Genomic DNA, 58,246 nt, shown 5'->3' with positions numbered 1-58,246 from the left:
TAGTGATTTAAAATCACATTTCTTTGACAGATTTTGGATTGATGATCCCATTTGTTTATGTGGCAATAACAGAGAAGATGCATTCCACGTCTGTCTATCTTGTCCCCGCTATGCCAAGTTTAGACTTGATAAATACTTTGTTGTTAATCACCTCAGCATGCATACTATACTGAATGGCAATGACGATTCATCTCCTTCAGACAATGAAAACAGCATAAAATCAGTTCAAATTTACATAATTGAAACTAACCGATTTACGGAATTTAAGTAACACTTTTAGAATATAAAATGTATTTGGTGTCTTGCGTTGTATTTATATTTTTGTTTTGATTTTGAGTTATTCATTAATGTCTGCTTCATTGAAATGATTATGATGTACTATATGCGGAGAAGCATTGATATAGGCCTTTTATCCCGTTTGCTTATCCTATTTTCTTATTGTTATGTCATGTAACATGTAATATGTGAACATGAATGGAAATAAAATATTGTTTAAATCAAGTAGTGACTGTGTTTACAAACGTATCTGAAGTTGTGCTCGGACGTCCTTAAGTCGCCTGTTATTGTCATTTGACAGTGAATGTCTTGTACATTATCCCCAAATATCTTTATTGTATTGATTAATTAATATACACCATAACATAGTATAAACGTTCTGTGCTGGTCAAAATCGGTACACTGTCCAAATGTAGCACAGAATTAAGTTACTGTCAAGTTAATACATTCATGATGGATTCCTCACTAGTTAATTTTTCCCTTCCTTCTTATAACTATGAAAAACAATCCAAATCAGGTATTTCTTGAACGGCAATGCTCTTTTAACTGTGCCATTCGTGAAATTATTTATTATCAGCAATATTACAGTTTCAAGTGTCTACTGCATTTTGTTGATGGCACCTGGGCTGTGACGGGTTACGCAAGTATCTGGGTCAGTTGAATAACTTTCACCTCCCGAGTCCTGAATAAACCACCCTGATCTGTTTCGTCGCATTCATAGTAACTGAAAAGATGGGCCAAACCTACAGCGTATATTCATTCTTCAGTTATGAAAATGAGCACAACAAAATCGTTCATACGTTCATACATTTTTAATGGCAATCAGTGTCCGTGTCCAAGCTAAAGAAAATGTGTGCCACAAGATACTATATACTCACCCAAAAAAACGCATAGGTGATATTGATGTATGAAATTTCACATATTTTTTAAAATAAGTGTTTGATTGCTATAATTTCGCCATTATATTGTTGGCTTATGCATATGGAACGAAAGCACGGTGCACAAAACGCACGTTCACGTTCTCGTGTCAACTTGCATGAAAATGTCATGCAGTAAAGTGGTTTGCAATATGCACGTGCAGTTCTGAGGAATTGTATTGTCGACAAATAATGTTCCAAAGGGAGACAACTGGTATGATTGTGAATGCAAGAGTGCACGTGATACCGCTCGGCGCCTTCTGCGTGCATTTCAAGCAAGTAACTGTAAATCTGATAGACAACGTTATTTCGAGTCTGTGTCACACTATAAACAGTTGTGTGCTGCGAAACTGTCTTCATCATTTTCAGATTACACACATAAACTTAGTAGCGCACTCTCTACTACAGGTTACACACAACCAAATGTTTCCCAATAGACTTCTATAGTAACCTTATAATTTTTTTAAAAATAGACAGGCTATCAACAGCCATTCCATGTACACATGGGTACACTCTGGCCTTTAAACTACCCTTAAACACAAATATCTGGCCAACTTGTCCGGCTCGTTTTGCGAGCACAGGAAGCGGAACACATCAACCCCAGTTCCGCACCCAATGTCACCTACTGGAAAATATCTGTACACACAATAAGCATAACTGATGGTGATAAAAATGACAGCACTAAATACTTAAAATTAAATTGTGGTCAGTTTTAAGTACTGGTTGGATGTGCTTTTAAAAAACAAACATTATTTCATCCAGTCACAGCTGTCCCATGTCTCTGTCTCTCTTGACTTGTTTACATACGGGTCTCGCGTAGGGAGCACGTGATACTGACTTAGTGTAGTAGAACCTATAGACAGTTAATTATTCTGGAGAAGTATGAAATCGAAATCATCATTTGTAAACAATAATATTACACTATTTGACTGGATGAATCATTTCAAGAATGTTTTTCAGTCTTCCTATTGTTCAGCCGATGAAGAACACTTCTATATTTTTGTCAAACATTTTGTTGATTCAGTCAGTGATAGACTTATTGATTCATCTGTGGACAATGACTATTTGGATAAAGAAATATCCTACCAAGAAATAGTTAATGCTATTCAAGAAATGCATAATGGAAAAGCACCAGGACATTTTTAAAAATGCACCTCATCATTGTATTCATTTATTGAAATCTCTTTTTAATAGCATTTTGTCTACAGGTATTTATCCATCTCAGTGGACGTATGGAGTTATAATTCCTTTGTATAAGAAAGGTAAAACTGACTGCCCTGGGAATTATAGACCTATTACACTGCTTGAAGTAACTGGTAAAATATTTTGTAAAATTATCAACAACAGGTTAAACTCTTGGGCTGAAAGGGAAGAATTCTTCGTTGACGAGCAAGCTGGGTTCAGGTATGGTTTCCAAACACATGATAATATATTCATTCTTAATGCTATAATTGATAAATATCTTTCACTTTACAAAGGTCGCCTCTATTGTGCATTTATTGACTTGAAGGCCGCTTTTGACTCCGTTGATAGGTGTGGTGTCCTTTACAACTGTGGCTTGGCAACGTGAAAGGTAATACCTACAGGCTATTGAAAAATATGTACCTAAATGTTAAAGCTTGTGTGTCGATGAGAGATGGTTACACGCCGTTTTTTGATTGTTGATCAGGAGTTCGTCAGGGATGTCAGTTGTCTCTCTTTCTCTTTTCCTTCTTTGTCAACGACATTGTTGATTGTCTATCTGCTGATGGTCAGAGGGGTATCAATCAAGACTTAGTTGAGCTGTTCATTCTATTGTTTGCTGATGATATTGCGCTTTTTGACTTTACAGTTATAGGTCTGCAAAAGACTGACTGACTGAGTTTGGTTTTACGCCACTTTTAGCAATATTCCACGTGACTTAGTGCGAATAGTGTTCCCCCTACTGGTGACTTCATGAGAAGCCACCGCTGTTATACCTTTAGAAAAGTAGACTATTCCACTGAGGAAGTATACTTCCACAAGTGAAAATAAACTCTGGCACTGATGAATTATATTTTAATGAGGTCATATATTCAACAAGTTAAAATACCAATATCATCACCATGATGAGTCACATAAGTCAATCACATACATCATTAGCAGCAGTGATTCAGTCACAGAACAATTAATGTAATTTCACTAAGTGTCCAACTGCATCTAGAAACTGCATCACAGTTTTTCGTCCAGTTGCAAGGTGTAGCTTTATAGTCTCTCAATTCGGGCATCTCTGTCCCTGTCAATACCTACAAGGCGTTTCACAGCACCACCAAGACCTGTCTGTCGTCTATACCGTTTATCTGCTGTCTGAATCTTCTTGATTTCTTTTATGAACTGGTAAATGTTTGGATGTGACCGGGGCATTCCCTTCTTTAGTCCTTTGTGAAACCCCTCCAGGTGGTTCTTGGGGCGAAGTCCAGTGTTCTCGTGCTGGTTCCAGTTATTACAGGGAAATCTGGTGTCGTCTGTATCGGTATTCAGCATGAAGCACTTGTTGACCGGCTCTCTGTGAAACAAACTCAGCTCTCTGAAGATTTGCCATTTTGACGCTGAGTGTGAAACTTGCAGAGGTTTATATACGACAGTGCAAAAAAGAATACGACGAGTTGAGCAGGTCTTGCTAACACAGAAAAAACAGCTTAGGTGATCAAATTGAAGACGAGTAAGTCATGTTTATACTACAAAAACATTAGAATGGTTGATCAAAGTAGCCTAATTAATACGGTGAGTAAGTCATGTTGATACGATCAAAACATGTATGGTTGATCAAATGATACTAATGTAAGTAGATGAGTAAGTCATGTCACACAGACAATGTACAAGATCTACTTGTGTAATGGTCACAGCCAGTTGGGTAATACCCGTTATTATGATAGGGGTGGTAGAACTGGCCCTTATTATTATTGTAGGCGATATGAGGGCAAGCCGAACTGACAGTGGGTTGAAGCAGGTAACTAAGCTGGTGATCTAAGGGAAACCTGTCAACTTGCATAACAATGTTTTGCTTAGCCAGCCCCTCATCGGTATGAGCCTTGATTTCAAAGGCTTCAGCGTATGTGAATAACACAATGTCAACCCAGTTTTTCTGTGACCATTTTGTACTGGTAACATGAACATATAAAAGTGTTCAAATACACACCCTTGATATAATGATATAGATTTAGTTACTAGTTTTAAATTTCTATCTGTTATAATCTAGTTGTTTTACTGTCCTTCGTTGACAGGTTTTTATAATTTTCCTTTAATTTTTATTAATCTATAACTTGATTTTGTCACGATATGGATGAAATATTGTCAACGTGGCTATGACGTGAACTCACTCACTAATAAAATGATAATGAGGTGTACTTCTATAGCGTTAAATTATATACACCAAATGCATGCTCAGAGCGCTTGCAAATTAAAGATCTGAAGATCCCTGAAAACATGGGTCTTGAGTCCTGAATGAACTAATGATGGGACATGTCTTAAGTTAGAGGGCAGTTCATTCCACAATTTTGCTGACAGAACAGGGAAATATTTTCAACCAAAACTTGAAATGTGGAACTGTAAGACGATCCAGCTGGTTTGTAGTGTTGGAACAGCCTGATCAGGTATGATGGAGCTTGACCATGATGTGACTTGTAACTCGAGAGTTAAACTGAATCCTTGCTTCTACTGGGAGCCAGTGCAAGGACACCAACACAGGGGTGATGTGATCAAATCTGGTTGTATTCGATATGAACCTGGCTGAGACATTTTGAATTTTCTGGAGCTTTTGAATTGACGATTTCGTATATGCCCAAGAGCAAGCTGTTTCCGTTGTCCAGTACCAGAGACTGTACCAGAGTCAGTCTTCGCAGCACTATGGGAGATCAGATGCCATATCCGACCAATGCACCTTAAGTGATAGTAGCAAACCGTACACAGGTTTTCTACTTGTGCCGACATGACAAGTTTTGGGTCAAGGTACACACCGAGATCCCTTCTCCTATACCAACCGTTACGCAAGATAACAACACATTTGACAGTGGGACACGCTGTACGCTGCACGGCCGAGAGCTACAAAGAAAGTCAAAGTAACCATCCTTAGCATTCTCACTTTTCCATCCTCCATGTCTGTTAAACATGCGGTCTGGTATGCCGTTGTTTGCTGCAGCTGTAGCACCACCACTACGTAGACTGTGCTGACCAATAATTGTTAATATTAGTAACAAATTGAGACAATGCATCCAAGAACAGTTCCCTTAATCGTGTGTAAGACAGAGGATTGTTGCCTTTTCTTAACACATAACCCCAGATGCACATTTGCTGAGACTTCTGAAAACAAACTGATCAGAATCTGCTGGAATACATGCAAGTTTTAGGTATCTCTCCAAACAATCAACCGGACACAGTTTCGATTGAGTTCTGCTTATATTAAGCCAAGCTCCGTCTCTATACACATCTGTTTTAGACTTTTCAATAAAAACAGAGTTTTATAAAAGATTAAATCAGAACGAGAAATGTTAATCAGCTCAGAAGATCTTAAAAATCCAGCATAAGCCAACAAACACATAGCTAGAATTCTCAAATCAGACAAGGAATGCATTTACAATCCTTGAATCATACAACTTCTCAAGAATAGCAACAGTAACTGGCTCCTTCTCAACCACGGTCTTTGCTTGTTTCCGTTTAGCTGCTTCCAACACATTTTTACAAGACTATTTCCAGTCGGACTCTCAACCCCTACACTGCAATGTGCATGCCTTATGCTATAGAAGGCTGAAATGACTGGTGACACTGTATCACTCTGCTGGACAACAGATAAAAGATAAATGGCACAATGCAGGGGCGAAATTGGTAAACATCAGGCATATTGTTCATTTTTGCCCACCCTTGCCATGCACCAAACCCGTACGTATACTTCCTTACAGTGGACTCGGCTCTCGATTCTGACAATAAATCTGGCAGACTGCTAGCTAACTGTCGTACAGCAACAGGGAGTTGATCAAGTTCATTCTTATATGTACACAGGGACACATCTGTAACAGGGGCGGTGGGGTAGCCTAGTGGTTCAAGCGTTGGCTCGTTACGCCGAAGGCCCGTGTTCGAATCCTCACATGGGTACAATGTGTGAAGCCCATTTCTGTGATGTTGCTGGAATATTGCTAAAAGCGGCGTAAAACTAAACTCAGTCAGTCAGTCAGACATCTGTAACAATGAAAACTTCAATCAGCGGAAATCAACAAGAAGAGCAAGCATGTTAAAGTGCAGATCAGTTTCTCCAAACATTCCTTCTGGAATCCTACTCGCTGTATAAGACTCTCTGGAAGTAGGCAAATATATACAACCTTTAACTTGTGGAATAAATATTGAATTTGAACTTAATAAAGGCCAGAAGCAAGCAGAATGCCACTCGGGGAAGACATGCGTTCCCATCGCACCACACTGTGCCAAATGCTTGATCGTCTGGGGAATACGACATATAGGGGGACCAATCCAGGCCCCGATTTCTCGAAACAAACTTAAGTTTTTATTCAAATTTCAAACTGAGTTTGACAATTTGAAACAGTTGAATTCTTAACTCAACTGCATTTTATAAATAAAAAAGCCCAAACAACTTAAGTAATCTATCCACCAAACTCAAATTGTCTGCTATGTTTGAGCATAATATCAGATCATTCAGCGAAATGCATTTTCTCAAATTTGAGTAAAAACTTTAACTTAAGTCAAAACTCAGACTTAAGTTTGTTTCGAGAAATCGGGGCCAGTTCATTGTTCCTTTCCAGTTCACAGTGAAGCAGTCAACAGCAGCACAACCGGGGCTGCTATAACGAGAAATAAATACCTCTAGTTTGGTATTGTAATAGGTTGCAAACCTAACAACTTCATGAGGGACCCATTTGGCGTTTACATTATCAAATATGCTTTTGGCAATGCCCCAGTTGTCATAGTCGACCATCCGACTTAGGTAATCTGCTTTTTGGTTCTCATAACGTGGAATCCACTGTAACTGTAGATTAATCCCATTCTTCACATACAAGTCAAGTATTTCCAAAGCTAGAGACTGTAAGTGAACCTTCATGCTACCTGTCTCAATAATTGCAGCAACATTTTTGTTGTCTGTAAACCACTTGACAATTTGGTGTGATAAACTAGTCACAAAACTCTGCAAAACCATAAGCACTGCTTTCAGCTCCCGCCACGACGAGCTACGAAATGCCTCATCCCTTGACCACAGCCCATGAGAAGGGACATTATCTACTTCCACACAGTAACCACCGAATCCAGTATCACTGGCATCTGAATATACAAGTCTCTTGGATACTGTTGTCTGAACTAGATATCGGGAACAATACATACTTATGCAATCTGACCAAAACTTCAACTGTTTGATACTCGAATCTGATAACTCAATAAAGCTCTGCCATGACGGAGCTGCAACCACGTCAAAACTCAAAGATCTTGTAATCAGCTGTGAAATTGGACCCATCACAATTTTCATAGATATTATCTGACCAACAACAGAAGCTATGTATTTAACTGGAAAACGCCTGTGCTGAGACTGCAATAACACAGTAATGTCCTTCAATACCTTATTTCTTTTCCTGTCTGGAACGCTCATGGTCATAGATATTGTGTCAATCCTGAAACCTAACCACTCTATTGACTGCGACGGCAACCAGGGAGACTTTTCAACCTTGGGAACGAAACCTGACCTAAGTAAGTCCTGTTTAACAGCTGCGCCTGACATGTGAGCTTCGTCCTGGGTAGAACCTGAGAGAATACCATCATCTAAGAAAGTTACTGTCCTGTATCCCTCATACCTCCATTTCTTAACCAACTGTCTTGTGACTTTGGTGAACACATATGGAGCCGATGTTAACCCAAACGGGAGTACAAGGAATTTATAGTAGTGAACGACTCCTATTTGATCACACCATGCCAATCCGAAATAATCTGTATGAGGGTGGAAAATATCGATGTGGTGATAAGCGGAATGGATATCAAATTTTATGAGCCAATCATTATTTCTGATGTAATTCAAAGCTGTATGCCAATCCTCATATTTTACACTCTGTTTGTACACATGGCTGTTAATTCTATGAAGGTCAAGGATCAATCTCTTCTTCCCAGAAGACTCGACTGAAACAGACAGTGGACAGACGAAAGTGGGAGGAGTATCGCACTCGCATATAAGGCTTTTCTTTTTTAGCTCATCAATGGCTTGTGTCACAAATCTTTGTGTTGAAAGCTGATTGATTGTTTTTATAAACATTGGATGTGGCTGAAAGCAAAATGGGATTTTATAACCTTTAGCAATCAAATCTACAACAAACTGTGAGGAACCAATGTTTATCCAAAATTGCAAACTGTTTTTGAGACGCCCTTTAACCACAATTTCAGATTTACCCTGTTCATACTCATAATAATCATCTGTTAGAGTCTTGGGAAAACACAAATCATCGATAACATCATGACTATACTCAACTGACAAGCCTTGTGAACCATTGATTCCCTTGTGCTGATTCTCCAGCTGTGAACGTCGACAATCTCGGGGTTGACATGTTTTGGGGACAGTCTCTACTGAAGTGACTGAAGTCACCGCATGTGAAGCACGCTCCTGTCTTTTGCCCTTTGACTCGAAAAAGCTGATTGTTTATTGGTTGAATATGTTTAACAGAAGAAGCAGGCAAAAAAGCAGTTTGCACGGGACGAGTATAGGTTGCCGATCGCCTAGCTGGCCTACTTCCATAGGGCGTTTGACGTGCACGTTTCTGGCGTAACTTACGCACAGCCGTGTTGTCGGCCCTCGCAATTTTCCGTTCGTCGTCGGAATCATCCGCCAGTTCGTTAGAAACATAGTTCCGAACAGTCTCCCAACCGCCCTCAGACGAATCTGCTAATTTTATCAGTTTATTGCGTTTTTGAAGCCTTGTGATTTCTGACGTGATTAACGTTTCTCAGTCCTCGATACGTTGATTTTGAATAGCGGCCAGAATTTGATTTAGTGAATCTATAGTCTCTTCATTGAAATTATGTTGAATTTTGTTACCCTCCCGACTCCAAACATAGTCTTTTTTAGCACGCAGTTTCTTGACCTCTTTGGAAATCTGCTGAAATTCTTCTCTCAATGCTCCGATGCGGTCATTGAGCGACAGTTCAAATTGAGCTTTTTTAGACTCTAATTGCTGAAGTATAGCTTCCAGTTTGGCGTCCGTGTCCATTTTAAATATGACGTAATGGCCGTACTTGCACTAGAGCGAGAATGAACAATTCAAATCTTATTCCCCTTAAATACCCCTGTTTAGCGCCACCTTCTGGCGCAGACTTCAACGTACATATGATCTTCAAATGATATAGCTAAATCAGAAAAACATAATTTTGGTAAAATATTTTTTGCGATAAGCATATATGTAATATTATTGTCCACAATTGTAAATCATGATCTTAACATTTCAAAACTTCCATTTTTAAGAAAATCGGTCAATCCAAACCAGTGTTATTAAATTAAACCGTCCAGTTATCGGTTAAAATATTGCCACAACTCGCATGACATGTTGCACCTTAAAAGGGCCCCTGCACGGTAGTCACGCGCGGTACTTGATGACACCCGGATTTAAATCAAAGCTAAATCATTCCTGATTGGGAAAAATCACATCCCGTTTGGTCGCCAGAATTGCACCACATTTTCATCACTTTGGGGTCTGGCTTCTAGACCATATAGGTTCAATTACAATTCTTTTCTTTTTACAGCTTCTTTTCTCTTAACATGCTCACGTCAAAACTGATTTAAATTCTAATCGCAGATTAAAAAATCAGATAATAAATAGTATGCCAAATTACCATGACAATCATGTGATATTTCATCTTTAGTAAGAGAGAAATAAATACAATGCTAAAGTACTGGCGGAAATGCTAGAAAAATGCTTTTTAACTTATATTTAAAATTCAGAGGTATTACAGTTACTTAAATAACAAATATCACTTTAAGAAACATCTACCTAATGTAGACCGAGGGAATAAATTTTGAGACATGCCCTAAAATGCGTTTTTATTGATTAAAATACCAAAAACTTGTGGGACGTTAGTGGGACGTTATTTGATACAAACATTAACTGCCTGTGTTACGTCATCAGCATGCACGGTATCGACAGGTGAAATTGACACCTGAGCACACGCTCGGGCGAGGGGTCATCTCAATAGATGTTTTCTTCAAAATGTTGAATATGTGTACATATAGTATACGTATTGGTTATGTAAGGAATCATTTGAGTATGTGTGTTTGTTGTGAAATAAACATACGAATTACTGTACAATGGAAAGAATCCTATTACATGTGTTATCTTATCGACTGATTGTAGAAATGTGCAACGTTTTAATAAATGTTTTGCATGTCAACAGTATATTTCATTGCAAAAATTTGGATGTAATTCGGTCAGTTTAATCTAGTTGTGAACATTGGCCAAAGATTTAACGAAGTCACTGGTGTAGCTTCTTTAGAATATATATATTCTTCTTCTCCTAAAGTTTGTAGACCGCCCGTCTAAGTACTCCCTTGTCAAAGTTGTCAAGGATGGTTTTACGTCCCGGTTTTGCTTTTGAGACGGTCCCTGTCTTGTCTGATTTGTTTACAATATTGTAAACTAGTTAGTAAGACATACCAACAGCTCTACAAATTCTGTATTAAACCATTTCTATACTAATGAAAGGTTTACCTCTGTCTTTTTCAAGCACAAAAAACTTATAAACCTTTGCAACAATCGTCTGCAAATAGTTGGTCATAGTGGACGCTGTGATAAAGATGTGCATGCATGACGGGAAACATATTTATCAAGACTTAACATTTATATTAATATTTCTTCAATAAAGAAACGATAATTAAGTAAAGTAACACAAACATTCAACATTTACTTGTTTAAGAAAAACGTTAATTTATATTTTTACACCACCTATATTATTAGCATAAATGTAAAGACTATTTCAGCTTTCTTTTTTTAAGTTGTTTTGGTACCGAATTCTCTCCTGTAAACTGCCCTTTAAATGCATGGGAATGTTAAATCAATTGAAATAAAAATTAGGTACACTATAGGTGAGTTGACATACTGACAACATAATACATTTATCACCTTTCTAAAGATATTAAGGCTAAAAAGCATTTTTCTAGCATTTCCGACAGTACTTTAGGTGTGGCAGTACTCTTGCAGATGATAGTGTATGTCGTTAATTGTAATAAGTTGCTGCAACGCTATCACTAAACCCTGGGTATCTATACAATTATATGTGTGATGTGTGATTTCCTCAGAAAGCATGTATGTAGCGTGAAACCGGCAGATAGAAGAAAGTGTTTGCCCTCCCTGTAACAACGATGTCCCGTTTCTATAAAAGAGATGTAAAGTGGGGATGAATGACATGTACTTTTATTTTGGCCCGTTTATGATGATACATACTGCGCTCTTTCACAATAATCTATCTGGCTATCAGATTGGGGGTACTTTTTAAACATAACAGGTACATGTATTTCTATTATTGTATTTATACAGTAACATTCTTCGAACTTTCTCCATATACCTCCGTCAGATACATCGTGCACTACCCCTTTCTCTCTTGACCTTCTCAAACGACTGTTACAAGTTTGAAGAATCCTGGTCAAAGCAGAAAAGTCGATTTCCTATAATTCTGTAACAAACACATTGTACACTAAATGGGTAGAGCTTCTTCGAACATTCCGTTCGGGGGAATATCAGATGAACAACGATACAGTTATCTCCAATGTTGTAGAAAGCACTCCCCTTACTTAGGAAAACAATAACCCACTGAGAAAATGCATTCACGTCGGAATCAATATTTTCGGCACCTATCAGATCTGAACTTGAACATGCGAGGTCTGCGTCAATGTCAGGCTAAAAGGTGAGGTGAGGTGAGGTGAAATTGGGTTTAACGTCGTGCTTGAGAATATTTCGCCCATATGACGACGTGCATGCGTGTGTATGTGTATGTGCGGCTGCTTGTACTAGCCCAGACTGGAGCTGGTTTTATAGTGCTAGCCCACTGAGATACTATGCCGCAGTGAAGCATGAGTACCCCACTCAGACACATTATACTGACTCCGAGCCGACCAGTCCTTGTTGTACCCATTAATTCTGAGCGCCAGGCAGGGACCAACAAGTACCATATTTTAACGTCTTTTGGTATGACGCGGTCGAGGAACGAACCCGCGACCTTCCGCTCTCCGGGCGGACGCTCTAACCACTACACCACGGAGGCGGTCCAGGTTACAATTACCCCTACAATTAATTAAAACAACACTCGACATTTACCTGTCTGACATAATGAACTGACCCAAAGGAGGGATTACAGGATACAGTATACAGTGTGATGTTTGCTTGTGATGAAATAATATCATGTGTTAAAAATCTTAAAAATAAAAAAGCCGCTGGAACTGATAATGTTGTAAATGAATATATTTCTTGTACGATTGAAGTATTTCTAGATATTTATGTTAAACGTTTTATTATTGTACTTGACACTGGTATCTGTTAAAATGTGCAATAAGAAGATACACAACCCATTTCTCGATTTCCAAAAGAGCATTTGATACCGTCTGGAGACGAGGGCTCTGGCAAAAACGTTTACGAAATAACACATCTGGGAAATGTTTTTAACATGTATCAAAATATAAAATCATGTGTTTGCACCGGCGGTAATTATTCTAATTTCTTTTTATGTAAACAAGGTGTCTGCCAAGGAGAGAACTTGTCTCTAGTTTTGTTTTAACTATGTCTCAACGATCTTGAAAATGCTAAAGCTTCAGATGCATGTTGTGGTTTACAAGTTAAACCCGGTGGTTTTCACAACTGCTTAGATACGCTTTTTACACTTTTTGTATTGCTATATGTCCTCAGATCCGCAGGGATTTGCACAAAATATGTTAGATTCTTTTCATAATTATTGCAAAAAATGGAAGCTTAAAACAGAGAGAGATTGAGCATCGCATGTGTCGCCTCAAGGAAGCTTCTCTCTTGATCTTTGAATTGGAAACGCCCAGCTCCAGCTATTTGTTCAAATATTTTGGTATCATTCATTAAAACCATTCTGCCTCAAACTCTTAGTTTTGTTATTGCTCATTAAATCACATTCTCTTAATTTCTAAAGTGTTTGGGCGGCTCCATTGGTAACATAAGTAACAGGCAAAGAGATTACAGCGCACCTGGACTATGAACTTTGTTGCTATAAGCTGTAGGGGTTATGGGCTGTTGGTTTGGGAGTTACCTCTCGAAAATACTAAAGACCCACCGCACGTTTTTCGTTATCTATTTTTCGCCAACTTACACACTTATCAACATGTAAGTTTTATATTTTACAGGTGTTTTATGATATAGTGCTATATCATAAAACACCCGGTTCTTTATTCTGTAACCCGGTTCTTTATTCAGGAGCTTCTCTTCCAGGTAGCAGCTGAGCAGGAACAACCAATTTCGAGAAACGTTAAATTCAAACAACTATACTGACAACACAGGCACTTAACCAACGTTCTGTACGTAACCCTGTGTGTCTGGATTACCTCTGCCCTATAGAGTTGTGTCCCGCAAATCATTCTCTCAACATATCCCCCAAACTTTCCCATGTCAGAGTTAGTTATACATCCATCAAATGTCCAGATCGTGACCGTTTGGCCGGACCGTCCTGAGATGTCCTAAATCCTACCTGATTATTAATCCATGATTAACTATATGCCCATCTGATAGTGACAGTGCACAAGGTCCGTACCTTGTTGCCCATGCCGCTTAGCCCTACTAATGCCATACTATATTCATCCTACAATGTATCTGTCCATTGTTACATGGTCAGAGTTGTACCTCAACTTTCCCTTCAAGTCAAGTCAGTTACATGTACCTTGCCCCAAGACTCACTTACAGTCCCCCTACACTGCCGCATGCCATTCAGTTCCAGACAACAAATTAATAACAGTACCCCGTGACTATCTGCGCTCCCTGTTCCCACGTACAGTTTTACTTTCTGGTTATGTAAACAGTTAATATACAAATTATAAATATATACAAAGTAGCGCACCCACGGGTTTAAACAATATTAGTTATTCATTGCTAAAACAGATCTTCACCATTATTAAATCGGGAGGGTAACTCCTGGTTACAAATAATTTTATTACTGTTTTTTTTAAACACACCTACCACGTCGATTAAATAGGCACTGTATGAAGTCGACAGTTGGGATATGAAATAGGCACTGTCTAAAGTCGATAGTTGGGAAATGAAACAGACACTGTCTAAGTCGATAGTTGGGAAATGAAATAGGCACTGTCTAAAGTCGATAGTTGGGATATGAAATAGGTACTGTCTAAAGTCGATACTTGGGATATGAAATAGGCAAACCTACCACGTCGATGAAATAGGCACTGTATGAAGTCGATAGTTGGGAAATGAAATAGGCACTGTCTAAAGTCGACAGTTGGGATATGAAACAGACACTGTCTAAAGTCGACAGTTGGGAAAGGAAATAGGCACTGTCTAAAGTCGATAGTTGGGATATGAAATAGCTACTGTCTAAAGTCGATACTCTGGATATGAAATAGGCACTGTCTCAAGTCGATAGTATCAATGATTTCCGGTGTAAAATTAATCAAGAAACATGTTTTTGAAGGATAATCTCAGCTGACTCAGATACTTTGCACGTTTTTCCCCCCATTCTTTCCACACCCATAATTCAGTTTTTATGTTCGTGACATGATCTGCACATTGATAATTTAAAATTAATAATTGTTTGCAATCTTTACCCAAATTAGGTTTCCATTTATTTAGCAATTTACAGTTTCTATTTCCTGGAAATTCTGTACGAAGGTACATTTAATAGTTTCACCCAATAGCAGTAAAGCATACAGATGATACGTATTGGTACTTTGACAGATTAATAAGTACACATTATATTCCATAATATTGGGATGCCAAAATGATTAACAGAATTATATAATGTATAACAAATCAGACAGCAAAATGCAAAAGCAAAAATGAAAACGCATGAGCAACATCAATTCTGTCAGGTAGTAAGCTTTCAATAATTATCGAAACTGCTTACTTATCTAAGTTTATGAACTAATTGCAATCATTAGATTTTAGGGGATATTCCATTTTTCGAGCATGGCATAAGCAAATGCCAGTGCATAAGAGAAAAAGTAATATATATCCATACAGATGAAACATTTCCAAGGGAATGGAATAAATTGTCACATTGGCCCTTAATTTCTCTTCATCACCTGTTTCCTCCTTGGCTTCATCACTTGCATTTTACCAATCTTGTAAATCCAATATCCCTTCCGTTTTTGAATGGTGTATATTGAATAAGAAAAAAGGTTACAATGAATGACAGTTTTCCAATGAGTTTCCAACACAAAACATATGAGTCACAAATCTAAAATCTTAACGCAAAGACTTGATATTGCCAGTAAAGACAGATGTACTGATTGACGATTGTTGACAGCAGTTAAAAGTTCAATGTAGACGAGAGGTAGGTCTCTTGAGTGGTGAAACGTCGATGTTAGCCGACAGATGAGCTAAAATGCAAAGCAGTAATAGTCCCTCATCTCAACAACCATTTTCTATATACATGTACGTATTATACAGTTCTGGAGAATTCTAGCAGTAGCCACGCCTCACTACGACCATTTAGATCACTGTACGGCCTTACGGAAATCACTGGAATGAACCCCACAGTCTAACACCGGAAGCATAACATAGAGGAGGTACCTCTGAGCGTAGCTCCTCAGCTTACTCTTAACAGGTAAAATTACACAGCCTAAGATCAAGATGTGAGTTCAAATCCACACTCAGCGCTTTAAACTCTTGTGACCCACAACAACCTATCGCTTTCTCGTTCTGTAGCTTTCTCGCTCTGACGCTTTTTTGCTCTATTGTTTCCTTATACAAAGATGAGGTAACTCTGACCGTAGCTTCTCAGCTTACTCTTAACAGGTAAAATTACACAGCCTAAAATCAGCGCTTTAAACTCTTGTGACCCACAACAACCTAACGTTAATTAATGTGACATTTTAATTAACAAAAACACATCCTTATAACAATGCAAAATATTCAAGATAATGCCGGTAGACTGCTCTACATTACTACACAATACATTGAGGCATTAGCCATACCGTGACAAAGATGCGTTTTGGAGAAATGATATACGAGTATGAGAAAAAATTACATCCTTCGGTAGGAGATTGGAGTATGACCTTTATATTGGTGGTGCCTTCGTAAACACATACTTTTCTAAATAGCTGATTATGCCTGGAAAATGTATACTCTGGATGAATTAGAACTGACATGAAGGTTGTCCCCCCTCAAAAAAATCAAGGCAGTCATATGAATGTTGTCTACTTCAAACAAATAACACCGTTCACATATTGTTGATATAACGGGTGATATAGCTAAAACATCTGACAAACAACGAAGTAAAGCATATTTCATTTCATACAAGTGGTTAGTGTGACATCAGACAGCTGGTGCGATACGGTGACAGACGGTGAATAAAAGATACAGTCACGCCCGTCTATTTAACCCAAGTTTCTGGTTTGCTGACACGTCACAGTGAGCTCAAGGCACACGGCACAAGAAGCATCACTCAAAGACTGTCCAACAGCTTCTGAAATAGGTATGAACAAATTTTGTATCTTGATTTATTTTAGTAAGTGATATTAGCAAGGCGTTTGATCGTTTTTGGCCTGAAGGTTGTTTACCAGTGAAATTGACGTCAACAGGGATAAGCGGTAATCTTTTGGACTGGTTTCGGAGTTACCTTAGTAATAGGAAACAAGCTGTGGTAATTCATGTCAAATGTGTATGTCAAATTATAAACCTGTTTTAGCCGGAGTTCCTCAGGGCTCAGTTTTAGGACCTCTATTATTCCTTGTTTATAATAATGATCTCACTCATGAGCTAACGAGTACTATTAAACTTTTTGCTGATGATACATCCTCACCTCTATTTATTGAAGACTCTGAATCCACAACCGCCATACTGAATAGTGGCTGAGAACGTTAATCAGACTGGGCAGGTAACTGGCAAGGGAAATTTTGTCCTACCAAATTGTCTAGAATATAAGCTAAATCGAAGAACGCTTGAAATCGTGTACAAATCTTTTATCTTACCCATATTTGACTACTGTGATAACTTTTGAGTTAATTGTTATAATGAGCAAGTAAATATATTAGAAAAACTACAATTAGATGCTCTTCAAACAACATATGGAGCAGTATGAGGAACCAGTCATGAAAAACTTTACAGGGAAACTGGGTTTTGCTCACTGTCTGACAGACGACATTACCATAAATTATGTATATTTTATAACATGGTCAATGGGCTGACTCCTAAATACCTATCTTTATGGGTCCCTCCTAATATCTCCAGCATAACAGGATACAACCTTCGTAACTCTAACGACTTCCTGACCATTGCAGGGTGCCTATCCCTGTTTTAATTATCTTTTCTGCCATCTGTTGTTCAAGGTTGGAATACACTTGATATTAATATTAGACATGTAATTTCCTTATCTAGGTTTAAGAAATTGATTTCCAGAGACGGGCTACGCAAGTATCTGGGTCAGTTGAATAACCTTCACTACCCGAGTCCTGAATAAACTACCCGGATGCGTTTCGTCGCATTCTGATTCGTCATGTAATATCATAGTAACTGAAAAGATGGGCCAAACTTACAGCGTATATTCATTCTTTAGTTATGAAAATGAGCACAACAAAATCGTTCATACGTTCATACATGTAATGGCAATCAGTGTCCATGTCCAAGCTAAAGAAAATGTGTGCCACAACACACTATATACTCACCCCAAAAAACGCATAGGTGATATTGATGTATGACATTTCACATATTTTTTAAAATTAGTGTTTGATTGCTATAATTTCGCCATTATAATGTTGGTTTATGCATATGGAACGAAAGCACGGTGCACAAAACGCACGTTCACGTTCTCGTGTCAACTTGCATGAAAATGTCATGCAGTAAAGCGGTTTGCAATATGCACGTGCAGTTCTGAGGTATTGTGAGAAGGGACATTGCCTGTATAAGGCCGTTTTGAATTTAGACGTTCATTGGCATTTTTAGCTAAATGAAAGATCTTCATGCCGCGACTGACTGATGTAAATCGGAAATTTGGCATTGGACGTCTGGAGGCTTGGGAGTCTCAATCGGCAGTTACACGTCACCAGAGTACCATCAGTCGTTTATGGGGATCGAATCGAACTATCACAGAAACTGCAAGTGCAGTGCCTGGTTTAAAGAGAGTGTCGGCGCAAACCATTCGTCATCGTTTACGAGAAGCTGGACTTCGAGCCAGAAGACATCCACTGGTGCAATAACGCTCGATACTGGAATCTACAAAACTAACGACATGTATGATTCGATGACGAAACACGCTTTCGGCTTTCGCTTTCTGACGATAGAGTACGTGTAATCTATCTATCTGTTTGTCCGTCCGTCTGTCTATCTATTTGCCACTATTCAGTATCTTCAGAATAAGAACATTACAGTGCTTCCATTTCTTTCAAAATCGCCCAACCTCAACCGCATTAAACATTAATGGGATGACCTCGGTCGACGCATACGTGTGAACGTTAACATGCGCCCCCACACGTTAAATCAACTGTCCCAGGAATTGCAAAATGAATGGGCCACAATTCCACAAGGTCGAATTCAAAGACGCATCCAGTCCATGCCAAGACGGTGCAAAGCAGTTTTAGGGGCCCATGGTGGCCACAACAGATATTGAAGACAACGCCTAACTGGGAACGGATCCCTTCACTTACTGAACTTTTTATAAGCTATGCATATTTGTGAAAATACACCTGTGCGTTTCTTTTTGGGGAAAGACTTTCTAAAAATATGAATTGCTACATTGATATAAATAAGGACAAACTTTGTGAATGAACAATTTCCTTATTAAGGTGATGGGACGTTTCGATACAGATTCTTGTATCGTGGTCCAGCAGTGTGAGTCATGTAAGACACGTAATCCTTGTCATCACATTGTTACTGTACTTCTTAATTACTGTTGCTTTTGTTATTTATATAACTGTATATACATATAACCCTTTTCTACCTGATTCATACCTGGTTTATCCATAAAGTGTGTCCTTATCTGACTCTCCAACGTCTAAAATGTCACACCAGGAAATACATTCATATAAAATAAGCCTGATTCAGAGGTCCAGATAAACTGAATATATTGAATAAAGAAACCCACCCAATCAATCACCAAGATAACTGACAACTTGTAAGTATGGTTCAAATGTTTACTGAATACCAGCGTGATTATGTAGCAGGTACAATGAACCAGATCATGGTGCTCAATGTGCTTCATTTGCCAGAAGACCAAATTTGTGTTTGAAAGCATTATATATACTTCTGCTGGTCTCTGACACCAACTGATAAAAACTCGGAAATGAGGGGGAAAATTTACAATGTCTTTTGACTAAGTTAAATTTAGCCCAAAGTGTTTTTCAATAAGTTAAATGAAAGTGCTTTCATTAGAAATGAAGAATAATGCATACACAAATCTATTGTTCCCAAAAGAATCAGTTACTTCTTTGTATTGTTCTTTATCCTCTTTTCGTCACGCTGAAGACACGGGTTCGATTCCCCACATGGGTACAATGTGTGAAGCCCATATCTGGTGATCTCCGCCGTGATATTGCTGGAATATTGCTAAAAGCGGCGTAAAACCATACTCACCCACTCACTCTTTATCCTCTCAGTGATGGTGTCCAACCCATTCGACAGAAGAGTAGCTACTGACCCGCTCAGCCACCGCGACTTCCTAAAGTCCACAAGTGGAAGTCACGGTGGCTGAGCGGGCTAGGTGGCTGACTCTGAGGGTGTGTTTTCGAATCCCGGAATGGACTCAACCCAAAAAGTACTTGGATCTGTACTTTACTGAAAAAGTGTAATCCAAATATAACATGTTACATTTCACCACTTTCTAAATGGCATTGTGTATTCATCGAGTTTGTCATAAGTTCGTTTGATACACTTTCCGACACGAACATTGTGACAGCCGTATACGTCATGGGTGGCCTAACTTGCCATTTGTAAAGTTAACTAGACAAGACAACCCAAGCAAGCCCGCAGGATCGTCCGAGAAAACAAAATTGGAAAGCTGAGTTATGTGAACAAATGCACGTGTTTGTATTTCTGTCTAATAATGATATTAATATTATTATTAATAAAGGGGCCAAACATCCATTTTTAATTAAAATTATTGAATTATATAATGATCTTGCTGCTGGCCAATACGACATCGTCCTCTGTTGGTTACCCAGCCACGTTGGCATTTCTGGGAACAAAATGGCCGATCATGCAAGGCAGCACTCAACAAATCTGACACCACTTCTTATTCCATACTCTGATTACAAAGCTAGCATGAGAACCTACATCCGTGATCTGATGCAGAAGAAGTGGGACACCCAAGTAGGCATAAATAAATTGCATGAAATAAAACCCTATTTTGGTTACACCTACTTGGGTTGTCAGTCCAGATTTGAGGAGGTCATTATACGACGTATTGGCCACGCAAGATATACTCATGAATACCTGTTAAAAGGTGAGGATCCTCCGTTTTGTATCCCTTGTGATAAAAGAATCACGGTAAAACATGTCCTGCTTGACTGCATTGATTCTTCCGCCACAAGGGATATATATTTCAGTGTCAAAACAATGAAGGATCTTTTTTATAATGTAAATTCTCCTTTAATTATCGAATTTTTAAAAGAAATTGAATAATTAGATAAATTTTGAACAATATGTTTTGTAAATAGATGCATGTCATTCTATCAATGGTAGTATAAATTAGAAAACTGCGATTGTTAGTGGCTGTATCCTCAAAGGGGGTTAAAGTATCGTAAAATTATTGTCCTCCTAAGAGGATACGTAAGTCCCAAAACTCTCAAGGACAATTAAGCTCAACCATGCTTTTTAAACGTAGAATATTTTTTATTTTAAGTTATGGCTAAATTTCCCTTCTATCGCCAGCCGCTGAGGGGATGGTGTAAATCCAGCTAGGGCCAATGCAGGAAGCAAATGTACTGTCCCCATGGTCCTAGTATGGTGATCTACTTTCAGTTGTTGGCGATCTATAGCCCGATTTTGTATTGTGTTGTTTTGAAATGATTTAACATTTTACACTGAACTCAAACTAGTTTTAATGGATTTGTGATATTCAAGTTGTTATACTGTCCTTCGCTGGCAGGTTCTTAAATAAGTATATATATGTGTATTCTTAGTACATAGCTTTTTGTCGTCACAATATGGCTGAAATATTGCCGATGTGACGTTAAATATTAACTCACTCACTCACTCACACACTAATAAAGGGGCCTGATGACGTACACCTCGCCGTTGTGGGACTAGATAGGGGAATTATATACCCTGAACCAAACGTGCATCACCCAGTAAGGGCTGACCCCTCGAAACTGGTTAACTACTGGGTTACAGACAGTCAAGAGGAAATGTTTCATTCATTTCCGCAGCCAAGTCAGCCTTCCTCCGGTAATGAAACCAACCAAACTTGAAATGGGACTTGCCCCAGGAGAAGGCACAGAACGCGACCAAGAATATCTCCGTCAAATCATCTAAAAACCACGCTACTTGAGTGTGCAAGAGCGACAGGATGGCCTGCAAATCCATGCGTTAATGGCAAGTGCTTACCTGACGGAGCAAAATCTCCGAGACCAATTCCGGCGGCTTAAATATACCATGCCCCGTGAGCCAGTTGAACCCATAACTGCTGCCCGTCAGGAACCTTTGCATGAGCAGAATGCTAAAGGGGCAGCAGACCCAAAACTTCTGATGGACGTCCGCGTCAACCTCTTTCCTCTTGCTTGTAGGAACTCTTCCGGCATAGAGCAATTGGTCCCGAAATTTCTGACCCAAACTCTTCTTCTTCCTCAGTTGCAGATCTTTCCGAAAATCATGTTTACATTTTGTTCAATTCTATTTTGTGAGAACATTTGTGATCTACCTTTAGAAAAATGGAGGCCAAATAAACAATTAAAAGTTTCTTTTCCCAAAAATAAAATTGATTTACTTAATGAAGTTATTTCTCTAGAACATTCAGCATACATGAAGTAAATTGCTGTGTCTATGCTGCCGCTAGAATTTTGGAGGAACTTCACACAGTTTCTAAAGAAAAACTATCAAATGATAACAACAAAAGACCAAAGAAAACCCGGATTCTTGCAAAAGTTAATGAAACTAGAAGAAATATTTCCTGGATAGAGCTGTGCCTTAAAATAAGATCGTCAGGGAACCCAATGTCTTAAAGGCAAATGTCAATTTGGAGGAAATTAAAATTACAATACAAGACAATGGAAAAAGGTACTTCTCCAAATTGTCGATTCCCTTAGGGCAAAATTAAAGGTTTGGACTGAAAGAAAGAAGAAATGGGAAAAGAAGAACATATTTAAGAAACAACATAAACTCTTTAGAAATAATGAAAGCATTTTATAGGCAACTCACAACAACGGGTGATGGTGAACATGATAAACGGCCTCCCATTGATGCCAATGAAAGGTTCCGGAAACGGTTGTGGTCTGTACCCGGCGACTGTAACCTTGAGGCACCACGGGTCCGTGATTATGACCATGCGATGCATGAGAAAATAACTAGGTCGTTTGTCTGTTACATCTCACCAGATTGCCTGAAAAAAGTTATCCAAAAGGACAAATCTAATACAGGTCAAGGGCCTGATGGCTTCGAAACCGGTACTAGAAACTGTTCCCCTGTGTCCAAACAAAATTACTACACTTTCAATTCTCTCGTGGACACAGGTGATGTTCCTCCATAGTTCTGCAAAGGTCGCGCAATACACCTTCCCCTATCACATGTATAAATACACAATATAAAATATTCACAATGTGTTTGACAAGTCTCGAGTCATCTTACTGCTCTTCCATAATGTATAGAGAGCAGAAGGGAGCGAGAAAGGGATGTTGGGGGTGCAAGGATCAACTTCTTGTACAGAAAATGATTTTTTTGGAAGAGGCTAAAGATACTTCATTGTGTTAACCTCACTGAGCGACTTCTTGATTTACTCAAGTTGCTGGTCGACTCAACTTGAGATGTACTCACAAGGGCAGGTGCAGTCTTCGGAATCTATTCCAATCAGAAGGGGAATATTCCAGGGGTCTCCTTTATTCCTTTGTTGTTTTGCTTGTCTTTCAATCCGTTGAGCTTTCTGCTCAATAGGGAAGAGGGTTACCATCCCGGACCTCCTCACCACAGATCCCCAACACCGCTTAATCATCTCCTTTACATGGATGACATCGAGCTCATTGCCAAAGGATACGCCAATTTGAAAGAACAGTCCTTTTCTTATGATATTGGCATGATGTATGGACTCGACAAATGTAATACTCTTCATTTGAAACGTGGCAAGGTAGTTACCGGTGGATCGGTCAAGTTACAAGGGGGAGGAGTTTTGAGCATCTTGTGGAAGATCAGGCCTACACCTATCTTGCAATGCAAGTTCGAGACAAGCTAGAGAACGCACAGATTCTAGACAAACTTTGAGTCGAGTATAAATCTCGCTAAAAGAAAATCTGGAGTTCAGAGCTAAATGCTCGAAACAAGGTCAAAGCCACCAATACTTTTGCTGTGCCAGTCCTCACCTATTCCTTTGGAGTAGTTGATGGGATAAAACAAGACATCTAGAGTCTTGACCGCCTGACCAGAAGGATCATGTCTGATAACAGAGCCCACCACCCTTGTTCCTCTCTTAACCGTTTATATATGCCAATCAATTCTGGAGGTCGGGGTTTGATGAATTTGGAGGCTCTTCATGATAGAATTCTTTTGTGTACTTTTGCACATATTTATTTATCGGATGATCCTCTGATGATGCATTCCACAGCTAGAAACTGGGGGCTTTCTTTTTGCTGCCCAGGACCAGTTACTTCCCACTCGCAATCGCCAAAATGTTATTCTGGAACAAAATATCAATATGAAATGTCGATTTTGCAATGAATTTACAGAGATTGTCGAACATCTTATAAATGGATGCCCTTCCTTGGCACAAACAGCATATCTTAAATGACATGATAACATGGCTCGTTGCTTTTACTACCGTCTCCGCCATGCCTGTGGTTTTGACTCTGAGGTCCATCCATGAAACGACCCTGAATATGTCCAGGGCGTCATGGAAAATGCTGCTTTCAAACTTCTGTGGAATAGGCCGATATACAACTTCAGAAGAATTCCAGCCAACAAACCTGATCTTGTCCTTTTTGATAAAGCCAATGAATTCATTTATATCATTGAATTTTATCCCCTTTCGACAGCAACGTGATTGGCAAGATTCAGGAAGAGCATGCTAAATATGCGGACCTCGCCTTTGAAGTGTGTCTCCCCATTGTTGTTGGTGCTGTTGGTTTGGTATCTCCTGATCTCTTTGCACAGACCAGGGGAGTGCCCAGGTTCTCCGCCGGGAGCACAGCCCTTCTGATACTCTGGGTAATACAGAAGGCTACAGTGTTGGGGAGTCTACCTATTCTCTGGAAAGTTCTTGGTGGGTTCGACTAGGCAGCGTTTCCAGGGAGAATTCCCATTCGCTGTCTGGACTGCGTGTAGAGGGGGCAATAGTTCTGAGCTGATGATGAACCTTACCAGCCTGACTGTGTCAGGATCAGCCGAACCCTCTGTGCTGCATACTAATTTTAATTTGTAAAACATAATAATAATTGCTATTTCTATAGATGCCAGTGTTCACCACTGGTGTATGCTCATGGCGCAATAAAACTATGTGGATGGAATGTACAATTCATTCACGGGCCAGCTAGATTGTTCTTAAAAGAATCAAGAGGGTGGGAGAGTTTGGAATGCTGGAAACTCTGACCACAGGACGAGAGACGAGAGGTGGAACTGAAATCAGATGTTGATCCAGAGAACGGAGAGTTCTGGTCGGTGTATGCTCTGTAAGGAGATATGAGAGATAGCCTGGAGCAAGAATGTTGAGACATTTCTACTGTACAGATAATTTTAGAGTCTACACGGAATCCAGCGAGAAGGTTGTTACAGTAATCCAGGAGGGAAATCACAAGACATCTCATATGTGCACTTCTTTGGTGATGCCTGTCCTGATTGTGTCTATCACACGAATGTGATAATGACAGGTCTCGCTCAGAGTATCAATTTGTGCATTCATGGAAAGGTCAGACTGCGGTAGCACCCAAGGTCTTTAACCTGTCTTGAAGGGCAGATACTAGCTGAAGCAATCTTCATATGCTGTATCTAAACCTTGTTGATGTGTTGTTGTTTTGAAGTCAGCAGAACCTCAGTTTTGTTATCATTTAATTTAAATTTTCTTCGGGTCATCCATGATATAATTTCAGAGGGGCAGTTTTTAATTTGTAGTAAAGTAGTGGATACAAAATCAGTCTTGAATCTATTCATCAGTTCAACATTGTCAGTATAGGAGATGTGAGATGTTTCAAACGTGTTGGTAATGTTGGAGAGTTGGCTGACGTAGAGAAGGAGTAGCGCAGGGCCCAGCACTGAACTTTGGGGGACTCCTCACTTCTCTGAACACTGTTCCGATACATAGATAGATTGCTTTCTGGCATGGATGTGGGAGTTGAACCACGAGAGAGCAATAATCTCACCTTTCATGACTCTATCCTTATTGAAAACTTCAAATCATGCAACACAATTCTGTTAGCTATGTTCTTTAAAATGTCAAAATGACGATATATGTTTTTCACGATTTTAAAAAAAATCACATAATGCTATAACCGAATTCAGTCATCAGTATATTTTCATCAAAGCATCTCAATCCCTACGCGCTTTCTGATTGTTTCGTCATATTTTCGCACATAACATTCATCGATTCGGGGACGAGTCTTCTTGGAACTTACGGGGCGAGTGGTGACGAATTGTTACACCAGTGATTTAGGTAAAAACAAATTCTCCACTCACGAAGATATCATAAGGTATAAATTATACCAACTTACACCCAGTACAAGTTCATATTTGGTTGTTCAAAGAACACAGACCTCAGTTGGAAAACAGAATATGATGAGGATCTGACTTGGAGCAATGACTCTCATGACTACACGAACAGTGACTAAATCGAATTTTATGAACTGATATAAAACAAAATCAGGCCCAGAACAATTTTGTGGTACTCATCAATAAAATCAAAACCTAAAATTATAGAAAATTGTATATTGAGCAGGGGGTGCAAGACCGCCTCCGTGGTGTAGTGGTTAGAGCGTCCGCTCGAGAGTGGAAGGTCGGGGTTCGATCCCCGACCGCGTCATACCAAATGACGTTAAAATATGGTACTTGCTGGTCCCCCGCCTGGCGCTCGGCATTAATGGGTACAACAAGGATTGGTCGGCTCGGAGTCAGTATAATGTGTCTAAGTGGGGTATTCATGCTTCACTGCGGCATGGTATCGCAGTTGGCTAGCACTATAAAACCAGCTTAAGTCTGGGCTAGTACAAGCAGACGCACGTACACGTACACACGCATGCACGTCGTCATATGGGCGAAATATTCTCAAGTACGACGTCAAACCCAATTTCACCTCACCTCACCTTGGTGCAAATGGTGCAAATGGTGCAAATGCGTTTCATTTCCTTAATCGAGTCATTCCAGGACCCGCAGGAAAATAACAAGTACTTTATTGTAGCGTTTTGAAGTATGATGTGACTCGAAATCGAACCACCTACTTTCCGCTTTCCGGATAGATGCACTATCCACAAGGTCGTGCAAACATCTTCAAACATCGGCAGAAATATTTGATAAAAGGAACAAAGAAGAAGTCAATTGTATAAATAACTGCTTTAATCTTAGAACAACTTGTCATAAAAGGTTTTTGTTTTACGCTTCATGTTTCACAGATTAAGGCTCGTTCTGATGCATGTGATACATAGAGACACAAAAGCTTGTGTTACAATGATATTAAGTGTATTTAAGTTACTGTGGCAATGTTGCAGCGAGTACCAACAGTGTTGTATTATTTCCAGCAGACCAAGATGTCTGAGAAGTGTATCCTAGTCACTGGTGGAGCAGGCTATGTGGGCAGCCATTCTATCATCGAACTGATTGCGGCAGGATACTCCGTCGTTGTCCTTGACAACCTGGTCAATGCGTGCATGGGTAAGTACCAGATTACTCTGTAGGTAGTGACTGTCTTGAACTGTCCGTCCGTCAGTCCATTCACCGATCCAGAAGCAATTCATTTGAAATTGAGTGAGTGAGTGAGTTTAGTTTTACGCCGCACTCAGCAATATTCCAGCTACATGGCGGCGATCTGTAAATAATCGAGTCTGGACCTGACATTCCAGTGATCAACAACATAAGCATCGATCTGCGCAATTGGGAACCGATGACATGTGTCAACCAAGTCAGCGAGCCTGACCACCCGATCCTCTTAGTCGCCTCTTACGACAAGCATAGTCGCCTTTTGTGGCAAGCATGGGTTGCTGAAGACCTATTTTACCCCGGATCTTCATGGGTCCATTTGAAATTGAATTTTTATCCATGTTAAATACGCCACTGGCGTAAACCAAGCTTGAGTTACGTTTTAAAAATCCAACATGGTCAATTGTTTAAACAAAAGCTTTAATCTTCTTTGTAATCACAAAGCAACTTGTCATAAAAAGTGTACAGGATGTACGAGTATGCAAAGTTCTTCTTTACACTTTGGGGTTTTTACGCTATATGCTGCACAGATTAAAACACGTTCTGATGCATATGATACACAGAGACAAAATGCTTGTGTCACAATGTTATAGGGCTTGTTTAAGTTTATGTTGCTATGGCAAAGCGAGTATTAAAACTAGTGTCACAAAATGTTACAGACAATACATAACCTTCTGTTACAGTGTTACAGAGTGTGTAATCATATTTAACCATGTTACATAATGTAGAACCAAATGTTACAATGTTACGGAGAGCATGTAACCTGTTGTAACAGAGTGTATATGGTCCAGTGTTACAATGTTACAGAGAGTATATGAACTAGTGTTACAATGTTACATAGGGTATTTAAGCTGATATAACAATGATACAGAAAGTACATGAACTAGTATTACAATGTTACCGAGTGTTATGTCACACTGTTACAGAGAGTATATGAACTAGTGTTTACAACGATACAGAGAATATTTAAGCTAATTTAACTTCGTTACAGAGGGTATACAAACTAGTGTTGCAATGCCGCAGAAAGTATGTCAGCTGATTTAACTATGTTACATAGATATTAGAAACTAGCGTTGCAATGTCATATATACAGAGTATATAAACTGATATAACAATTTTACAGAGAGTATATGAACTAGTGTTGCAATGTCACATATACAGATTATATAAACTGATATAACAATTTTACAGAAAGTATATGAACTAGGGTTACAATGTCACATATACAGAGTATATAAACTGATATAACAATTTTACAGAGAGTATATGAACTACCGTTGCAATGTCACATATACAGAGTATATAAACTGATATAACAATTTTACAGAGAGTATATGAACTAGGGTTGCAATGTCATATATTCAGAGTATATAAACTGATATAACAATTTTACAGAGAGTATATGAACTAGGGTTGCAATGTCACATATACAGAGTATATAAACACTTTTACAGAGAGTATATGAACTAGTGTTACAATGATACTGAGAATATTTACTCTTTCCATACATATTCATTGCTTGCAATGGCTCAGTACCTTTAGAATATGTATGGAAAGAGTATCATAGCAAGAAAGAGGAAATTAAAAATAGATACAATGCAAAATGATTTGATACTTCATGAGAAATTGTCAAAGTTTCCGTGCAGAGTGACGCCATAACAGACGCAAAATCACGCAGAACGACAACGGTAATTATCAGCATTTCTGGCTTCTTCTCTTGTTTACAAAGAAAACATATAACAATACACAGATAGCCAGAGTCACTCTGATTACTTACATTTCATATTTATGTACAAACGATCCCTGAAGCAAGGGAAGAGTCCTCGCAAAATCCTGTGTATCCTTGTCAGCGAAGCCGCCATTTTGTAAGAAATCGGTCATCGGTTGTGATGTCACACGTCAACATTGTTGTAGTACTACATATTAGGCAATATCTTTGAGGTGAAGGTCGGATGAAAAAGAGTAAACACAATCGTCCTAGCCTTCTGATTACACTTTCAGTACTATGATGTATATTTTGCGTATCATTCAGATATTTTTTTCATGAAATCAATTTCAGTACCTACATTTAGGCTTGTTCAATATCATATCATACGTGGATATAGGGTATACGTTTTTATTCTTTGAAAGTTTTTGATTGTTTGAATAAAAGTTACAAAAGAAATTGACACAGTTAGAGTATCACACCATATTTTAAACCTTTACACAAGTGTTAGTAGATCAAGCCTAGGCATGTTCTGCAACATTGACTTTAGGTCCTATAGTGTGCAATATTCAATATATTTGGACTAATATTGCAGTCTCATATGAACAAGTTAATGGACAGCGATTTAATTCAAACCTTGTAAGTAAAACTGATAACATTAATGGAAATGATTTATACATTTTATTTTGTAATTTTCAATGGAATGTAGTGAGAGAATCCAAAATAATTCATTAATGATATTATTTTACGATAAGATAACCTGTACATTGAATTAAAAACATAACATTTGCATTGTTATTCAAACTGTATTTCTATTTTGAAATACTTTGGGAAAAACAAGATAAGCAGGTGCCCGTTCGGTCTCGCTATGCAACAAAGTACCTCTTAAACAGTGTACGACATGGATTTAGGACCGCGTCGTACGACATGGATATGACGTCTTTGTGAAACGGTCGTAAAGGAGGTCGGAAGAGGGTCGTAAACAAGGTCGTATAGGCTACGACCTCCTAAATTTAGGAGGCTTTTGTGAAACGCGGGCCATGCAGGTCCCTTCATCAGGTGAACTGGCAGTTAGGACTATGACGTCACAATGCAAGTGACATCACAGTACACTAGGGAGAGTACTGTATAAGTGAGTTTGAAGAGTTAATTACATAATGATGAAAATTCATGCTTAATAATAGAGTAGAAAGTTGAATTGTCAATACACAACAACTGCTAATTACACAAAAGCTACTTAATAGCAGACTTTCCAAAAAAGAATAGTAGACTCGTTTTTCTTTTATCTAAAGTTCACCAAAAGTTAATCAAGAGGTCCCACGCACTTGGCAGGTATACACTCAGGTATAACTCAGTTATAACGTCATAGTGACGACGTCATAGTCCTAACTGCCAGTTCACCTGATGAAGGGACCTGGAATGGTCTCGAAACGTCGTGAGAGAAATTAAAAGAAGTTTAATCCATAAAAATATCTTGGACATCGATGTACAACTTCTAAATGCCACTGAAAGACATAATTTAACTTCGTTACAGAGGGAACATAAATTAGTGTTACAGAGGAATATTAACGAGTGTTACAATTCTAAAGAGAATATTTAAGCTAATTTAGCATTGTTACAGAGTATATAAACTGATACAACAATGTTACAGAGAGTATATGAACTAGTGTGACAATGTGACAGGAGAGTAGTTAAGCTGATTTACCAATTTTAAAGAGAGTATTTGAGCTATTGTATGAACTAGTGTTACAATGTTACAGAGAGTATATAACTAGCGTTACAATGTTACATTAGAGTATATAAACTAGTGTTATAATGTTACAGAGAGTATATCTACTAGTGCTGCAATGTTACAGAGATTTATGAACTAGTGTTGCAATGTAACAGAGAGTATGTAAGCTGATATAACATAGTTACAGAGCGTATATATAAACTAGTGTTATAATGTTAGAGAGTATGTAAGCTGATATAACATAGTTACAGAGCGTATATATAAACTAGTTTTATAATGTTACAGAGAGTATGTAAGCTGATATAACATAGTTACAGAGCGTATATATAAACTAGTGTTATAATGTTACAGAGAGTATGTAAGAGGGATATAACATAGTTACAGAGCGTATATATAAACTAGTGTTATAATGTTACAGAGAGTATGTAAGCTGATATAACATAGTTACAGAGCGTATATATAAACTAGTGTTGCAATGTTACAGACAGTATGTAAGAGGGATATAACATAGTTACAGAGCGTATATATAAACTAGTGTTATAATGTTACAGAGAGTATGTAAGCTGATATAACATAGTTACAGAGCGTATATATAAACTAGTGTTATAATGTTACAGAGAGTATGTAAGCTGATATAACATAGTTACAGAGCGTATATATAAACTAGTGTTATAATGTCACAGAGAGTATGTAAGAGGGATATAACATAGTTACAGAGCGTATATATAAACTAGTGTTATAATGTTACAGAGAGTATGTAAGCTGATATAACATAGTTACAGAGCGTATATATAAACTAGTGTTGCAATGTTACAGAGAGTATCCGCCGCGTGGAGGAGATTGTCGGGAAGAAGATCCAGACATACAATGTTGACCTGCTGGACAAGAAGGCAGTGGAAGAGGTGTTCGGCAAGGTGAGTTGAGGTCACATTACATTCAATCTTCATTCAACTTGACAGGAATCCACTCTCACTTGTCCCCTGATTTTAAGGATTTGTGAGAAGTCCTGTTTCTATGGATACGTGTAACTCTAACTAACTCAACTTTCTACTTCTTAGTGGAACAGCTGTTGCCATGGAGGTATGCAGTCTGCTAATCATCCAAATTTAAAAGCATATGTCATTAGACACTGACTGACACTGAGTATGGTTTTACGCCGCTTTTAGCAGTATTCCAGCCATATCACGGCGGGGACACCAGAAATGGGCTTCACACATTGTACCCAAGTGGGGAATTGAACCCGGGTCTTCGGTGTGACGAGCAAACGCTTTAACCACTAGACTACCCGATCGCCCCCATTAGACAAGTACTATCTGATATTCAACAACATCAATAGCAAGGGATAGAGAAACCACTTACGTAGTCTTTAACAGCTTCGTCAGTGTTTCACGAATCGTCTCGACGTGGCTCCACAGCATTGGATTTAGTACCATTCAAGATTAACAGAATATTGAATCGCCATTCAACGGAGATTGTTCACATGATGAAAATATTCTTTCCATTCATGAAGAACATGAACTACTGGAATGGATTGCGGATGGTTTACCAATTTTCAAACCTTCACGCGATTCATCTCCTGCACATACGTACTATATCAAAGGTGAAGACATCGAGACCTCCCAGATTGCGAAGAATCTTGAAGCATCCTCATGTGATGCCTACACCTCCTTTCTACGCAAAGACGTTTCTGTTTCACAGCATGGAGGATTTCTGCAAGACGCAAGAGATTGAAGAAGACTACTGGGTCTTGAGCAATACGAAGTCCATCGCTTATGAGGTTGAAGATAAAAAGTTATCTAGATATTACTTCCAGAAGGTCATTCTGCAGCATCAAATAAATGCAGCAAGCACAATTGAAGACTAGATGTCACATTTCATAAGGCCTTCAACAACGGTCACCACAGCGTTTTTAGTCGCTATTGAGACCTGCACTTAAGCATCTCAGAAGACTACCACACTTTCGTCTTTGCAGGCAGCTTCAGGCCAAGCACAACCTCTTATCATCACGCAGATGCAAGCTGGCAAGCTGGCACGCAGCCCCAGATCTACTTGCAGCTTCAGGCATGTGCGCAATAAGCGAAGTTGAATAAGACTAGTGGTCATCCTTTGAGACCCCGTGGCCATGTCATCATAGGGTTTACGAACCTTTCTTAGAAGACAACTTCGAGACACGCACACAGGCGTCCAAGAAGACTACCATTTTTTTCATTGCACAAGACACCACTGCCTGCACGCAGCCTAGTCCTTCAGGCAGCTTCAGGCCAAGAGCAGCCTCGGATATTCATGCAGGTGCAAGCTGGCACACAGCCCCAGATCTTCATGCAGCCATCTGCGACTATCACTTCGTTTTCACGACCTCTTCAGCAGTAGAAGAGGACATATGAGACACGTTCGCGGGATTTTCAGAAGACTACACTTCAGATGTGCAAGATTCGTCTTTCGCACAGACTTTAACCTTATTACAACCTCAGGTAGTAGTACGGCAATCAACATTCACACAGCTATCTGCAGCCGAAGATCGGAGGCTGATCAAGCCAGTTCCGACTATTAACTCCATATACTGATAATCTATGCAGAGAAGTTCAGAAGACGGGGTTTTTTTTATAGCAAATTGTCTTTTTTTCGCGTAATCCCAGTCAGGTTTCCAAGCAAACGATTTTTCGCCTCCGATCAGCCTGCGAATTTTACCCTCAACCTTTCAGGTACAGCCATCAATGTCGGGTTGAACTTATTGGGAAATTAATACATTCTAGAAGACACCTTCGTTTGCAAAGATTCTCAGAAAATTACATCTCAACGTTAAGAGAAGATCCTCCCTTAAGAGTTTTCCTCTGACTATGTCTTCATCGGAAATACTGCAACCGAAATAAAAAATATGCGGTAGAAATCATTCGACCGGAAGACAGCGAATAAAGCTCCTTTCGGCATCATCAGAATTGATGTTAAAATACTACAGAAACGGCGTAAAATCACACTCACGCAATCATCTAAACCATCGCCAGAATCCTGACACACCAGAATGAGACTGAGGTATTGTTCGGAAAGTTGGTACTCGGATGACAAGCAGGCCACAGGTCACCAGTCACGACAGGGATCATCGTCGCCGTTCAACATGAATGGATGTCGTTTTGACTACCTATTTGGCAGAATGCAGTACCCATGCGCAGATATGATTTGCATATCACGTGTCATCAATCCCGGGCGTATGGACGAACCGTTTATCCTGGAAGCTGCAGCTTAATCGTCACAGTGGAATGTCCAGTCATCGTCAAAGGAGGTTCGTCGTCATTTTTAGAAGACTGTACCTGATTGGTCAGAGATCATCTGCAGATGAACGAAAATGACACAGCTAGAAATGGTGAAATCCGGGGCATGGAATCTTCCTCAACCGATTGAAGTAGTTAAGAGTTCCTGCTTCGGACCTAACATAATTCTGTAGTTTTCCAAGCAAAAGAACAAGTTATCGGTTCATTTCAATTTATATGGATTTCATCAGAATACAACGACCTACTTGGACAACCAGAGGACTTTCTTCATGTCCCCACAGTCTCGTATTTTCAAGGATCAGGTGACACTGAAGGCTCGCAAAGACTCAGCTTCCAGTGCAATTTGATAGAATAATGATTTATTCCGTGTTGGTTTAAAAGATAATCCAAGTTGTTCTTGTGGAATTGTTTGTGAAATTCTTATAATTATCTATTTGAGTGTAAATTATACAGTCTGAACTGGCATGATGTACAATTTATGCAGTGTTACCAATATGAACATACATGATGAGCTAATATTACATGGTAATGCAGATCTGACTGTTTGCATAAATCAAAACATATTTATAATTGTTCCCACATATATTTGTCAATCAAAAAGATTCTTTTTATTATTCCACTGCTTCCCATCTTGCTGTTATTTTCTGTCCATCTTGTATAAAGAATGTAAACACATATTCATGTGAATACGAAGGAGAGGGTGTTCTAAGTTGTATAACTTGTACCCAATCCTTTTCCCATGAACAAAATATGTTTAAACAAATTTGATAGACCGTTGAATATTCAAGCCCATATCTGGTGTCCCCGCCGTGATATTGCTGGAATATTGCTTAGAGCGGCGTAAAACCATACTCACTCACTCACTGCCCAATAACTAATGACTAAGAGCCCATACCCCGGGGTTTCTTACATAATTCAGAGCATGAGTGATACGATACAGTTACGGTTGCGACTTATTCATAACATATGGATCGTCTTAAGACAAGCAGGAATCATATACTATTTTATTCCTTTCCTCATTCATACGCAAAAAGTGTGGTTTGGAGTATAACAAGGAATGCAATATTTTCAGAATAGATTCTATCAGTAAGTTCTATTTATGTTGAACTTTTAAACTGGTCCATTGCATGATATCAGTTACTGAGGCAAGTCATATTGCCATGAATCCCTACAATAAGCATCCCAAGTAACCAGCCACAATGGGGATTTTTATTTCACAAGAACGTTAATAGCCATGAAACTACACAAATACAAGAAGACAGTTGGTGCCCCTTGCTGAATCGTGATATTGTTATAAACAATATGTAGAAGTCTTTCCGTATGGAAACTCTAGTGATAAGCAAGTATGTCGTAATTGTGTATTTCTGTTATTGATGACTATGTTTCTTCGTAATTTCCTGTCTTAATGTACATATGTCTGCTTGCAGCACAAGTTCATTGCAGTGATCCACTTCGCAAGTCTCAAGGCTGTTGGAGAGTCATGTGGCCGCCCTCTCTTGTACTACAAGGCAAATATTGGCGGAACTGTCAACCTTTTAGAGGTCAGAAATGTGTTTTGCTAATGTACTTGTTCAACCAGGCTAATGCAATGAAATCTATGATCAGGGGTTTGAATAGCAGTTTTCCCATGTTATGTTTTAGGTGTGCCAATACCATAAAGATTCTAATTAGTTTCCCCAAGTGGTAAACCTGTGAGACCTGTATCGTCATCCAACTCAAGCTGACATGCTTCAATATAAGGCAAAGATTGCACAAGGACATTAACCAAGAATCAGAAACTCACTCACTCATGCCGGGGCTAGCAAATGGATTTACCGTTGATGCCCTGTATCTATCCTGGTGTGTTCCACAAGCATTAGGCCAAATAAGAAAAGGTTGTGGTTCCGATTACACCTCTTTAAAATGTTTACATTTATTTTTTAGAAGTAAAGTACGAAATAATAACACGTTTATCAATGTGTAATTGTTCATTTAATCAAGTTTGCTGCCATCATGTCGACTTTCTCTATCAGAATGATGGATATCCGTTGGTGCTGAAAGCTTATTTTATTCATACCTAGTAAAAAAACTAGGGTCGGCAACCTGAATTCAAGGGTCGGTTGGGTAAGCGGAACCACAACAATTTATTTTTAGGCCTTATTGCCAGGTCTACATGATATCTTCAAGTAATATACACAGGCAATAAGCATCCTGTTTACATTGCAAAAAAAATGTCTTATCAGCAAATAAAGCCCTTTTGGTAGTACTGGTTTATACTGTTTAAACATACCTCTCAAAACCATTTAGAAAGCATTGGAACTTCTTGTCTCTTTCACATTCTGGTTTGATACTACTTCACAGCAACATGTAGAAAAGCAAGGCTACCTGCCTGGTATCCTGCAGCGGCACATATTGTTTCACTGCTGACCTATTGCCATGCTTGGTGGGGCGGCGGAGTAGCCTAGACGTTAAAGCGTTCGCTCGTCACGCTTTAACTCACTCACTAATGCTTGCTGAGACATAGACGGCATGATGTCTCAGACGCTTCTCTTAGGCCTAAACCTGCGATCATGAGTTTGAATCCAAGTATGCCCTGATAACGTGTCTAGGTGCATGCTCATTGGTAGTTAGGCTGGATCAGTTTTCACAATTATAGGGCAAACTTCCAAAATATTATATATATATATATGTATACATATATTGATATGAATTTTCATCATGAGTAGGGAAATAGAAAGCTCCCTTGGAAGGTTTGTTGAACACCTGTGAAGTGACTGCCATGTTTATCTTCCTGACAGGTGATGAAGGAGAATGGGGTCAACAACCTAGTGTTCTCCAGCTCTGCAACAGTGTATGGAACACCACAGTATCTGCCTCTGGACGAGAAACACCCAATCGGGGGATGTACCAATCCTTATGGCAAAACAAAGTATTTCATCGAAGAAATTTTAAGAGATCTCTCAAATGCAGAAAAGGTTGGTGCAGTTTAACAGTAGTTGTGTTGTATTTATGAATAATATACAGGTGTAAATTAGCTTGGTGTCAGTTACCTATCATGTAACCACAATACTTATCACGTAAACTGAGTCATGTCTATTTGTTGCTGATACGCAAATATCAACTGTATATAAAAAATAATCAATACCTTATTCCAATTATTCCGGATGGTGGTGCAGAGCCTATTGCATCATGGGACTGAAGATCTATATCAGCCTTTCCCCATTTCCCTGCATGCTAGTGAAGGTACGTGTGGTGCAGAGCCTATTGCATCAATAGGACTGAAGATCTATATCAGCCTTTCCCCATTTTCCTGAATGCTAGTGGAGGTACTTGTGGTGCAGTGTTTGATTTGTTCTCTGCGCTTGAAATATATACAAGTCAGATCTTCTTCACCCCTCTGCTTGTTTGATAAATATGACTGATTTTACGTTGCTGTTTGTGTGTGCAGCAGTGGAATATTGTTATCCTGAGATACTTCAACCCGATCGGTGCCCACAAGTCGGGGAAGATCGGGGAAGACCCTCTGGGCACACCGAGGAACCTGATGCCCTTTATAGCCCAGGTGGCAGTAGGGCGAAGGACTGAACTGAAGGTGTACGGCAGCGACTACGACACTCCCGATGGGACAGGTAAGTGAAGTGTGGGGTCTGTAGTTATCAGCATCAGGATCTGTACATTTCTTGTAAGTAAACGCATGATAATACTTTCAGGGCTTCTAATGAACTTAGAAGTTGAGAAACAGTATATATCAGTTGTGGATGTTTAGTATAATTTGAGTGGATGAGCTTCTCTTGCCCATAATGGATAGAGCATCAAAATATGATTTACTTGGTTAATTACTTCACAAAACATGCTTCTTCATATTTTTAATATAAATTCGGTGAAACGAAGATATGTTTCTATATATTATTCTTCCCTTGACTTAATTCACTCTTTTGCCTTTCAAACATTTGTAAACATTGTTGCAGTGTTTGCAGAAACTCACCTTGACACTGTGCCAGTATTGAGAGATTATACTTGTATAATGAATTTTCTGAATCAAAGAAATGGTACAAATTACACACAACGATGACAAAGCACTTTTAAATGCTTTTGGCTGCCAATTTTATTTATTATGTAATTGGCTTCCTGACTATGTTTGAATCCATGCTAAGCATAATTTCCAAACCATATCTGTTTATAGCAAATTACTACACTGTCAGTATGAGTAACCCTGCCTGGTTGTAATACAGGAAGGCTTGTGTTGAGCATATTACCTAGATTGTCTCCCCTGACTGCATGCCAGGATCAAGTCAAACAAATAACACATGTAGTTGTTGGTTTTAGGTGTTCGGGATTACATTCACGTAGTTGACCTTGCCCAAGGTCATGTGGCAGCGATTGAAAAGGTCGAAGAGGGCTGTGCTATCAAGGTGAGTTACTTATCATAGCTGGAACATCTTAGCCTTCATGTCAGTCACTCAACATCTTCCCAGTCACTGATTGATTGAACCACAGATTCCCACGTCCATGTCGCAGCTAGAGCATCAGGTATACCCACGGGGTCGGTGGCATTGTTGAAACATGGCATACTTGTCTATCAGACATAACATGTGTTGCTGAAACTGCCCTTCCTAGATGCCCTTGTATCCCGAGACTCCGGCAAAAGATCAAACTACCGCATACAGAAAATCCCCCCATTCTAACCAGTACATTCATTTTACCTCCAAACCATCCCCCTAAAACTAAATCTGGTATCATCTCAACTCTGACCAAACGTGCCAAGAGCAGCAGCTCCAGGAACATGAACCTAGAAGATGAGCTTAATCATCTGCAGCACGTCTTCGCCAACCTCAACCAGAATCCCAACAAGTTAGTCAAGAGGACCATCAAAATCCACACACTACCCAAGCACCAAGCAGGCATCGACACCATCTTCACTGGCTCCCCATCACTCCCAATTAAGGTTAATGGTCGTAACCCACCCTCCTAAAGGCAACACCCCCAACCCATTTGCTATTGAATTACATGCTGTCCTTAATGTTAATGCCAGGTTTGTCAAAACACGCTATGTATATATACTTCTTAATGCTTGGTTGTACTCACGTTTAGCTTGACAACGCTGTAAGAATCTACACCTAAACGTCACTGTGTTGTAGATAAGACGTTGTTATCCAGAACGTTGTATGCTTGAAAGTGATGTTAATGACCTCTATTTGTCTTCCATTGAAGACCTACAACCTGGGCACTGGACATGGCTACTCCGTACTGGACATGGTCAAAGCATTTGAGAAGGCATCAGGAAAGTCGGTGGGTAGTCAGTACACTACACCTCCCTATACAATACACTACGCTCCCAATACACTTGACCTCCCTGTACAATACACTACACTCCCCAGTACGATACACTTCACCTCCCTGTACAATACGCTACTCACCCCAATACAATACACTCGAACTCCCTGTACAATACACTACACTCCCCAATACAATACGCTCAAACTCCCTGTACAATACACTACACTCCCCAGTACAATACACTTCACCTCCCTGTACAATACACTACTCTCCCCAATACAATACACTTCACCTCCCTATACAATACACTCGAACTCCCTGTACAATACACTACACTCCCCGGTACAATACACTTCACCTCCCTGTACAATACACTACACTACCCAATACAATACACTTGACCTACCTATACACTACACTACACTCCCCAATACGATACACTCGAACTCCCTGTACAATACACTACACTACCCAATACAATACACTCGACCTCCCATATGCACTCCCCTATATATAACAAATAAGATTCCCCAATAAAACTCACTCGTTGCCCAACATACACAAAATACAGAAATTAACATGTACAACACACTAAAAGTACTGTCGGAAAGAGAAGAAAAAACTGTTTTAGGCTGTTACTCTGTATCCCTAAAATTTACACAATTGCAAATAGCATATGTCGAAATAACCCATATCGGGCGTTCAGTAGGATGCGTAATAGGATATCCAGAAAAGCATGTTTACTCGTAAACTCGGGCAAAACTTAGAAAAAATAGGAATAGCTGCTGAAAACAATAGATCAGACTATAGATGGCAATTAGGTCGCTCAGCCAGGCATGACGACGGACCGTCGACTCACTGGGCATGAAATGCACGTGCTGCCCACAGACACAAGGGATCATCTCAAATAAATTTTATGCTTTTCCATGTGTATTGAATATGTCTCTATTGATTATCTAATCTTATAGTTTGGCATGAAACGCATGTGGACCCGGTTTTTTGTAAATATCTCTTCATCCAAAGACCCAATCGATCTCAAACTGTGCAAGTGGATGTTTTGTCAGACAGCCTAATCACATTGTAAATCACCGATTTTATGCATTTGTATTAAAGAATCTGTCTATGTAACTGTCAACAAAATAAACAACAGAACGCAGACTGCTTGCAGAGGGAGGGAGCCAATGACCTGTAACAGCGGCAGTGTTGGGTAATAAAGGTTCGTCAATGTAGGTCAGCTATGCACGTGACAGGTATGAAGAGGTGTCACAGGTCGTGAATAGGGTAAGGTGGGTGCCAACTGTTAACATCATACGGAGTTTGTTTCTCTGAGTTGTTCAACATTAACCACAAAACCCATTAGTGAGAATTATTCTGTAGGTTAAAATCTTTAAATTTGTAATGTTAATGTCATATTTTGTTTGTGCAGTGCCTAAGTGGAAATGCATTTAAAGAACACAGAAAGTATATTTAAACTAAATCATTAATCAGACCACCTATGGTTTGAACTCAACAACTGTTAAAGCCCCGTTCTCTCGGACACAAGCACACACAATCATGCACACTCATTGAAGAAAAGATAGAATGAAGACAAAAGTGTTATGTTTTGATGTCGTTCACATTCCAAATTATGCAATGCATTTCTAATAGCTTTAAGCATATAAATAGTTAATATCTATATTTTCATGATAATTTTATGTGAAATGAGTGTTTCATGTTACACTATAAGTCGTTGGAGAAGTTATATTTCTTTGAGCATATCTGGCTGGATACTATTATTATCTGTAAATATAATAACAGAATTAAACTTCATCAAGTTCACTCCATTCTTCCACAGAGGAGTCATCAGTGTCCAGACGAATGACAGCTGGATTAACTGTTTGCTCCTTCAAGCCATCTTTGAGCCAGTACTCTTTCTCCACCTTCTTGACATGTTCAACACATGCATGCCAGCGTGCAATGACAATGTCACATATAGCAGTGTTGACAATGTGCTTGACATTATTCAACTTGAATGATTGATTTTTCCGGGCCACTGTACTTTTAAGGTCTCCCCAGATAAGTTCGATTGGGTTGAGATCACAGTGATACGGTGGTAATCTCAAGACCTTATGGCCGTGTTGGCGTAGCATGTTGTCAATGTTATATGTGGGTGGAGGTTTGTTAGGTTTAATCAAAGAGTACAACTGTGGTTTAGTGGCCTTAATTGAAAATTGTATATTGTTATTTGTTACCCATTGCTGCATATTTGACTTCTTTGTATTGGAAGTTGGGCACCTATCGTTTGGATCTCGAACACTGTGATAGGGAGCATTGTCCATGACCACATGACTTTTGTAAGGCAGAGCTGGCAACAATTGTTCCTCAACATACTGTGTGTAAACCGTTGAGTTCATTTCTGTATGATAGTCCCTACCATCTGTGTTCTTTGACCGAAATACCAGATCACACCCAGGTAGGAATCCACGGTGGGAACCAGCATCAAGAACGATTAAACGTTCACCGGGATCAGTGGGTAGCCACTGTCTGGCAGCAGTATGGTTTGCATTGGCCCAGGTCTCATCCAGATATATATGTTCGAACCCATCCTCTCTTGCCTGCTTAATTTCTCTCAGATACTTACACCTTATTTTCACAATATCAGAGTGAGTGAGTGAGTTGAGTTTTACGCCGCACTCAGCAATATTCCAGCTATATGGCGGCGGTCTGTAAATAATCGAGTCTGGACCAGACAATCCAGTGATCAACAGCATGAGCATCGATCTGCGCAATTGGGAACCGATGACATGTGTCAACCAAGTCAGCAAAACTGACCACCCGATCCCGTTAGTCGCCTCTTACGACAAGATAGTCGCCTTTTTATGGCAAGCACATGGGTTGCTGAAGACCTATTCTACCCCGGATCTTCACGGGTTCACAATATCAGATCTCTCACACATTACAAGTTTCTGGTTTGCTACCTTCTTGTACTTGTATCCAAATTTGAGCAGTAGTTTGCTTAGCATATACCTAGAAACATTAATGTTGTGATCCTCTGTAAGGATGTGTTTTAACTTTCTTGTGGACAGGTGTTCATTTCTAGCAAAGAGCCGGCGAATGACCTCTCTGATGACCCTAATGTCCAAAGAATCTAACTTTGGATGCCTACCTTTTTGTACAAGGTTTTGTTTATTGGATGTTGGTTTATTTTGCACAATTTTTAAAAGTTCTTTTTTATGCCAAGAGCAAAAGTTATACGTTTCATGTAATCCGACACCTTATAAATCGGTTTGTACGTTTGCTCTCTATTTTCAAAAACTTCAACACATTTCTAATTAAACGTTTAGCATCATCTGAATAAGCTTTCATGATGACAGCTAGAAGTAGTCACTGTGAATGATCCAAACGGTCTATCACTGTGCAGTGCACAGGTAACTATCATGAACAGCACGTGCATTTACCTTTATGACCCAACACTGCCGCTATTACAGGTCATTTGCTCCCTCCCTCTGCAAGCAGTCTGCGTTCTGCTGTTTATTTTGTTGACAGTTACACAGACAGATTTTTTAATACAAATGCATAAAATCGGTGATTTACAATGTGATTAGGCTGTCTGACAAAACATCCACTTGCACAGTTTGAGATCGATTGGATGAAGAGATATTTACAACAAACGGGTCCACATGCATTTCATGCCAAAACTATAGCTAATATCTCTATCCTCAAGCCCGACCCCAACTACCGTCAGCAACACCCGTCTTGGTTTTGCTTTTGAGACGACCCCTCCTACCTGTTTCTATTTAAAGTGATAGTGAGACACAATGGTATCTATATCCTTAATAGTTTCAGTATTAAAGTTGTTATTTTTTACGTCAGCTATCGTTTATAATGAAGTTAAGTCTAATTTCAAAATGGACATTCAAAAAGTGTCATTTGTTATACAATATCATTGCACACTTATTTGCATAAAACCATGGTCTGCTCCAAATACGTCGCTTCGGACTTATTGCTCCCTTCTGCACTAATCTCTCCTCAGTAAAATCCTTCTTTTACATTTCCTATCTCCCTCCCACTGAGACTGTAGTTAGGCCGAACGTAGTTCAACAGATATTTCACACTTTCGCATATTAACTAACTAAATTGTAGATATAAATGGGACAAACCTTCTTTTTTTCTATTTCCGACAGTACTTTTTAATCTATATTGTACAACACTCTAACCAGTCCTACACAACACACTAAACTCCCCTATACAACACACACTGTTTTCCCGTACACCAACCTAAACTTCTCAATACAATACACAAGATTCTTTACAATATACATGTACAACACATTAAACTCCCTTATACAACACAGTTTTCCTGTACACTAACCTAAACTTCTCAATACAATATACAAGATTATCTGCAATATACAAAACACTAAACTCCCCAATACAACACACACTGTTTTCCTGTACACTAACCTATACCTCTCAATAGAATACACAATACTCTATACAATATACAACACACTAAACTCCCCAATACAACACACACTGTTTTCCTGTACACTAACCTATACCTCTCAATACAATATACAAGACTCTATACAATATACAACACGCTAAACTCCTCAATACAACACATACTGTTTCCTGTACACTAACCTATACCTCTCAATACAATACACAAGACTCTATACAATATACAACACGCTAAACTCCTCAATACAACACATACTGTTTCCTGTACACTAACCTATACCTCTAAATACAATACACAAGACTCTATACAATATACTACACACTAAACTCCCCAATACAATACACACTGCTTCCTGTACACTAACCTATACCTCTCAATAGAATACACAAGACTCTATACAATATACAACACACTAAACCCACCCCACCCCCACCCCCACCCCCACCCCAATACAACAAAATCTGTTTTCCTGTGCACAAACCTATACCTTTAAATACAATACACAAGACTCTATACAATATACAACACACTAAACTCCCCAATACAATACATACTGTTTCCTGTACACTAACCTATACCTCTCAATACAATATACAAGACTCTATACAATATACAACACACTAAACTCCCCAATACAACACATACTGTTTCCTGTACAGTATATTGCTGAGTGCGAAGTGAAACAAACTCACTCACTCCTGTACACAAACCTATACCTCTAAATACAATACACAAGACTCTATACAATATACAACACACTAAACACCCAAATACAACACACACTGCTTCCTGTACACTATATTGGTCTAGAAGCCAGATCCCCCAAATGGTGAAAATGTGGTGCAGTTCTGGCTACCGAATGGAATATGATCTTTCACAATCAGGAATGATTTGGCTTTGATTTAAAGCCGGTTGTCATCAGCTACCGTGCGTGACTTCCGTGAAGGGGCCCTTTTAAGGTGCAACATGTCATGTCAGTTATGGCAATATTTTAACCGATAACGGGATGGTTTAATTTAATAACTCTGGTTTGGTTTGACCGATTTTCATAACAAAAATAGTTTTTTAATGATCAGACCATGATTTAAAATTGTGGAAAGGGCATTTGATGAGAAAATGTGAGTTGAACTTTACAAATTAAAGGTAATTTTTCCCAAATTATGTGTTTCTGATTCAGCTATATCATTTGAAGATCATATATACCTTTGGTTGGCATTGTATTCATGAAAAACCATTACAAGGAAATAAAGGTTGGTACTTTGTATTTAGATCAGCAAAACATAAGATAATTTCAGCTCCATGCTTTACAAAGTATCAACAATACTAAATATGTCGAAGATACTGTTGAACTATCATACAAATTTGCGTTTATTGACATTCTAGCAGAAACAACAATTCAGCTGATGTCAGAAGGAGATATGTTTTGATAAGTGTCAGTATTGCACTGACATGCCGTGAAACCCTTAAAGCTGAGGGATAATAATATGACATCCTAATGGAAGGTTTACAATTGACATTATGGTGTTCCATTTTTTTCTGTTTACAATGTGAAATATTACGACTTTGGTTTTATTTATTTATTTTACACCGGCAATCATTGATACATTGTAAAAGATATGACACACTGATCAGAAAGGCGTTATGGTATCTTACCACCAAATATACACACAGTCATGTCATCATAACACAAGCAACATTACCTTCATATCAATTCGTATTTATTGTTCTTAATAGTCATAGTGTATTCCCAGTTGACATGTTAGTCAATGTCAACATTGTCAAGATCACGGGAACATGTTTCATGTCCACATCCACATGCCGAAGCACACAACAGGTTCAACCTCTTGCAGCTACTCCTTCCTGTACATTGGCGTTTACATGCACAGATATGTTGAAGAAGGTCCACGGAAACGATTTAGTCTTAACTTATTTGCAACCTTATCACAGAGGAACAGAGGAATATTTGATGAAGATCTATTACGACAAGAAGAAACGTACTGCTTTAAATACAAAACATTAAGTGCCTAGTTTTGTGGACAACTCAAAAAGAAATTCCTAGACAATATTCATATAAACATCTTGCTTCTACTGTAACGTTCATAAAAATATGCATACCTCGGTTTTAGTAATATGTAATGATATACACAAAAGAGTTACACATAGCATGGTCATGACACTATGAGCATCGATCTTCACAAGTGGGATACGATGGCATGCATCAAACAAGTAAGTGAGAACGACCACCCGATCACATTAGTTCGCTCTTACAACATGGGTTGCTGAAGATCAATTTTGACCCAATTAACATATTTGTGAACCTGCCAGAATGGTTAATGAATAAATGCATAGTCAGTCTCATGATATCTATTGCAGATCATTCCAAATGCTATTACTGACAACAGAATGTATGTCGCCGACATCTTTTCTGGTCTCTGCATAAGTCGTACCTCAGAGAGCCAATTCTCAAGCTGCATTAATCACTATCAGCTATTCCGTACACGCACAGAAGTTGGTATATACGTTGAAAGAAGCTTTAGAATTATATTTTGTGGGGAAAACCTTGAATCGACTATACATATTGACAGTAGTGAGTGACCTCGTCTAGATGGATACTAAAAGACCAACTGTAGTTCCTTTCCCGATTTCCATATGTCGCATGACTACGTTGTCCTTCAAGCAGAGAGTGAAAGAACTGACAATAGTTATCGTATCATGGAATTGGCTCACGTCAAACACTGTCTTCATCAGCTGACGCACGTCGACAATACAACGTCGGCTCTAACATATTGACAGACCTCACCCAGATGAACATTACCAAGTCGGCTGTAGTCAACTGCATTGTTCCAACAGCTGTGATCAGCAGAGTGTGTTTCAAATGTTTTCCCAGATCTATATATTTAGTTTCCGATTCCTAATATTACTAGGATTAAGGTTTTTAAATGCGTTTCTCTCCTTGTAAGTACCACATTCGCTCTGTATCGCTGGGACCTTAGACATGCCAGTAGTCTGTCTCATTCTCCAAACTTTCGGCGCAGCCTCTTCTGTAATGCAATAGTCCAAAATGAAGCCAGTCTAGTTCTGAGTCTCCGAACTCACTGGGGCTAATTCAGTATATACGGAGTTATATATTGCTATCAAAATATCCTATTTTCAGAGGCTTCCGCTAGGTATAACGTGCCAGGATCCTGTAATTATGGACCCAAACATGCTCCGGGTATGCTTATTGTGTTTTCAAGACCATATCTATGTTTCTGAATTTCTCCCACATTAAACAAACTGTTGTTAGATCCAACATTCAACTTGCACGCTGTGTAGCCTTTTTATGGCATTGGGTTTTGTGCGTGCGTTTGTTTATTATTTTCTTTGTTGCATTTGTATGGGCTTGGGCTATTCAAGATGAAATCCACCCAAGCAGGATTAATTGATTATATTTATTCATGGGTAAATTTTCATAATGTTTGCACTGTAAACTGATCAACATGTGGATGCTTGATGGGCATTTAGAAGTTGGAAGGTAACATAACAACGTATGGTATAGAATTACAACTTCTTTATTATTTACAACACAACGTTTCTAGGCTGCTTCTTAGTAGCCTAGAAAACGTTGTGTATTTATAATAATGAATATTTGCTTGATATTGTATGGAATATGGAAAGGTTAATCCAAGTACATTATATGTACAATTGCTTGTGCGATCTATTAATCAGGATGATTATTTTCTTCAATTATCCATGGGGTAGTGGAGATAGAGGAAAGATGGGAGGTATATGTTCAAGGCGTAAATGCGTTGATACGTCCAGACATCCAGATAACCTGCAGCCTTGCTTGAAATACTAAATCAATACATTTGAAAACAAGCTTACCTAAACGAACTTTGAAAAGTAAAACAACACTGTGTGAAAGTACCTGTGAGTAATGCAGCTTTAAGCAGGTTTCGATCACAAGTATTTTTTACAGATGTTTTGTTTGATTGAATGCATGAATCATGAATCAAGAACAGCGTTGTATAATGCATGGATGCGAAACATGTTGCAAACTGTAATGTTGTCAGTGAACTCCCAATAAACCAGGAGAGAGTAAAAACATATCGCATAGCCTAAACAACTATCAAACCTCAATGTGAATAACACAATGTGAACCCAGATTTTCTGTGACCATTTTGTTTTAGTACTGGTAACATGAGCATATATAATGTGTTCAAATACATACCCTTGATATCCGGAATGATGCACAAGGTTTTAAGCCATGAAAACATTTGAAAACTTGCAAATTTACAAATGTTTTCCCACCTAAGGAAATATTCATATTTCGAACCCAAGTAAACTTAGAAAAGAGTCGGAAATTACATCACCTATATTACAATCAAAAGGAATGCATTGGGAATACTGTGTATTTCAGGGGTATATGACGGGTGTGTGCATTTGGTGGTAAGATACCATAACGCCTTTCTGATCAGTGTGTGATATCTTTTGATGGTGTAAAATAAATAAATAAAACCAAAGTCGTAATATTTCACATTGTAAACAGAAACAATTGAACACCATAATGTCACTTGTAAACCTTTCATTAGGATGTCATACTTTCATCGATCAACTGTAAGGGTTTCACGGCATGTCATTGCAGCTGTAGCGTGAAGTGATACATACATAAAATAATTTTGACACTTATCAAAACATATCTCCTTCTGACATCAGTTGAATTGTTGAGTTTCATGCATGCAGTGCCAACCAAAGATATGCATGATCTTCAAATGATATAGCTGAATTATAAAAACATAATTTTGGTAAAATTACCTTAAATTTGTAAAATTGATAAAGTTGCAAATAAGTTAACACTAAATGGTTTCCGTGGACCTTCTTCAACTTCATAACTGTGCATGTAAAAGTCAATGTACAGGAAGGTGTCAAAGAGGTTGAACCTGTTGTGTACTTCGGCATGTGGATGTGGACTTGAAACATGTTCCCGTGATCTTGACATTGTTGACATTGGCTACCATGTCAACTAGGAATACACTATGACTATTAGGAACAATAGAAACGAATTGATATGAAGGAAATGTTGCTTGAGTTATGATGACATGGCTGACTCGTCATTCTTTGATGAGCAAAGAAAGACATCTGGAATAATAGAATTTGACATTTAAGAGCTTTCTGTTATGTTTTCTGATTTTAGAGATAGTCCGACAGTATCATCGACATTTTTGGTATCGTTGACTATGTAAAGCATGGAGCTGTTACTGTTGAACAGACATTATATAATATTTTGCTGATCTAGATACAAAGTACCAACTTTTGTTTCCTTGTAATGGTATTTTCATGCATACAGTGCAAACCAAAGGTATATATGATCTTCAAATGATATAGCTGAATTAGAAAAACATAATTTTGGAAACAATTACCTTTAATTTGTAAAGTTCAACTCATATTTTCTCATCAAATGCCCTTTTTGTATTTAAATTGACCTTTGACCTTACCAAAATATTTTTTGCGATGAACATATATGTAATATTATTGTCCACAATTTTCAATCATGATCTGAATATTCCAGAACTACTATTTTGATGAAAATCGGTCACTCCAAAACCAAGTTATTAAATTAAACCACCCAGTTATCGGTCAAAATATTGCCAAAACTGACATGACATGTTGCACCTTAAAAGGGCCTCTGTACGGTAGTTACTCATGGTAGCTGATGACAACAGGCTTTAAATCAAAGCTAAATCATTCCTGATTGTGAAAAATCACATCCCGTTTGGTCGCCAAAACTGCACCACATTTTCACCATTTGGGGGGTTTGGCTTCTAGACCATATTGCTGAGTGCGGCGTGAAGCTCACTCACTCCTGTACACTAACCTATACTTCTCAATACAATACAAACGATTCTATACAATATACAAAACACTACACTCACTTGAGCAACACACGAGACCTCCAGGCACTAGCAATCTTGATGAACCAGATTTGTTACTGTGCAGATTCCATACAGCAAAGTTGAGCGCCGTCTTGGAGACCTTGCCTCATTTTACGCTGATGCCTCCCTCGCCAAGGCAGAACTGTCGTGGACAGCACAGAAAAACCTGGATGAGATGTGTAAGTACCCAGTGGATGTATACAGACAGACCATGTGTCTATTATGTTATGTAGATGTCTTGGACTTAAGTCTGTTGCCCTCATATGAATTCTCTCATACCCACTACAAAAAGGTCTAGATTTACAAACTTTTAAATGTCTTGTTAAGATGAGACTTTTAAGACATTTATACCTTTGTAAATATGACATTTACAAGACATTTAAAATTTTGTAAATATGAGTTTTACACATTTGTTTTTCTTTGTACTTACTGGCAAAGGGAGATAAATGGTATGTAATGATACATGTATATGGTTTTGCCTGAGCATGTAACATTAATGTCGTAATACATTTTAGACGGAAGACACGCTCTACATACAAAATAAGCTATTTAAATAGTATTTATATTTTAAAAAACGTTTTCTATTCATAGCAGTTATATAAAGATATAAGCTCCGTGACATTTATTTTCCGCACACATATGTAAACACAAATTAAATCAAAAGTGCAGGTTCAGGAGTATACATACAATGTCACAGAATTTAGAATACATCAAGGTGGCAGTTTCCAGGAAAAGATTGAGTATTTCTATATAACTCAAAGAGAAACGCAATAAATCTTGATAAACTTTATGAATTTTAGATCTTTACTAATAACAGTTTACTAATGTCATGGAAATAGGAGAACTTAGCCCCAGTCAACTTGTGAAACTTTATGTATTTAACATCCGCAAATACATGTAGATACAAAGATTGGTCATTCACAAACTGAAAAAGATCTCACTTCTTTCCTTTTATGGTGAGTGAGTGAGGTTAGTTTTACGCCGCACTCAGCAACATTCCAACTATATGGCGGCGGTCTGTAAATAATCGAGTCTGGACAAGACAATCCAGGGATCAACATCATGAACATCGCCTTTTATGGGACGCACTAACAAGTGTATGGGGATACATGACGAAGCACAAGACTTCTGGGTGATGAGGATAAGTTTGAGATTTTACGTGCGATTTCCAACATGATGCTTTTAAAATTCGCATACGGGTGGCTTTATGGATAACAACTTCCTGTTTAGGGGATATTGAAACGTTTCGATGTACATCGTTAAGGATAAACAAGCTGATTGGATGATGACTATATAGTTGATTGTGAAAGTCCTATCGCTTGGACGATTGAGTGGATTTCGACTTTGTCATAGTTGATCTAGATTGACTGCTGATTGACTGTTGTCTGCCTGTCCTCACCCAATTATGTGATACTTGGCAAGTTGCTATCAATTACCTGTTGTGGTTATTTTTAATTGTCACTGCGTTATATCACCTGGTTGTAGCAGACTATAGTAACGTTCAACAAGGAAACGCCCTTCTATGCAATAAACAAGACATTGTTGTGGATAAAGTCAAAACATGTTCAAAACTGTCGAGGTACATTCGAAGTGGAAAAACATCGAACAGCACTTGAAGTGCATTCTAACTGCATTGTAAGTATTCTGAAAGGATTCGAGGGAGAATCGAAAAGGTGAGCCACTTCAAATCCTGCAAGAATGTCGCCTCGAATGTACTTTGATTGCTGGTTGAATTTAGGTGGAATATTCTTCAAACGTATCGGAATATTTCGATTGCACTTGGAATACAGCTCGAATGTACATCGAATACACCTACAATACAGTCAGAACGTCCCGAATGCTCTTCAAATGAGCCCTGACGTCATCGGAACACCCCCGAATCGCATAAAAACGTAGCCACCTGTCACTGAAACTTCAGATATCATTCACATCTTCAAGCTGCGCAAGTTGTCTCCAGCCTCCTGGCACCACATTGCTCATCTTTCTCATCCACCATACCACTGTGGAAATGAGGATAACGTGTCCTCATCAAGATGTGCAGGCAGACACAGCATTCAATGATGTCCTTCACAACGGAAGGCCTTGACAGCGTGGTGGTGAGGAGGATTTGCCAACTCTAGGTCATAATTCAAAAAGCATTTTCTACTACCCGTCGGCCCCTGCTGACCCTGCAGTTGTAGATTCTCTCGTCTCTCTGTACAGTCATATGACCGTACGGTTTCATCAAGAGGGCCCTTATTCCAAAGGCATCATCTCCCAGAAGAAAGCATGGCAGACGATCGTCATCTTGGGGTAAGGGGAGCGGATCAGGAAACCATATGCTCCCGTCTTCAAGGCAATCCTTGAGCTCGCACTCGTTGAAGATCTGAGCATCAGACATACTTTCGTAAGCACCAACGTCCCCCCACAGGAACTTGTATATTTCCATCCACAAGGGCCATGAGGACCACAGAGAAAAAGCCCTTGTAGTTGTGGTACAATGAGCTGCTCTTGGCAGGTTTCCTTATGGCCACATGTTTGCCATCTAAAGCTCCTACGGCATGAGGAATATTTCACCTGTTTCTGAATACCTATTCAATGGGTGCCCATTCTTCTGGAGTGGTAGGGCAGATGATAACCTCATCCTTGTATTCCTCCACAATGACCTTACATACTTCTGGAATGGTGAGGCTGATTGTGTTCCTTGCCACGCGGAAGCTGTACATGATGCTGAAGCCAGGAACCTCAGTGTCATGGCCAGCTTCAAGCCTGGAGGTAGCGCCTTTCTCATATATGTATCCTGCTTGTGTATTCTTGGTCCCACTTTCTGCACCAACTCATCAAACATTGCAGGCTCCACCCTAAGGTAGTTGAAGAATGACTGCGTGTCCTCAACTCTGACCTTCGCCAGCAGTTTTGTGTTATGTCGATACAACCACCTCCTTTCCTCTGTCAGCCATGGTCTGGTCTGGAATCCTCTGGGTCTTCTCCTGGTCTCCTCCACATCACTTTCAATCTGGGCTTGCTGGAGCACAGTAATCTGGAGCAACGCAACATGGTCCCGCTGGTCCAGTTGGGCAGTGACTGATGAATAGTCCAGATTCAACAGTTTTTTATACCCCATAGTGGAACATTCCGGCAGCATTCTTGATGAATTTCGACCATTCGTGTTACATTCTAAGCGCATTTGAAGGACATTTGAAATATTCGAGCTGCATACTGTTTTAATTCTTTAACATTCGATCCATATTCGGGGGTCATTCCAAGAGGGTTCTGAATGCATTCTATGTAAATTCGAACAGCATTCGAGGTACGTTCCAACTGAAATTCGAGTGCTATTCACGCAGCAATTGAACCGGCCTCGTACGGCAGTCAAATTCATTTTGAGTATTCTTAGTGTGTTCTAACGGCATTCTAATTGTTCCTACTGTATTCCGATTCCTTCGAGGTGCATTCGTGCTCTAGTACATTTGGAATGAATAAGAATCATTCGAGGCGGGTTCTAAGTATTCCAACAGCATTCTTACAAAGCTTGAAAAAAATGTTTATTTTGACATTCTCTCCCGAATGCGGTTTGAATTTTGGAAATATTTTCTTTCTGGCTGATTCTCCTTGATTCCTGTCAATTCGAAATAAGTGTGAAGGACCCTGCATTGGGCTACGATAGGCGGTCATGTTCTCAAAGCAGGTGTTAACATTTTCTATACATACACGAGTTGTCTACATGAGAGAACGTCGCCCTCGTGGTTTGGCAGACTGTCAGTTTTACTTGAAGTCATCTCGGATCTAGCTCTATCATGGATGTAACTGTAGTGACAGTTACGTATTTTACATCAATAAATGAGAAGAAAAACACGCAGCCCTCGCTTTCCCCATTCAAGGCCCACAGTGCACATACACTGGTGACAGTGTTCACAATGCAGATCAGAACATACATATCATAATATATGTTATGTAAGTGATAATATTTCCTGGGCATTAGAGATCACATTGGTTTAATTAATCGGAATTTAATGTTTTTCCTAAACTAAAATTTAATGTTTTTTGTAAACAAGATTCTTTCAAATGTATTTTCCCTGGAATCATCTGTGCTCTGATATCTCTAATTCTATTTAACATGATCTAAAATGAATAATGTATTAACCTTTACTCTGCTGAATTAATAAGGAACAGTAAAGAGGGCGGGTCAAACAGTTGGCGCATCATTAGGCAAGGAACAATTTAAGCAATAGATAGAAAAATACACGTTATTACCCAGAAATATCCTGCCATTTTTCACCCGTGAAGATCCGGGTTAGAATTGACCTTCAGCTACCCATGCTTGTCGTAAGAGGCGACTAACGGGATCGGGTGGTCAGACTCGCTGGCTCAGATTTGATTATAAATGTTTACAGACCGCCACCATATAGCTGGAATATTGCTGAGTGTGGCGTAAAACTAAACTCACTCACTCACTTTATCTAGTACATGTACTGCAGTAAACTCATCACACACCCTGATATTGTCAAACATACGGAAGTTAAGGCCAAAGCAAACATAAATAATGTACATGTTGCTAACCGATCTTAATAATCACATCTCCCGTGTATCATTTTAACTGAGTTTAAATTCGTATATTTGTTTTGGCAAATAACAGCGCGACCGCAATTCAAAAAACATTTCTAAAATATAATGTAGGAAAAAATGATCGTATGTTCGATGTCATCACATCTCACGTTCTAATGACTCCATTAGGTTTAGTCCAACGGGTCATGTCACGGAATAAGCAGAATATCAAAAATTATTTATGAAAATTCCCAATTATAAGTGTTATGGTACATTTTTCTGACACTGAACCACACAAATCCCGCGTCGTATTCCTTTTCACGCAAGATAAACAAACATGACGCGCTTCACCCAACCTCCTTCTAAATGATTGCAAATATCTACAAAGTTTACACCACTTTCATGTATAAACTTTGGCAAAAGATGAGGAACTTATCACTCGATGAGTGTTTCGTTTATCATTTTCAGTTTAATATGAGGAATGAGAAACGAAAATTAAGATCGCAAAATCTAACATTTTTTCAGTAATCGCAAAAGCCAATGGGTGTGATGTCACAACAGAGAGGGGCTGCTGTAGTCTGTCTCACAGACCGTGAACCACATTATTTTCACTACTGCCTCGCCCTCCCTGCAATGTAGTCTGTCTCACAGACCGTGAACCACATTATTTTCCCTACTGCCTCACCCTCCCTGCAATGTAGTCTGTCTCACAGACCGTGAACCACATTATTTTCCCTACTGCCTCACCCTCCCTGCAATGTAGTCTGTCTCACAGACCGTGAACCACATTATTTTCCCTACTGCCTCACCCTCCCTGCAATGTAGTCTGTCTCACAGACCGTGAACCACATTATTTTCCCTACTGCCTCACCCTCCCTGCAATGTAGTCTGTCTCACAGACCGTGAACCACATTATTTTCACTACTGCCTCGCCCTCCCTGCAATACTAAAGTCCTAAATGAAGCAAGTCCAGATTTCCTCAGGTTCTGAATCTCCCATCTCACACGAGAGCCTTTTTAATTTAAATCGGATTGTTTGTTACTATCAAATTATATATTTTCAGAGACTAAGCGTTAGTCTAATTAGATGTGGGCGATTCCGCACGTGATTCCGGTTTCATCAATGATGGATACAAATTACAAACATCGTGATTATTTTTATCACCTGCATTCCTTAGCCATCGAAACGTGTTGTCAGGATTCTGCTTATATGAGTTCATAACGCAAATATTAGACGTTTTTTTCACTAAAAATACCGCGAGTTAAGACACGCCCACACAACTGTGTCTGAAGGTTTATCAAACGAGACCATTTCCAAACTCGATTAATATGAGAACATATTTTAAAAGACGTTTAAATTCATCTAATCAATTCAAGCAAATTACGTTAGATATATCAAAACAATCAGAATATATTTGGGATCACTATGCATGTGGAGTTGCCATACTGGTTCCTGTACTGTGAGAGGATAGTGATTCCATAATAGATGATTAGATGATGGGAACTGTTTTTGTAAGATGGTAGTAATTTTTTTTATACATGATGGTTGTAATCGTATAAGCATTATATCCCATTGGAAATCCTGATAACCTTTGGATATGTGATGATGGTAAATCTGTTAACACATGATGGTTGTCATGGTAAAAGGACCTTATCTATTTTAAATCCTGGGAACTGTTGTATATGAGATGATAGTAACTCTGTTAATACATGATGGTTGTCATGGTAAAATGACCTTATCCCATTGGGAAATCGTAGGTACTGTTTTATATGAGATGATATTAACTCTGTTAATACATGATGGTTGTCATGGTAAAAGGACCTTATCTCATAGGAAATCCTGGGAACTGTTGTTTATGAGATGATAGTAACTCTGTTAATACATGATGGTTGTCAGGGTAAAAGGACCTTATCCCATTGGGAAATCCTAGGAATTGTTGTTTATGAGATGATACTGAATCTGTTAATACATGATGGTTGTCATGGTACCATGACCTTATCCCACTGTGAAATCCTGGGAACTGTTGTTTATGAGATGATAGTAACTCTGTTAATACATGATGGTTGTCAGGGTAAAAGGACCTTATCCCATTGGAAAATCCTAGGAGCTGTTGTTTATGAGATAATAGTAACTCTGTTAATACATGATGGTTGTCATAGTAAACGGACCTTATCCCATGGGAAATCCTAGGAACTGTTGTATATCAGATGATAGTAACTCTGTTAATACATGATGGTTGTAATGGTAAAGGACCTTATCCCATTGGGAAATCCTGGGAACTGTTGTATATGAGATAATAGTAACTCTGTTAATACATGATGGTTGTAATGGTAAAAGGACCTTATCTCATTGGAAATCCTAGGAACTGTTGTTTATGAGATGATATTGAATCTGTTAATACATGATGGTTGTCATGGTAAAAGGACCTTATCCCACTGTGAAATCCTGGGAATTGTTGGTTATGAGATTATATTAAATCTGTTAATACATGATGGCTGTGATGATTTTTTGCAGGTCAGGATCTGTGGAGATGGCAGTCTACCAATCCTAATGGCTTCCAACAAGCTGATGGCAAATAATGGCAACTAATGGCAGGCATTAAATATATTACAAATACAGTGTAGTCACATAGTTCTGAGCAGTATAGTTGAGTTCATGTCTTAGATATAGTAAGACACTGTATAACAAAAATATAGAACATGTTTACTGGTAGCTTCCATTTGTTTTTATTTATTATCATTGCCCAGTCTGTTTCAATGCTACTGCATTCTTGTTAGTTTAGGTCCTGTCTTAAATATAGTTAGGGTTAGGGTTAGAGTTTAGGGTTAGGTTTAGGGTAATAGTTTAGGGTTAGAGGTTAGAGTTTAGGGTTAGAGTTTAGGGTTAGGGTTTAGGGTTGGGGTTACCTTAAGTATTCCGACTACATCCAATACTACTGCATTCTTGTTAGTTTAGTTCCTGTCTTAAATATAGTAAGGCTTTGTGTAACAAAAATAAAGAACATATTTACCGGTATCTTCCATTTGTCTTTTACTCTGTATGTATTGATAAATATCTCAACAAGTAACAAAACCGGCGAGAATGCACCTTACCGGGCACAGCCCACTTGCTGGAGCAATTATCACGCAATAGCAATACTGCTGCTAGTCTACGATCCTTAGGGTTAGGGTTAGAGTTTAGGGTTTGAAATGGTTTGACATACGTTTCGTCCCACCAGGACTCGTCAGTGCAGCTTGGTTTCCCGAAAGGAAACTGCAGACGTGTTTCAGTTGTTGTCTTATCTTGGCTTGGCCGAAACACAAAAATCACTACAGAACTGTACAGTAATGTTCAGTCCAGCACTGATACACAAAGTTTCATCCGAAAATAGTCTTCACTTCCTTTACAGCCCACTCAGACACAACACACCCACAGTTACAGGAGTAAATGAGTGAGTGAGTATGGTTTTATTCCTCTTTCAGCAATATTCCAGCAATATCACGGCAGGGACATCAGAAATAGGCTTCACACGCTGTACCCAAGTGGGGAATCGAACCTGGGAATTCGGCATGACAAGAAAACGCTTTAACCATTAGGCTATCCCACCGCCCCACAGTTCCAGCAGAAACAGAATCTGGAGAAGCAAAATACAGAGTACATTATCATCTAAATATTCATGAGTGAGTGACTCAAGTTTTACACCACTTTTAGCAATATTTGAGCAATACCCTGGACGGGGACACTACATATTGTACCCACGAGGGAAGACAAACAGGTGAGGGCTTTAACCACAAAGGCACAGTCGTGATGTAAGTTGTACACAACAAAACCAAACCCCAAGTTGTCAATCATGTGAACATGTAGATGTTTCTAGGAGATTTTTAACAGACAATACAGATATGAAACAAAAAAATCATGTTGTAACTTGCTGTGTTGCTAGTTCCAGTATACATACACATTGCTCATTAGATGACATACAGCTAGTGCAATCAGGTAGTAAAATCAATACTACCCTATATGGCTATATGGCG

At 38.9% G+C, this 58,246-nt stretch overlaps 1 protein-coding gene across 1 annotated transcript; it reads left to right on the top strand.

Moving 5' to 3' along the window:
* The first annotated feature begins 27,226 nt into the window (after positions 1-27,226).
* LOC124254937 (UDP-glucose 4-epimerase-like) lies at positions 27,227-57,254 on the top strand. The gene is made up of 9 exons (XM_046688779.1): positions 27,227-27,352; positions 31,651-31,748; positions 35,528-35,641; positions 36,878-37,054; positions 37,528-37,708; positions 38,406-38,491; positions 39,291-39,368; positions 49,777-49,891; positions 56,751-57,254. The coding sequence occupies exons 1-9, from the start codon at positions 27,229-27,231 to the stop codon at positions 56,813-56,815; spliced, it is 1,038 nt and encodes a 345-aa protein (XP_046544735.1). The 5' UTR covers positions 27,227-27,228; the 3' UTR covers positions 56,816-57,254.
* The last annotated feature ends 992 nt before the right edge of the window (positions 57,255-58,246 follow it).

This window comes from Haliotis rubra, unplaced genomic scaffold (assembly GCF_003918875.1).
Source record: "Haliotis rubra isolate DU_JTF1 unplaced genomic scaffold, ASM391887v1 Scf587, whole genome shotgun sequence".
NCBI lineage: Eukaryota > Metazoa > Mollusca > Gastropoda > Lepetellida > Haliotidae > Haliotis > Haliotis rubra.
The sequence above is the reverse complement of the archived record's forward strand: the minus strand, read 5'-3'. Positions and strand labels throughout refer to the sequence as shown.

Bases quoted from the DNA above. Each gene is read 5' to 3' on its own strand.
- LOC124254937 (XM_046688779.1), top strand. From the start codon at position 27,229: ATGTCTGAGAAGTGTATCCTAGTCACTGGTGGAGCAGGCTATGTGGGC. The intron at 31,749-35,527 runs GTGAGTTGAGGT...GTCTGCTTGCAG, and splicing joins TGGAAGAGGTGTTCGGCAAG to CACAAGTTCATTGCAGTGAT. The intron at 37,709-38,405 runs GTAAGTGAAGTG...TGTTGGTTTTAG, and splicing joins CGACACTCCCGATGGGACAG to GTGTTCGGGATTACATTCAC.